Genomic DNA, 72,089 nt, shown 5'->3' on the forward strand with positions numbered 1-72,089 from the left:
GTCTCCATGGCTTCACACTTGCACTTTCTTTCTCCTGAGGAGTTGAACACCATTCTTCTTCGTGTCACACATTCACCGTAAACACAAGTTGCAATGCATAGTCCTTTTTCAGAGACCCTAACCAGAATAAAGTAGATCCCAAGCTTGGTTTTAGACCAAGGAGACCAAGGAAGCTCTGGAAATCCTATTCTACCAACATTTCACACAAGCGGTCCAGGCATGGTGAGCACAAATGTGCAAGGATCCATGAACCCGAGAGACACCTCGGTGCGACAAGGATTTGACAGATACACATCTGATGACTCATGGTCATGATACCACCCAACAACAGAATTTGGGCTCAGGAAGTTCGAAGCATTCAAACAGGCTCTTCGGGCAAGGAAGGCTCAACAAGTGCAACAACAACAATAACAACAGAAAGAAGACTCACTTCTCTAAGTGACCAAGTATTGGGCCACTAGGATCAACATTGAAAAGACGGTGTATGACATCCTTACAATTCAGCAATGGATGTCAGACATGGAAAACACTGTGCAAAAGGTTCAAGGCATGGAGAATGTTGTTGGTCCTTCCAAGCCTCCCCCAAACAATGAGCTCATGACTCCAATAAAGATGGTACTGCAATCGAAATCAGCTCTGCACCAACTTTTGGTCTCGATGATAATAATGTTGATGAAGTCCAACAGTGTGTAACCTAGAATTGGAAGCAACCAATGTAACTAACCCAACGAATATGATATAGTAATTGTTTATATCTACACCAAAACATGTGTAATCTGGAGCAAGATATTGCATACATCCGTCGATGCGCTGCCATTGCCCTCCACTAAAAATTGAAACTCGAAAAAAACCCATATACTTACTCATCCCGGACCGTTTATGGAAAGTGTCGAACACATAAATATATTAAACACACAAATGTATTGAATATTTGGAACAAAAACATACAAAAACCCTAATTCTAGCTCTCCGAAATAACATTTCGGAATGTACGGTTGTTCAAGACTTCAGTTCGGAATACACTTTTTCGGTCCGGAAGGTACGAAATGTCAGATTCCGGACCAAATTCCCACCAACCGACACCCACTCCATAACAAAAGAATAAATACTTCGGAAAAATCGTATTCCGGATCACAAGTCCAGAACAAAACCACATGCTTCGGAATATGATATTCGGAATCATGTGGTCAATTTCCCCCAAGAAAAAAACGATTGGTCATTTTTATTAAAATGATTGTTTATATACGTTAGAATACTCAATTTCCAGTTGTTTATACTCCAAAAATATTTTTTTCAATCTATAAACCATGAGGACCAATGTGTAATTTTGTCTTTATTCAAGAAAAATATTTCCTATAAACCCGTCACCGAAATGTGTGACGAAACCCCGTTGAGGCCGGCCAAAAAGGAATCGCAAAAGAATCCCGGAACACAAACGTACACCGTGGGTGGGAAGAGGAATGGATTCGTCAATTGCTTAATATCACTTGCAAAACCGGTCGATCTTCACACACACACACATTTGATCGTCATTCGCCGTAGAACGGAAATCAGGTACACAGACGGACACAAGCATACACGCTTCATATAAAGTCCGGTGATGGCGACGACAATGGAAGGGCAAGATAGAGTTCTAGCCACAGCTCAGCAAATTGTAAAGAGTCTAAACATGAATACACAAGCAACGGAAGACATGATCTTGATCCTTTCTCGATTTGATAATCGGTTGTCAAACATCTCCGATTTGATGGACGGTGGTGCCGATGATAGCAAAACTAGGAATCAATTTGATAGAGCCGAGAAGATTATTCTTGAACATGATCCAGGCGGTGCCGGTAATCCGTCGTCGAGGAATTCGTTGCCGTGGGAGGAATGTCCTGAAGAGGCTTCAGAGTACTTGGCCGCGGTTGATCTGATTATTCAGTTGACGGAAGGTCTGAATGTCGAATCAGAGGAAGACGATGACGTCATGGATCGAGCTGAGAACGCGCTGCAGTTGGCTATGTCGAGGCTCGAGGACGAGTTTCGTCATATTTTGATCCGTAACACTGTTCCTCTAGACGCAGATCGGTTGTACGGATCTGTCCGTTCAGTTTCACGCTCCTTTACCTTCAACAATGGCGAAATAGGAGACGTAGTAGAGAGTTTTCGAGAGGACGAACAAGAAGGGAGCGGCTATCATCACGAGAGAGGTGCAAGCTTAGGCGGTGATTTTTGTGTGGATTTGATTCGTGTTGAAGCAATAGAGGAGCTTAAAGACATCGCTGATCGGATGATTAGGTCAGGCTACGAAAAAGAGTGCTGCCAGGTATACAGTAACGTCCGCCGTGATGTCCTGGATGAGTGTTTGTCGATTCTGGGCGTGGAAAGGCATAGCATCGAAGAGGTACAGAGAATTGAATGGAAGATTTTGGATGAAAAAGCCAAGAAATGGATCTTAGCTATCAAAGTTGTAGTTAGGGTTCTCTTATTTGGGGAAAAGCGTCTATGTGAACAGGTCTTCAACGAATCAGAACTTATTCAAGAACTCTGCTTTGTTGAAACGACAAAAGGTTGTGTGATGCAGCTCTTGAACTTTGGTGAGGCAGTAGCCATTGGTGTAAGATCTTCAGAGAAACTATTTCGAATTCTTGACATGTACGAAGTTCTTGTCGATGCTTCACAAGATTTAGAAGCTTTATATGACTCTGGAGAATTAGTTTGCAGCGAAGTGAAGGGAGTTTTGAAAGGACTAAGCATGTCAGCTGTAGGGACATTTGTTGAATTTGAGAAAGCTGTAAAGGCTGAAACCTCTAAACCTATCCATGGTGGTGACATTCATCCAATAACCCGTTATGTCATGAATTACATGAAATTACTAGTGGATTACAGTGACACATTAAACTCCCTCTTGCCAGATGACTCTGGTTCATCACAAATTGACAATGGTGAATGTGTTGCAGCTACCTCCCCTATAGGAACCCGTCTACAGTTACTGATCACTTCTTTGGAGTCAAACATTGAGGAAAAGTCAACGTTATATGAAGATGGTGCAATGAGGTACATATTCTTGATGAATAACATCCTTTACATTATTCAGAAAGTGAAAGATTCAGAGCTTCGAACACTCATGGGTGATCAATGGATTCGCAAAAGACGTGGCAAGATTCGTCAGTGGCACACAAGTTATCTGAGAGCAGCATGGAGCAAAGCTTTGTTGTGTCTGAAAGATGAAGGAATTGGTGGGAGTTCAAGTGCTTCCTTCAAGGTGATTCTTAAAGAAAGATTTAAGAACTTTAATTTGTGCTTTGAAGATATTTATAGGTTACAATCAGCTTGGAAGGTTCCAGATAATCAACTAAGGGAAGAACTTAGGATTTCTATATCAGAGAAAGTTCTTCCTGCATATCGTGCTTTTTTGGGGAGATTTGGGAGTCAATTAGAGAGTGGAAGACATGGAGGGAAGTATATAAAATACTCCCCTGATGACTTGGAGAATTATGTGATGGATTTATTTGAAGGGAAGCCTTTTGTTTTGAATAATAATATCAAAAGAAAAAGTACATAGGGTGGATGCATCACTCTTGCAAGGTATGTCTAATGTTTTCATGGTTGCATATTTATTTACTTTGATAATTTGGTAGTAATATTTTCCCTTTTCTTGTGGATTTACAGGTTCAAGACTTGTCCACCTTTCTGCTGATCAAGAAAAAGAAAAAAAAAATAGAATTTTGATACTAACAGGAGCTGTTAGCCTGTGACTGTGAAAGCATATTTTGAAAAAGGAGAATATTATAATAATATTTTTGAACTATATTATCTTGCACTTGTTGACAACATCTGCATATTATTAAGGCTATAGTGTTCTACATGACCACCCTGAGATAAAGAGTATTAAAGAAAAATGAAATTATCCATCATCCATTCCTACAAAAATTAATTAAATGCAAACTTCTGATTTGAACCATATTTTTATACTGAAAAAAGTTTGAAGGAAGGTTTAATTAAATGGACAAGAATCTATATGGTGCATTTGTTGTTTTCCGCCTGCAAAATAGCAATATACTTTGGATTTCATTACTACAAAAATTAAGATGTAGTATTGTTTAAAATGGAAGAAATCAGTTTCATAGAAAACATAAATTCCTTATGAATGAGAATTAAAAAAAAAAGTAAGTTGTTATTTTATGTGATTAGCCTTTTCAAAAACCAACCAAGGAAAGGCAACGTGACATTTCTTATAATGGTTTCTGTTCATTTTTTGGTTCTTTCTTCTGAGAGCCAAATCAATTCTTCTGATGGTTGGTTGTTCACTATTTTTGTACCTGAATTTTTTTTTAAAAGAACCATAAACCACATGTTTGTCTATTATCGTGTGTGGCCTTTTCAAGCTTTCTTAAAACGGGATTTGGTACATCAATACCTACACATTTGGAAATTTTCAATACTGATAAGAGGGAAATTACTTGTTTACATGTGATTATGAAGAAAATCAGTTAAAACAGTTGTTACATTATATATTTTATTGAGAATTAGAAATAATGCAAAACTGAAATGATTTACATCACAAGCAAAAACAAACCCCTTGAAAACAAAACAAAAAAATAGATACATGACATGATACATACCAAGTTCAACAAAGCTTAGCACTCTTGTTAGACACAACACGACACATCAAACAAACAAACTTTACTAGAAATACAATACAAGTGAAAGTTAAACTTAAACCCGGCTGTTGGCAGGCAAAGGCAACACCCCATCAAAAAAGTCACCAAAGTAACCACGTGGCTCATGCACAATCCTTGAGATTATATCTCTAAGTGTTATCACACCTTCAAGATCACCTTCTTCATCCACCACATATATACGATGTATCTCTTTCGAATCAAGCTTCAATATCACTTCTTTAAGTGTATCATCTTTTCTACAAGTAATCATCCCACTCACCAAAGGTGACGCCTTCTTGTTCTCTTCTAAATACCTCTTAACTGACGTCACAAAGTTCTTAGCAGTGATGGATCTGCCAAGTTATAAAACAAATCATAATAAATATTGGATCACAAAATTAAATTAAGGATTTCAAAAAGAAAGAGACACTAACCTGTAATCTTTGTAAATCTCAGGGGCGATTAGGAGGAATTGAATATCTCGGATGCTAATATTAGCAACCGGTTTGTTTCCATTAACAACAGGTAATCCACCAATTCCTTTCTGTCTCATTAGTCTAAAAGCCTGCAAAACTGGTTCATCTTCATCCACTTTAATAACTTCACTGGTGTTCATCAAGGGAAGACCAAGTTCACATAACTTTTTAGATCCCCAGCTTTTGAACCATTGCAGATCCGCACATTCTTCCAACATGTGAATCACAGCAGATTGGGTGATGATGTTGTGAATCTTTCCATCATCTGGATCCACTACTGGGACGCTTTTCATTCTGTACTTTGAGAGGAGTAAAAGCATGGTGAGAAACGAGTTTGATGTTTGTAATGCCAGAAATGGGGCCCATCGAAATGATCCTGAGATGTCTTTAACCTACAGGAATATGGAAAAAGGGGTTAAACGCGAGAAATAGCACACAACCCATATGGAAGAAAAGAAAGCATGTTGACTACCTTTGTGTTTTTATAGAAGTCGGAGGAAGTTAATAACTCGAAAAAGTTTCCAGCGGTTTTGGGAGATCCAGGCTGTGAGCTTCTATATCTTGGAGAAGACATTCCACCAGCTGCTGCAACAACAGCAGGTCTCAGAGAGTTGTCTAATGTGCTTGAGAATACATCGGATCCATCATTCTTTTCTGACTGTATGATATTAACACAAATGATGTTTAAATTATATTTGAGAGAAAATGATGGTGAATTTGAAGGAAACAAGTGTGCAAACCTGATGAAGAATCCACACGACGATGCCTGCAAACTCCACCATACCAAGATATCTGTCGATCCAACTAGCATCCTCTGGTGCATCGACGTTTACAACAGGCGCACTAAGAATTTTGTTTTGGGATAACAATCGGACAGCTTCACCTAGACTTGCATCCGATTTAATCTCAATTACTGCAAAAAAAGTCGTTATGAATTTAATTTCTGATATCAACAGCGATCAGAGGTACACGCACACCACTACGTTTAACTGATTTGTCTAATCGATTGCGTAAAAGAAGATGAGACTTATGAGAATAGCTGTCGATCGATTGAAATCTGGAATAGAATTACACACAAATCATCTCGATTGTTCTCAGCATAAATCTAAAAATAATTTCAATCAGGTACGATTGGCCGTATGCTATGACTTTCAAACACAGTAGACGATAAGAACGATGAGAAGCACGCTACTACACTCAACATACTAAATATGGTAACTATGACACATATTGCGTAAAAGGCGATAGGAAATTAGGAACTAATAAGTATCGATCAACTAATTACACATAAAATCCGCAATATGAGACCAATCACACAGTCGTCGTTGTAACCATATGATCTAATCCGTCCTGTATAATAAAAAACGATACGGTCATCCAAATAGGTTTAAATCAACGGATGTATATGCGATATCAGGGCCAATCGGAATAAGTAAAATCAATCAAAATCAAAAGAATTAAGCAGAGATACCTTGTGAAGGCGAAGCATGAGGGAATTCAGAAACAGGAATACTCTCGAAACAAGCGTTGAGCTTCTCGGTCGGAGTAAGCTGAGCCTCCTGTATGTCCCACAGCTCCTCCAACTCCATCCCGAGCTTCGCCTCTGGACTCCTTGGACTTTCTTCTTCTATCACCATTTTCTCTCTCTAGAGCGATCGATGAAGTGATGACTGAGACTAGCAACAGATGGTTTTGTATTATTTGCACACAGACAAATGGGATGTGTTATGGTACATCGGTACGGCGGCTGTTATTTGCAGTTATTAATCTCAGCCGTTGATGGCAGTTAATAAGTGACTTACGTGTAGGGTGTAGATGAGAGTCAAAGTTGTTGACGTTTTCTTGGCATTGCTTGCTTATCCGATTGGACCATGATCCAAAATTAATTATTTTTAAAATACAAAAATATATTGGAGAATACAAGTATCCGAAATTCAATCATGTTCACTGTCCCACTCTAACATGCGCCAGAGCGCTGTATCTGCATCGCACTTTGACGTGGAATTAATAGCAAACCTATCTCATCTTCGCTTTACATCATCCTTTTTTATATTTCAAAATAGACTATCCCTTGTGCGCACTATTCTCGTAAATAGAAATTAAATATCTTCTTTATTATCTGTTACCGTCCATTTAAACGATATCATTTATAATATTAGAATCCTAAAATAAATCTTAATTTCATTAAATATTACACATGTCATTATTTAATTGGGTAGGAAGACATATAGAAATAAAAAATAAAATGATATTTAATTTCTTGTAAACTATTATAGTATTTGGTGTTATGTCATCATCGCCACTAACTATCACTAAATCTATAGGATACCTACTACTAACCACTTCACTGCATATAATTATTATTATTAATTCAAAAATACAATAAAATTATATTTTTTAAAAGAGCATTGATTTTTTTCACTTGTTTTTTATTAATTATAAAAGTAAAAATACAATTTCAAACTATATTACTTAATTAACATACAATTAAAAAAAACATTACATTACTTAAATAACCTATAATTAAAAACAAACAAACTGCCACACCCTGAAACCGATGGCGGAAACTTTCCGGGGCGGAGGACGTCATGTATATCATCACAACCAACGAATAACAACAATCATAGCAACACAACCATTACAGTGAATACTTTAGTAAAAATGTTTACATTTGTTTGAAATTTAGTTTGAATTACATCCAACAGTTTTTGCATAGTAAAAACTTAAAAACTCTTAATGCTTCGGTTTCTCGAAAATCCAGCAAGTATCTGTCTACTGATTTCCTGAGAATACAAGCAACTTGAAAAATATCAGCATAAAGCTGGTGAGTTCATAAGCAGTAATTTGTAATGAAAACTTGTTGATGAACGAGCCGAAATGTTTGTGTAATCTCCAGAAAATCCGATATTTTCTTTAATGAAAAACGTAGCGTTATCGATTTCGTATACAACCATAAATGTTCGTTTCTGAAAAACCGTAGTGATATGCGAAAATACTACTTCATGTGACTAGCTAAAGCTAATCATGAAGTATAAGTATTTAATATGTAAAACCGTAGCATAAATGATTCGATTTTGAAAACCATGGCTCGGCTAGTATGCATAGTGTGTTTAGTTCTATTTGGTATAAATAAAACTATTGAAGAAAGCCGAGTTGCTAAACTAAAGGTGATTTATACATAATGTGAGTCGTATAACCATGCTTGATATGACTAGTGACCTTTCCAACGTTCTTCAGGCGTTGAGTGAAATGACATTTGTACATCTCAGACGTGCCCGTCTAACTGTAGCTAGCAGTCCAGATGTGAGATTGTCAGTCCCGAATAGATCTATTCATAAATCTCACGCTCTCCCTCCAGGAGACTCTGGTTATACAATGGTAGGATTTATCCATGTACACCTAAGGGTACAGTAGTGAAATAGCGCCTCACAGTATCGTACAATCTAGTTTACATGTAGTGCAGTAGCGTTCTACCGTAGTGAAAATCCATATGCATAACGTATATAGTGATAATTACAGTTATGAAAATCATGATGAAGTAGTGATGTAAACTGTAAACGTTTTCTGTTCCCATGCATATGTTTAATAGTGAAAGTTTTTATGCTTGATAAGTTTTAGAGAAATCCCAAAACTATACCGATTATAGTTTGCATGTATAACGTAGCGAATAGTGTGTCCAGAAAAACTATGCAATTTTAGTGAAAACGTCCCTTATGCTCAGCTGTAACGCCCGCGTTTCCAGGCTAGGCATTTTCGTTTATGTAATAGTCTAGGTTAACCCTTGTAACTCTTTTTGAAGTATTAATGATGAAATATTTGAGTATTATGTGAATTATGTGTATTTGTGTGCTTATTACTTAATTATAAAGATATAATTAATAACGGATAAAAATAAGCGTCAAAATTAAAGTGTGAGATAAGCCCAATATCTTTTCATAAAGTTGTAGTGGTCGAAACAAGGATTCCGGAGATATAAGGAATGTCGAAATCCGAGTTATAACGAAGAAGTTATGACATGTCGAAGTTTCGCGACAGAACCGGCACGACGCCGAATGACGTAAAATATGAATTTAAGATAGAGCGATATCTAGCCTTAGTGATCTAAGAGAAAGTCGTAGGGTTCGTTAAACCAAGAGCGTGCATAAAAAGAACGCCCAAATCTGACTTCGTATGAGGAAGTTATAATTTTCCGAAGTTTCGACTTAGCGGTATGCAACCCGAATACTCAAATATGAGATCGAGTGATTCTTAACCGAAACAATCTCAACGAGAGTCGAATATCTCTTCAATAGTAGTCCAACGATAAAAAGACAGACGAAAACGGAGTTCAGATGAAGGAGTTATGAATTTCGAACGGAGTTTTCCTGTCCCGGCCTACTAAAAATAATATATAAGTAATATATTTATAATATATTAAAAATAAAATCAAAATTAGCCAATGGAGTCTAAACGATAGTTGTAGAGCATAATCTCACCTTTGCGTCGATATAAAGAACGTCGAAAACGGAGCTCGTATGCAAAAGTTATGAATTTCTGAAGTTCGGGGCGCGGACCCCAAAGCTGTGTCAGAGACCACGACGTGGCAAGCAGTGCCACAACGTGGCATGTAACATCCCGGAATAGCAAAGAGTATAGTTGAGGGGCTAAAAGAGTAAAATTGGAAGGGAACTCGGCGAGTCCATGGGTGGACTCAGCGAGTAGAGTCGCAACTTGGTCGCATGTTAAGTGGCCGACTTGGCGAGTCAGTAAGGTGGACTCGACGAGTAGGCGTTGAGTGGAGAAAACCCTAATTTTCGGGGTTGAGCCCTATATAAAGAACATAACATTCATTCCCCCAGCCTCTTTACTCATCCTCAAGTCCAGAAACCCTTAGCCTTCGTGTGTGAGTGATCATATTGCATTGGGAAGCTTGGAGAAGCCATTGTTGAGGAAATCTTGAAGGGTAGGAGGCTTGGAGCAAGGGGCTTTGCTTGGATTCGAGTTCCATTGCAGTTGGGGCGTTCTTTTGAGGTAATATCTCATCCTTGGGTTGTTATTCTTATGGATTCATCATTATGGGGTTTGTGGGGTGCTTATCTTTTGGTGTTTTGGAGTTTAGAGGTTAGATCTGAGGTTGCTACCTCAGATCTGGAATGGAGAAGGGTTGGAATGCCTGAAAGTCCCTGTGTTTGAGTGTGTAGTGAAGCTATCATGTCCCAAACCCTAGCCCTAAAGTGTTAAAGGCCTAAATCTCTTTGGATTCACGTAAAGTTTGCCACTTTACGTGATGGATGGGTTGTAGGAGGCTAGATCTATGTTTTGGATCAATTACATGGCCTGGAGTGCTTCTGTATGGATTCAGACCGGTGGTACTCGGCGAGTCACATGGGTGGACTCGACAAGTTGCTTGAAGATGAGCTGGAACTCGACGAGTTGGAAGAACAACTCGGCGAGTTGGATGAAGATGGCCTGGAACTCGGCGAGTTGTATGAACAACTCGGCGAGTAGGTTGAAGATAGCCTTAGACTCGGAGAGTCTGTTCTCGGACTCGGCGAGTCTTGTCGAAGAGTCCCAATATTTTATGGTCGAGTCGAGAATCGGTGAGTCAAGGGATGACTCGGTGAGTTGTGTGCGAGTGGACTCGGCGAGTCTCGGGGTGACTCGGCGAGTTAGGTCGCGGATTGAGGGAAGTCCTGAGCTTGGGGACTCGGCGAGTCATCGGGTTGACTCGGCGAGTAGAGTCAGTCAGGGGTTGAATTTGACCTTGTCCAAGGGTTGACCAATTGTCTTCCGGGGGTATTTTGGTAATTAAGGGTATTTATTGAGTTGAGTGTTTTGGTGTTCAGTGGAGGAGTTCGTGTCGGAGTTTGGAGCAGCGGGATCTTATCCTTTCAGCCGACAGTTTCGAGGTGAGTTATCCTCACTATATCAACAGGGTCTAAGGCACCAAGGCCGGCCCTTATCGGATTGAGATCCGGGTAGTTGTTGTTATGTTACTGCTTTGATATGTTTGCATCCTGAGCGCTAGGATGGTATATGTTAGAGACCTGATTGAGATCGGTATCTTGAGAGATAGGGAGATGCTATGCTATTGACCTGTTAGGTCGGTATCCTGGTTAGGATGATGATATGTTATGTGATCTGTTTGATCTGCTTGTTGACTGTGAATTGCTATATGAATGTATGTATATGTGCACATGGTTGTTTGGACTGGAGTTGGGTTGAGGCAGGTCCTGCTTTGTGCTGTAGGCCAAGATACCCAGGGCGGACCGGTTGTTCCGAAGGCCCAGCGAGCGGTCCAGATAGGCTGTAGGCCCCAAAGGGCGGACCAGACGTGCCGAGGCTCGGAGAGTGGACCAGGCCGACTGAAGGCCCGCTGCGGGCGGATCAGTCATACTGTAGACTCAGAGAGTGGACCAGGTGGATTGAAGGCCCGGTGCGGGCGGACCAATCACACTGCAGACTCGATGTATGTGGTTAGATTCGGAGAGTGGACCAGGTGGATTGAAGGCCCGGTGCGGGCGGACCAATCACACTGTAGACTCGAGGTTTATGGCTAGACTCAGAGGGTGGACCAGGTGGACTGTAGGCCGGTGCGGCGGACCAGTCACACAGTAGACCCAAAGTACATAGCTGTTCTGTGATCAGATATGTTGTGGCATGTTATGCGTGTATGGTATAAGTGGTTGGTATTTTTGGGGATATCTCACAAAGCTTTCGGGCTTACAGTTGTGGTTTTATGTTTTTCAGGTTCTTCAGGAGACCGTGGCAAGGCGAAGGCGTGATCGTACCGCTCCTCATGATTTTGTAGTAATGTGATTCTGGGAATACGCTAAATGTTTTGTATTGAAAACCTTTTTGTAATGATTTAATGGAATCGAGTTGTTTTTGAAAAATTTAAAATTGGTTGTATTTTTCGGTCGTTACATGACAGATCTTCTGACACCTCCGGGAGTCCCCCAGACGCAACTTGCGATGACGCATGCAGTGAAGATCAAGCCCACGACGTGGCAAGGGCAGATTTTGCCCTATAAATATATTTGAAGGGCCAGCCGTTTAAGGTTGCTATTTTATCTCCTCTCTCTCCCGTTTTACCTCGATTTACATGCAAGAAATATCCCGAAGCAAGTCCCGAAGCCCCAAAGATCCCGAGAAGTGCAATTCCCAAGCCGAAGCTCTGCCCACGAGGAGTCCGGTTTTTGTGAAGATCTTCCAGATCTACCGAAGAATACTACTTCTACAAGCCGTAGTGTTGTCTGATCATCTTCTGATCAAGTGAGTGTGTAGTTACTTTCTTCTAACGCATAATTATGAAGTATTTTATACGAAATACGTGTTATGTGTATATTTTGTTGTTATATGTGTGAATGTATATTCACTTTCTTCTATCTCATGGATATGATTTATTCTCTATGAAATACGTATTATGTGTATGTGTCTTATCTTTTATATGGAATGTGTTTCGAATGAACATACTATACAGGTTTTAAACTATGTATAAAAATATATATATTTATCTACTAAAATGTTGGGTAGAACATGGGTAGATAGTTGTCTTGTGATAAAAAGATGAGAGGCCTCGATGTTTTTGATTTAGTCATCTAGCGGAATTTAGATGACGACCACAGACTTTTCTAGACAGTCCTGTGGAACGCTAGCAGGCTCGCCACCTGTAGGTGTTAATGAAATTGGGTGTTCATTCGTTGTACTCCATCCCCCTCATGGTTGCTTTATTTGACTTATATTGCTGAGGAACCCCCGAAGCATGTGTTGTCGCCCCGAAGAAATATTCTTAGACTAGGTCCCTTATGTTAGTTGTCTAAGGGACGTAAAGTGAGAATAACGGGAATGAGTAATTGGGTTATTGTTGGTTGGTGGAATTAAATATAATTATTTATTGTGGGTTGAAAACCCTATATGCTCACCAGGCTCCCAAGTCTGACCCACTCAATTTCCTTGTATTACAGGTAATGGCACCAGAGCATAAGTTGGATGACTTGTCAAGTTATTTTTGGATTATAGACCTGTTATTGTAAATAATTGTTGTAAGGTATGTATTGAAATGTTTATGCTATTGGTCTGTTTATCAGAATATGACATCCCGAGTATTGTAATATAATGAAAAATACATTTCTTTAAGTAATGCTTTGGTAAATCTTATTTTATCATATTTTGTTTTGGGAACGAATTCCGCAACTCTTTTAATCAAAGGATTACTCTGAAATTATTTTAAAAGCATAAATTAAACCGGTCTTTTCTGGCCGTGATTTTGGGGATGTCATAGTTGGTATCAGAGCATTAGTTTAAGCGAACTAGGAGTTTGTAGGATTTCTAGACTTAAACTTAGAATGCTAAGTGGAATTTTTAGATATGTGTCTGTTATATTTTAGACACAAGCACTAGTTTATTTTAGGAAAGTTGCCTAAAATGCTTTTATGTGCTAAATGTTATATGTTGCCATATATGATATTATTTGTTCGGATCTATGGTCTGTTGCCGACCGGATCTGGAAACCTTACGTGTGTAGGATTCTAAGCGTACGTCTATGAATTTAGAACTAGCATGTAAACGTTTCAGAGTGATAAGGATGACTTGAATATCTATCGTGAATGAGGATCTAATTTCACCTTATTTGGTGTGTAGATAAAAAATGGTGAGAACAAGAAGTGGAGTTGGAAATGATGATGAAAACAGGAATCAACCACCAGTGATTGAGCAAATACCTGTCGTAGCAGCAGCACCTGAGCCGATAACAATGGTTGGTGTACAATTGACGATTCAGACGATGTTGGATCGTCAGATGGATGAAATGAGACATTTGCTTCAACAGAATCGTGAAGAACTGTCAATTCAAGTGGAAGAGCCTGAATTAAATGAAGGGCACTCAGAAGGTGGAAACTTCAGTGGATCTGTTGGTCAAGCCAACCGACCGATAGTTAGGCAAAACAACCAGGAAAGAAGGAATGATGGTATGGGATGCAAGTATAAGGATTTTCTGACTTGAAAACCATTGACCTTCACTGGAAAGGAGGATCCGATTGGAGTTATGGATTGGATCTCAGAAATGGAGTTAGCCTTCATGACGTGTGGCTACAGAGGCAAGTTGCAAACCACTTTCGCAGTACGTCAGTTTAGGGTGGAGCTGTTCGGTGGAACACTTTAGGAAAGACCTTAAGCCCTAATGAGCCACTGCAACTGACATGGGCATAGTTCTTGGTGCAGTTCAAGCGCAAGTTCTACTCGGATCAAAATCTGTTGGAATTGGAGAACAAGTTTCTGACATTGACAAAGGGCAGCATGTCGGTCGACGATTACACTAACGCTTTCACCGACAAGATGGAGTTTGCTTTGCGCATCGTTCCAGATGAGCTGAGAAAGGTTGACCGGTACGCAAAAGGACTCCCATGGGAGTACGCAATGTCAGTCCGTCAGGCACCTACTCTGGAGGCAGCTATTTGGGCTGCCAAGTCTGTTGAGGACATGATCAAGGGAAGGACCGCCGACAAGGTTGAAGTTGGCGAAAAGAGAAAATTGAAGGAACTTCAAGTTCCAATAAGAAAAGTAAATTTTTTAAGTCAAATTTTCGAAGTTTGGAGGAAAGGGAGGCGAAGCGAAATGGTGTGATAAGTGTAAGAAAAAGCACTTTGGGAAATGTAGTGAGGATGTAACCTGCTACAAGTGCGGAAAAATTGGGCATTTTGCCAATGAGTGTCCAAACAACAAAAGGATGTGTTTTGGTTGTAATGAAGAAGGGCACATTTTGAAAGACTTTCCGAAGAAGAAGGAGGCAGCTAAGCCCAACATTCCACCAAAGCCGAAGGCGAGAGCCTTTCAGATGACACTGGAAGCTGTGAAGGATGAAGCTGATGTCGCTTCAGGTACCTTTCTCGTACACGAATTACCTGCTCAAATTTTATTTGATTCTGGAACCAACTACTCCTTTATTTTGCATGAGTTTGGTAGAAAACTAGCCTTGCCTGTTGATAGACTAGATAATGCTTTATTAGTCGAAGTTGCTAGTGGCAAGTTTGTACCTGTTAGCCATCGTATGAAAAACATCTTAATCGGCCTTAATGGGAATAAGTTTCACGAGGAATTATTACCTATCGAACTTAATGGTTTCGACATCGTGTTGGGAATGGATTGGCTTAGCGCCAATGATGCTGAAATATTGTGCAAGAAGAAGATAGTAAAAGTAAACCCGCCAGGGAAAGAGTCATTTATGGTGTATGGGGATAAACGCAGAGTGAATTCTGGAATCATTTCCATAATGAAAGCCAGAAAGTGTTTGACCAAGGGATGTACATCATATTTAGCATTCGTGATCGATGCTAAGAAGGAAAAGAAGGTGATGCAGAATATTCTAGTGGTATGTGATTATCCGGAAGTATTTCCCGAAGATCTTCCTGGATTACCACCTGATAGACAAGTGGAGTTCAGAATAGACTTGTTACTAGGACCCACGCCAATAGCAAAAGCACCGTATCGATTAGCACCGACGGAGATGAAGGAGCTGATGATGCAACTTTAGGAGTTATTGGACAAAGGTTTCATTCGACCTAGTTCATCGCCATGGGGAGCTCCGGTGTTATTCGTAAAGAAGAAAGACGGGAGCATGAGAATGTGCATTGATTACAGAGAGTTGAATAAGGCAACGATAAAGAATAGATACCCGTTGCCAAGGATTGATGACCTGTTTGATCAATTGCAAGGTTCGAGCTATTTCTCGATGATCGATCTTAGGTCAGGATATCATCAGCTGAAAATAAGAGAGCAAGATATAAAGAAGACTGCATTCAGAACACGATATAGACGCTACGAGTTTTCGGTTATGTCGTTTGGACTAAGCAATGCTCCGGCAGCATTCATGGATTTAATGAAGCGGGTTTGTAATCCATTTCTTGATAAATTTGTGATAGTGTTCATAGACGACATTTTGATTTATTCGAAAAGCCAAGAGGAGCATTACAGACACTTGCGAGAAGTGTTAGAAGTTTTGAAGAAGGAGGAGCTGTATGCAAAGTTCTCCAAATGTGATTTTTGGATTCAAGAAGTCCAATTCTTGGGTCACGTGGTCAACCAGGAAGGGATAATGGTTGATCCAGCAAAGATTGAGGCTGTAATGAAGTGGGAACAACCAAAAAGTCCCACGGAGATCCGAAGCTTTTTAGGATTAGCCGGATATTATCGAAGGTTTATCCAAGGCTTTTCTTCGATCGCTAGTCCATTAACAGCTTTGACCCACAAAGGAGCTACTTATGCTTGGAGTGATAAGCATAAAGAAGCATTCGAGAAGCTAAAGAAGAAGATATGCGAGGCACCGATTTTATCTCTACCCGATGGAGTTGAAGACTTCATTGTTTATAACGATGTGGCTGGAGTTGGATTGGGTTGTGTTTTGACCCAAAGAGATAAGGTGATCGTGTATGCATCTCGACAACTGAAAGAGCATGAAAGGAACTACCATACTCATGACTTGGAGTTGGCAGCGGTAGTTTTTGCTCTGAAAATATGGAGGCATTACCTCTATGGCACGAAGTGTAAACTTTTCACTGATCATAAGAGTCTCCAATATCTCTTTAATCAGAAAGAGTTAAATATGAGGCAACGACGCTGGCTAGAGTTACTCAAGGACTACGACTGTGAGATACTTTACCACCCCGGTAAAGCTAATGTTGTTGCTGATGCTCTCAGTCGGAAAGTCAATGTTGAGAGAAAAAGGCCAAGAGCGTTGAGAATAGAAGTTGTCTCAACAATTGTGGAGAGTATAAAGAAAGCTCAAGAAGAAGCTTCTGAAAAGAATGACCGGAAGGAGGAACGTTTGGGCAAAACGTTGGTGTTTGGTACAAACGGTCATGGACTGAAGGTATTCCAAGATCGTATTTGGGTACCTAGGTCAGGAGGAATAAGAGATCTTCTGATGGAAGAAGCTCACAAAGTCATGTACTCAATTCATCCTGGCAGCACTAAAATGTATAGGGACCTGAAACCGTACTACTGGTGGCTGACGATAAAGCTTGATGTTGCAAAGTATGTGGCCGAGTGTGTGACTTGTGCGAGAGTCAAGACACAACATCAGAAACCATATGGGAGTTTAGAACCTTTACCTGTGCCTATGGGTAAATGGGAAGACATTGCGATGGATTTTGTCACTAAACTACCCAGAACAAAAAGTGGTCACGACATGATTTAGGTGCTCGTTGATCGATTCACTAAGAGTGCGCATTTCATAGCAGCTAATGAGAAATGGTCTATGGAAAAGCTTGCGAATTCTTATGTGAAGGAAATTTTGAGGCTTCACGGTGTTCCATTAACGATTGTATCGGATCGTGATAACCGTTTCACCTCAAGGTTTTGGAAAAGTCTACAAGAGGAAATGGGTACCAAGTTGTGTTTAAGCACAGCTTACCATCCACATATTGATGGGCAGAGTGAAAAAACGATACAAACACTTGAAGATATGCTGAGAGCATGTACCCTAGAATTCCTAGGTAACTGGGATGAACATTTACCTTTGGTAGAATTTTCCTACAATAATAGTTTCCACTCGAGCATAAAGATGGCACCTTATCAAGCTTTGTACGGACATAAGTGTCGTACGCCGTCTTGTTGGCTTGAGGCTGGGGAAAAGCAGTTTATGGGTCCCGAGATGGTCCATCAAACTGCTGAGAAGTTGAAAGTGATCAGGGAAAGAATGTTAGCAGCTCAGAATCGTCAAAAGAGCTATGCTGACAAGAAGCGAAGACCGATGACTTTTGAGGTTGGAGATTCGGTTTTTCTTAAAGTCTCGCCGTGGAAGGGACTTATAAGATTTTGTAAAAGGGGAAAGTTAAGTCCAAGGTTTATTGGACCGTTTAAAGTTCTTCATAGGGATGGGAACCAAGCTTACAAACTCGAATTACCCAAAGAACTGAATGGAATTCATAACACTTTCCATGTGTGTTATTTGAGGAAGTTCACGGGAGAAGTTCCCGATATAATTCCAATTTCTGAATTGAGAATTGATGAAAACAAAAGGTTAATTGAAGAACCTGAGGCAATTGTTGACCGAAAGACTAAGAAGCTTCGACGCAAGATGGTCGAATTAGTGCTTGTCCGTTGGAAACATTCGAATGGGCCAAATCTCACCTGGGAAACGGAGAGTGACATGTTGAGTCGCTATCCGCATTTGTTTGTTGATGTGTGATTCCGAGGACGGAATCATCCTAAGGGGGAGAGAATTGTAAATAGTAACGCCCGCGTTTACAGGCTAGGCATTTTCGTTTATGTAATAGTCTAGATTAACCCTTGTAACTCTTTTTGAAGTATTAATGATGAAATATTTGAGTATTATGTGAATTATGTGTATTTGTGTGCTTATTACTTAATTATAAAGATATAATTAATAACGGATAAAAATAAGCGTCAAAATTAAAGTGTGATATAAGCCCGATATCTTTTCATAAAGTTGTAGTGGTCGAAACAAGGATTCCGGAGATATAAGGAATGCCGAAATCCGAGTTATAACAAAGAAGTTATGACCTGTCGAAGTTTCCCGACAGAACCGACACGACGCCGAATGACGTAAAATATGAATTTAAGATAGAGTGATATCTAGTCTTAGTGATCTAAACAAAAGTCGTAGGGTTCGTTAAACCGAGAGCGTGCATAAAAAGAACGCCCAAATATGACTTCGTATGAGGAAGTTATGATTTTACGAAGTTTCGACTTAGCGGTATGCAACCCGAATATTCAAATATGAGATCGAGTGATTCTTAACTGAAACAATCTAAACGAGAGTCAAAGATCTCTTCAATAGTAGTCCAACGATAAAAAGACAAACGAAAACGGAGTTCAGATGAAGGAGTTATGAATTTTGAACGGAGTTTTCCTGTCCCGGCCTACTAAAAATAATATATAAGTAATATATTTATAATATATTAAAAATAAAATCAAAATTAGCCAACGGAGTCTAAACGAGAGTTTTAGAGCATAATCTCACCTTCGCGTCGATATAAAGAACGTCGAAAACGGAGTTCGTATGCGAAAGTTATGAATTTCTGAAGTTCGGGGCGCGAACCCCAAAGCTGTGTCAGAGACCACGACGTAGCAAGCAGTGCCACGACGTGGCAGGTCATCTGACACCTCCGGGAGTCCCCCAGACGCAACTTGCGATGACGCATGCAATGACGATCAAGCTCACGACGTGCAAAAAGGTGTCACGACGTGGCAAGGGCAGATTTTGCCCATATAAATAGACTTGAAGGGACAGCCATTTAGGGTTGCTATTTTATCTCCTCTCTCTCCCGTTTTACCTCGATTTACGTGCAAGAAATTTCCCGAAACAAGTCCCGAAGCCCCGAAGATCCCAAGAAGTGCAATTCCCGAGCCGAAGCTCTGCCCACGAGGAGTCCGGTTTTTGTGAAGATCTTCCAGATCTACCGAAGAATACTACTTTTACAAGCCGTAGTGCTGTCCGATCATCTTCTGATCAAGTGAGTGTGTAGTTACTTTCTTCTAACGCATAATTATGAAGTATTTTATACGAAATACGTGTTATGTGTATATTTTGTTGTTATATGTGTGAATGTATATTCACTTTCTTCTATCTCATGGATATGATTTATTCTCTATGAAATACGTGTTATGTGTATGTGTCTTATCTTTTATATGGAATGTGTTTTGAATGAACATACTATACAGGTTTTAAACTATGTATAAAAATGTATATTTTTTCTACTAAAATGTTGGGTAGAACATGGGTAGATAGTTGTCTTGTGATAAAAAGATGAGAGGCCTCGATGTTTTTGATTTAGTCATCTAACGGAGTTTAGATGACGACCATAGACTTTTCTAGACAGTCCTGTGGAACGCTAGCAGGCTCGCCACCTGTAGGTGTTAATGAAATTGGGTGTTCATTCGTTGTACTCCATCCCCCTCATGGTTGCTTTATTTGACTTATATTGTTGAGGAACCCCCGAAGCATGTGTTGTCGCCCCGAAGAAATATTCTTAGACCAGGTCCCTTGTGTTAGTTGTCTTAGGGACGTAAAGTGAGAATAACGGGAATGGGTAATTGGGTTATTGTTGGTTGGTGGAATTAAATATAATTATTTATTGTGGGTTGAAAACCCTATATGCTTACCAGGCTCCCAAGCCTGACCCATTCAGTTTCTTTGTATTACAGGTAGTGGCGCCAGAGCATAAGTTGGATGACTTGTCAAGTTATTTTTGGATTATAGACCTGTTGTTGTAAATAACTGTTGTAAGGTCTGTATTGAATTGTTTATGCTTTTGGTCTGTTTATCGGAACATGACATCCCGAGTATTGTAATATAATGAAAAATACATTTCTTTAAGAAATGCTTTGGTAAATCTTATTTTATCATATTTTGTTTTGGGAACGAATTATGCAACTCTTTTAATCAAAGTTGTTGCGTGGGGTTGTTGACTGAAATGAAGATTCCCGATTTGTTGCACGTGACACTAACGAAATCCTATTATCAAATAAATACGTATGTGTATCTAAATTAGCGATTTCGATAATTAAGGTGTCAGAAAAACACTTGAATTCGGTTGAGGAGTGTTACCGAGACTTGCTTGAATCGAAGAAATGATTTTCAGCCAAAAGTACCACCAAAAAGGGGTGTTTACGATTTCTAAAGGCTTGATGAGTTTACGGTCGTAAATTCAAGAACAGAGTTTACGGTCTTTGAAGGTTGGACCGCAAACTCAAGAACAAGGTTTACGGTTCTTGAAGGTTGGACCGTAAACTTGGAAAAATGGTGTTTGGATGCTGATTTCGACGAGCTGAGTGTTTCCAGACGTTCCAAAGGGCTCCAAACGGTGTTTTTCGACGTTTCCCGGAATTTAAATGCGTTTTTGAGCGTTTACGGTTTTAGTTTCTTAGAGAAAGGAGGAGATAATGTAGCCAGAAACATCCTAATGAAGTCAGAGGCATCGTATTTATAGGGGTGAGGTGGGGTCCACTCGTCACTGACCGTAAACTAGTTTATGGTCGTAATCCCATTTTAGACCAAAAATGTAGTTTCTTTTTTCTAGATTTTTTTTTGGGTTTCCGCGCGATTTTTGGTTCCGAATCGTAAATAATTTAATTAAATATAACTAGATTATTTTATTAAACCAAAATTTTGACGGAAAAGTTAACGGATCTGAAAATTCATTAACGGAAAACACGTAACAGAAATGGAAAAAGTTTCGGCTTGTCACACAAACAAACAAACTTAAGTAAAAAAAACTAATCTTCATTCATGTTGAGTTGATACAAATATTTTGTGACATCTTCTTGAAGAATGAAATATGTTTCGTTTTTATGAATTTCAAAAACTCTTGATAAAAGTCCATTCGTTCCAGGTACGAACTCTTCAAACGGGATGGAGACGGCGTCTGGATCATACGTGTAAATCGTTCGACCTTGATCTTCAATGATCATATTATGCATTATAATACATTCTTGGACCATTCGTTTAATTATATCCTTACCCCAAAGTCGTGTAGCGTATTTCAGTACATGTCATGTCTGCTAGGGGACTCCAAATGCCCTCTCGATATCCTTCCCCATTGATTTCTTCCTATTTGTGAACAACTTTGCCTTTTCACTTCGAGGAACCGAGTATGCCTTCATAAGTGTAGAATAATCTAGGTATATCTTGTGACAACCCGAAATTTCTATCTTGTACAATCACTCAACTCAATCAAAGTCATAATTGTTTCTGCTATCTTCTAGCACTGTTTAGAGTATGTTTGAGCATTCTAAACATAGTACATCAAAGGATTTAGTGTTAGGATGTGTCCACTGAAGTTCAAAACCATCAAACGATCCATAAACCCCCTTTATGAGGAGTTTACGGCCAAGACACATGAGTATACGGCGGTAAACTCATGGTGGCCGTAAACTCTTGGCTATATATATGACACTTGGCCATTTTCCAACACTTTTACCATTTCAACCTCAAGAACTTGAATTCTCTCTCAACTATCAGCCGATTTTTACTCTTAGATCTTCAAGATTGTAAGTGTTCTTCCCTGAATCATTGATACATCTCATTATCTAGTATCACCCTTTGATTCCATCCATTAACTTCATCTTTTGAGTTTTATCTTCAAGTGTTCTTCATTTTCACCAAGAACACCCACTAAGTTCTTGGACTTCAAACACCCCTAAAGGCTTATAAACTCGTAAGTACCCTCCCTTGTGTATTACTTACTAGTTATGCTACTTGAAATCACCCAATATCCAAGATCAAAGAGAGTTTACGACCATGAGCATCTCCCTTGGCTGTAAACCCTTGTTAGGTCTTCTAGTTGGACATAAGCACTTCCTTAAGGCTTGTTTTGGGTCTAGAACACTTCCATGATGTTTATAAGACCTTAAATCACCTATGTGGCACAAGACCTCATGAGTTTACGGTCGTAAACTCATAGGGCCGTAAACCCTATGGCCGTAAACACATATGGCTGTGAACACATGGCCGTAAACACCATAGTGTGGCCTTAAACTCCTTAGATGCAACCCTTTGTACTTCTAGCACTTCAATCTAAGTGTTTCCTAAGCCCTAGGGTGTGTTCCTTACATGAGTAGTTGTATAAATACTAATTATATGCATATATGTGTCACTGTATGCTAAATAGGATCCGTGTGTGTGCTCAAGTCTTCCCTTGACACTTAGCATCCTATACCACTCGTTCATCCAAACCACTCACTACAAGTGAGTTCATACCCCTTAACTTATCTTTTAAATGATTTTATGGGGGAATAGAAGTTGAAACAGTATAGTTATTATATCAATATGTGATTAATAACTATCAAACAGATGGATTTACTATACTTTAAATTGTGTTATCAAAAAAACTACTTCAAATCGTTTTACAAACTTTTTATATGCAAAAATCCTTATTAAACTCTTTCAAACTTATATATTGTCAAAATCAATTCTATATAGATATAGTTATATAAGTAGGATTGAAAGGACTTAGGACTAATAACTCGCCTTACTTCCTGTTCCTTGTTTGGTTGTGGACTTAGGGTATTCAGTTGTTTGTCCGACGGTCGTTTGAATCTTAGTTATATATTATGTATATGTATACGGATATTAAAGTTCTACTTTCAGTTCAACACCTTTGGGTAGCAAAGGTGTACAAACATGTTCATTCATACAAACAACATTACTAGTAAACTATAATAGGTATAGTTTAGGAAGCTACTACTTACTATTACTAGAACAATGAAACATACAAGAGTTAGTTCATTCATGAGTCAATACAAACATACTATTATGAGAATCAGAGAGAATATACTATTATGAGAAATGAAGAGAACATACACTACACTATACAAAGAGAACATATACTACACTAGTACAGAGAGAACATACAATACACTAGTACAAAGAGAACATACAATACACTAGAACTTACTATACAGACACTAGAACACTATAAACTTTAATGTGAGCCACTACTTCATGGCATGGCAATCTGTTGATGTGTCATGTTTTGCAACCAGATTCTCCTGGAGGGAGAGCGTGAGTTTGTGTGTAGATCTATACGAGATTGACTATCCTACACCTTGATGCTAGCTATAGTGAGACCTGCAGGTCTACGAATGACTAATGTCATACCATTTCGACTCCTTAGAGCGTTGTGTTATACTAGTCTATCAAGTATGGTTACAATCATATCACATTTTACCTTAATTAACGAACTGGTTTAAGGTAGTTAGTACATTGGTAGTTACTTACATACAATACTACTGTACACTATTATTTTCCCATTGCATTCACATTGTGATCTTCTCACATAAACGATAATGTAAAGTATGTTTTGGTAATTATAGTCATACTTGGGAAAGATACACACTTTTACAAACAGCACAACACACAGAACATTAAGGGCCTTGGTAGAAGACTGCTATTTAGTAGAAAATATATGATTTTCTAAGAGATACAAACAATTACTACAAACACTTACAAACATTTACATCAAACATTTACAAACACTTTCATTCAAGCAACGACACTAAAATACTTATGAACTCACTAGCTTTAATGTTGATCTACGCTTTCAAAATAACTTGTATTCTCAGGTCACCAGCAGACAGGTACCGATGACCAGGTTTTGAGAAGATGGAGCATGTTCAAGACTCATTTATTATTTTGATTCATATTTTTGGTGTCTTATAAACTATACAGAACACACTTGTATTAAAATTATATTATTAATGCAATAGATGATGTTGTTGCTTATTTACTATTATGCATTGTTGTGATACTGTACATGACGTCCTCCGCCCCCGGACGTTTCCGCCGTTCAAGTTCTGGGGTGTGACATATCTTGTCACACCCCCGCACCTGGACGGCGGAAACGTCTGGGGGCAGACGGCTTCGTGTATAGTATCATAACAATTGAATAGGAATGAAACATAGCAACCAAACATCATACATTGAAGATACACACTTACATAGTTTACATATTGAATTCTATTCATCAGTTACACAAAAGTAAGAAAGTAAAATTTCTTGAAGATGCACCACTTGATCTTATAGTCGAACTTATTACCTGCTACTACAATTCCTGAGAATACAAGTCGTTTTGAAAAGCGTCAACTAAAAAGTTGGTGAGTTCATAAGCAGTTTTGAATAAAAATGGTTTTTTGTACTTGTTTAGAATCGTTTTCAAAGTGTTTTCAAAAATCCAATATTTTCTGAAAAGAAATGGTTTGAAATATTTGTGTCCAATCTTATATTAATGCATGTGTGTTAATGGTTACAAAAATAGAAGAGAATGATTTCCAGACAACCCGATGTTGTCTACGTTAGATGATGCTGGAATCTCAACCCCAGTGGTTGAGTACCGGTGCTTATAGATTGTCGTTTTATCAAAAAGAAGGTTTCCCGTTTTATCCCAAAAGAAAAATAGAATGGTTTCCTGTTTTATCCCAAAAAGAAAATAGAATGGTTTCCCGTAAATCTTATAACATTAATTCCTCTAAGTGAGTCGTTATAACCATACTAAATAATGACAATTTTGCCTGTCTTTGCGTCTTTGGGACGCCGATGGAATAGAATAAGGTTTTTGTCACCCTAGACTGGCCTAGTCTAACTGTAGCGAACATCTTAGGTGTGGGGTGTCACCCCCGTATAGATCTATACACAAACTCCCGCTTTCCCTCCAGGAAACTCTGGTTATAACTACAGGTTACGATTGTACACTCAAAGGTGCCAACCGACAGGTCTCACTAGATCCTTAATCGAAAATTTACACGGAAAAGAAAGAAGAACACATATAAAACTCATTCCCATGCCCAATAAACGTGTAAGTGGACCACTAAGGCCTACTATATGTGTCCATTATTTCCAGGCTCAAAGAAATATGAATGTTTATCCTGAGCCCAATATACATGTAAGAGGACACTAAGGCCCACTAAACATGTATATTATTTCCAAGCCCAATAAGGATATGAATATTGTATTTAACCCGTTTGTTATTATTTTGTTTATTTTAGCTCGATTATTTACAAAATTGATATAAAAAGCCCACTTTTTGTAAAAATGACGTTCTTTGCCAAATAAGCAACAAAGTTTTCAATTAAGGCCCAATTATAGTAAAAATAACACTTTAGCCCCAATTTTGTTCAAAACTTGTGTTTTTGACTAGTTTGTGGTAAAAATAACATTTTAAACCCATTTTTGGCTTGATTTTTGTGAAATACACATTTTTCTGGTTTTTGACTTTTCTGACCTAGTTGTTGGAAAACTTGTAGAAAAATCATCGTAAGTTAAAATTTGGATCCGTAAATTCTGGAAGTTTGGAAATTTTGTCTACTTTGTTCACAATTTTTCTCATAATTTTTATTGGCATCTAACAAGTGTGAAATTGCTCACCTTCACAAGTTGGTCCGAAATTATTTCAAATCTGATAGGCAGTTTTGTAAAATTCGCCAAAAATAATAGAAAAATCGTATGAAAACGTGAGAGCAGTCATTTTAAAGGTAATAACCTTAAATTTTTGCATGTAAAATAGTTTTTAAAAATATTACCATTAAGGAGGTCAAAACAGTTCGAGATTGGACTAAAACTTTTCTGTCACGGGCTGATTTTTAAGTTTAAGTTATCTAAGTTTGTTCACAACACTTGTTTTTGCTATTTTAGGTGGATAAATCCCAGATCTACAAGTTTACAAGTATTATATTTGAGTAAACATAATTTTCTCAAGGTTTATATGAAGATCCAAGTGATAAACTTCATTTTCAAGTAAAGATCTAAAAGTTAAACACATAAACATGCATATATACATAAATCTAACACAAAAGCACTTGTATTCTCCCCCAAAAACATTATAAAACCGAAAACAAGGGGATATGAAGCTCACCTTGGGATTTTTTTGAGATGTAGATGAAGAAGGAGACGAAACTTTGAACCTAGCTTGAGTTCCTTGAGAGATCTCGAAATGGTGGTTGATCAAGAGGCTTAAACTCAATCTTTGTTGATGATAAATCTCGAAAATGCTTGGAGGAACAAAAGGGGAAGCTTCTTTAGAGCACAAGTGAGGAGATGAGAGTGTTTTGTGTGTGTTTGTGTTGTCTTAGCCGAGAATAAGGGAGGGGAGGGGAGAAAGAGGTTGTTTGACTTTTTATTTGGTGATGGGATATGTATGGGTGTATGGTGGTCAAAAGCATAGAAGTATGCTAGATAAAATTGAGTTGGCATGTGAAATATCCCTTTCTTCCCCCCCCCCCCCCCCCCCTTTTTTTTTTAAAATGGGATAACCAAACCCAAGAGGGAGTGCCCAAAGATAGGAGGTTTCGGCCCAACTTGATTAAATAAGTGGATTTTCAGCCCAATAAGGTTCAAGAAGGTTGTTTATTGCCTAATAAGGCCCACTAAGAGAGTCTTGGTCCAATAAGGGTTTTAATTTGAGATTAAGGCCCAAAAATGATTGGGCTTGGCTTATTGGATCGATTTTCGGGTTTATATGAGATTGTTTTGACTTAAATGTCAATGTATAAAAGTAGAGTTTTAATGGCATTGAAGTTTTGAAGTTTGCTAGACAAAGATGTTGTAAGGTTACACAAGGAGGTTATCTTGTACATGAATTCACATTTTAACCTTATTTTTCCAGTTGTGACATATCTCATCACAAGGGTAGTAACCATATTTGTATGAATGTCCATTCACCATGAACGTCATATTAGGTGTTTTGTCGGTCCAAAGATCGTTGAAAATAGGAGACTGGACAAGAACATTAATGTCATTGTTAGACCTTGTAAATCCAAAAAACGAATGTCATATCCACAAATCTTGAGATGCAACAACTTCTAGGATTATACTTGGTTCACATATATCTCTTCGAGTGAATTGACCATGTCATGCACGTAACACTCTAAATTTTCAAGCAAAATTTTCATTTTTAAATCACATAAAACTCAGTATCACATTTTCTCAAAACTACAATGTATCAATTGTCAAAAACACAAATCAACAAACAACAGATAATATCCCAGAATCCTCAAACATAATTTCGAACAAGTGTGTACAATCAAGTCGGCTCCTTCCCGCGATCCTAAGAAGTACCTGAAACACATATCACACAGCACGGTAAGTACGAAGCTTAGTGAGTTCCCCAAAATACCACATACACAAATAATAAGTCTTTCATGGCTATTGTGACATCCCTATTTTTACGGCCAGAAAAGACCGATTTCGTTTATGTTTTTTAATAAAAATCAGAGTAACTTCTTACGAAAAGTATTCCAAAATATTTTCCCAAAACAAAATATGATATAAATTTTATCAAAGAATTTCTTAAAGAAATGTATTTTCATTACATTACAACAACTCGGGATGTCAATCATCAATACAGACCATAAGCATAAACCAAAAAGAAATAAACATCTTAGGACACAAACATAATTTAGCCTTAATTCCATAATCTCTCGTCAAGCCATCCAACTATGCTTTTGCCACTACCTGTAATACAAGAAACTGAGTGGGTCAGGTTGGGGAGCCTGGTGAGCATATAGGGTTTTCAACCCATAATAAATAAGTTTATTATTTTCAACTATCCTTAACCCGATTATCCGTTCCTATTATCCTTACCTTACGTCCCTAAAGGATCTATCATAAGGGACCTATCCTAAGGAATTTATTCGGGATGGACGCTTTTGCTAAGGGGATTCCTCAGCCATAAGTGTCCGTAAGGCAACCATGGGGGTGGGGGGATGGAGTACACCGGTGAACACTTCGTTCATGAAAACCTACAGGTTGCGAGCCTGCTAGCGTTCCACTAGACTTCCTAGAAAAGTCTGTGATCATCATCCATACTCTGCTAGATGACTGGATCAACGTCAACATTGAGGTCTCTCATCATTTTATTTCACTACACACCAACTATTTCATCTACCCATGTTCTAACCAACATATTTGTAGATATAAAATACATGCATGTTCCAGATCTGTAAAACAAAGCTTACATCTTTTATCCAGCATAACTTTCAAAGCATAAAATACATATACGATCTAGATCTAAAGAAAAATTTCAGATCTGAAGGAAAGAAGTTCAGATCTTTCATCCAACATAGATCTCAAGGTACACAGTTTAGATCTGAATAAAAAGTTTAGATCAGAGATGAGAAAGTGTAGATCTAAAGGAAAAAGTTTCAGATCTGAAAGAAAGAAGTATAGATCTTTCATCCAGCAAACATCTCAGGCAAACAGATAACATATATATACACATAGCACATAATTTATATAAAATACTTCATATCTATGTGTAAGATGACAGTGACTATACACTCACCTGATACGGAGTGATTTGGATAGCACCTCGCTTCTAAAAATAACCTTCTTTGATGAAACTGGGAAGTTTGCTTGAAAACCGGGCTCTGTGCGGGCAGAGTTTCAAACCGAAAAACTCTTTTTCTCGGAGACTCCGGGCTCTCCGAGGCTTTCTTCTAGTTCTAGGAGGTTTACCTAGACTTAGGAGAGGGTTAGGGAGATAGTGAGAGAACGTAGAGAGAGAAAAGAGTGGTAAATTGGTGAAGAAATATGGCAGCCCTCGGCCTCCTTTTATAGCCTGCGAGGCCTCGGTATGCTGGGCGTACCTTGGACCTACGTTGGGAGTAATGCTTGCTCCATACATACGTGGCGAGACTTCGGTGGGGCGACGTGGCTCGTTGTGGACCGAGTAAAAAGTCAATACGTGGGGCGTACCTCCTTCGTACGCGGGGCGTAGTGCGAACGCTGGGCATACCCCTTCGCACATCCTTCGTGATTTCCCACTCCAACTTCAACAATTCATATCTTTCACGTACGAGTTCCGTTTTCGATGTTCTTTATATCCACACGTAGTCGGGACCGTAATCTACAACTTTCATTTAGATTGCTAATGCTAAAATCGCTTTAACGTAAATTCACTATTTACGTTTCCCGGTGTCGTGTCGGTTCCGTCACGAAACTTTGACGAGTCATAACTTCTTCGTTATAACTCAGATTTCGGTGCTCTTTATATGTCTGGAATCCTTGTCACGACCGCTACAACTTTCTTCATAGATATCGGGTTTATCTAACAATTTGTTTTTGATGCTTATTGTCACACCCCCGAACCAGACGGCGGAAACGTCTGGGGGCTTGTGCGTGACTTCATCTTGAAATATCATTACAGTGAATATAAATGAAACATAACATCATCATTAACATGCATAAAATAATACAACCGCCATTGTTTACATCGAGTACAATCATTTAAATAACATGACCAAAACATTCAATGTATGATGTTTGACAGTACACAAAACTAATCCCCTATTCTTGTTGATTCTTCTGCTTAACGAGTACCTGAGAATACAAGTTATTTTGAAAACGTCAACATATATAATGTTGGTGAGTTCCTAACCACGTTTGTGAAAATGATTTGTATAACTTTGAAACCACCAGAAAATCCTATATTTTCTGCAAACTGTTTAGTATGTTTGTGTCAGATCTTGTATAAATGCATGTATGTTTTTGTTTATTTGACTAAAAGGGTAAAGAGAATGTAGATAGAATGTAAATAGCATGTAAAGAGAATGTTGCCAGATAACCCGATGTTGTCTGTAAAAGGAGAAAGCTGAAATACCAACCCCCGAGGTTGAGTACCAGTACGAGTATGTTTCCGAGTAATCCAAGAGAAAAGAGAATGGTCTTCCGTAAACTTCATAACGTTAATTCCTCTAAGTGAGTAATCATAACCATACTAAATAATGAAAATTTCGCCTGTCTTGGCGTTGTTGGACGCCGGTTTTGATTTTTTGATTATAAGGTTTTTGTCACCCTAGACTGAGTTAGTCTAACTGTAGCGAACAACTCAGGTGTGGGGTGTCATCCCCGTATAGATCTATACACAAATCCTCGCTCTCCCTCCAAGATACTCTGGTTATAACTACAGGCTACGATCGTATACTTAATAGGTGCCAACCGACAAAACTCACTAGATCCTTAATCGAATTTACGCGAAGAAATGTATAATCTCATTCCAGGCCCAATGAATCATGTAAGTGAACCACTAAGGCATCGTTAAACATGTAAATCATTTAAATGACCAAATTGGAATGAAATTATATAACATGGGCCCGAAATATATATATATATATATATATATATATATATATATATATATATATATATATATATATATATATATATATATATATATGAAAGGACAACTAAGGCTCATTTTACATGTAAGGTATTTACAGACCCGAATAGCACACAAATAGTATCCAAGGTCCGTCTCACATGTTAATGGGTCAATGAGGCCCAATAAACATATAAATAGTATACAGGACCTATCACACATAAAAATGGGCCACTAAGGCCCAATAACCTAGAAAATGATCAAATTAATCCGTTTGTTAATTATCGTTGGTTTTGGTTCAAGTATTCACTAAAATAGCATGAAAGCCCATTTTTGTAAAAATGACGTGCTTGGCCCAATAAGCCAAATATTTACAATTAAGGCTCAATTTTTGTAAGAATAACACTTTAGTCTCCGTTTTGTTCAAAACTTGTGTTGATGACTAGTTTGTGGTAAAAATAACATTTTAGACCCATTTTTGTCAAAAATATCATTATTGGCTTGATTTTTGTGAAAATACACATTTTCTGATTTTGAGCTTTTCCGACCTAGTTGTTGGAAAATTTGTAAAAAAATCATCATAAGTCGAAATTTGGATCCGTAAATTCTGGAGTTTGGAAATTTTGTCTACTTTTTTCACAATTTTTCTCATAATTTTTAATGGCCTCAAACTAGTGTGAAATTTCTCACCTTCACAGGTTGGTCCGAAATTATTTCAAATATGATAGACAGTTTTGTAAAATTCACCAAAAATTCTAGAAAAATCGTATGAAAATGTGAGAGTGTTCATTTTAAAGGTATAAACCTGAAATTTTTTCATGTAAAATATTTTTGAAAAATATTCTCATTAAGTTGGTCAAAACAGTTCGAGATTGGACCAAATCTTTTCTATCAAGGGTTGTTTTATGAGTATAGTTTATAGATCTTTAAATACAACACTCATTTTTGCTATTTCAAGTGTGTAAATCCCAGATATACAAGGTTACATGTATTATATGTGATAAAACACACTTATCTAAAAGTTTTCATAAGATCCAAGTGGTAAAACTTAATATTCTTGGCATATCTTTAGATTTAGGAGGTAAGTAGCACGTAATCAATAAATAACTCATGAGAAACACACATATTCATGCATATACACATAGATATACACAAAGCAACTTGTATTCTCCCCTAAAAATCATATGAAAACCGAAAATAAATGGTATGAACTCTCTTTGGTTTGTTGTTCTTGGTTTGATGAAGAGTTTGAAGAAGATTTTCGGCCCTAGATGTTTCCTTGAGGAGATTTTTGAAGTCTATGAAGTTCAAGAGCATAGATCATGAGATGATGTGGGTTAAGAAGAGATTTTTTATGGAATCTTGAAGTTAAAACACAGATCCAAGTAATAAACTTACCAAAGATGATGATCCAGATGAAGACCTCCTTGAAGATACACCTAAAATCTCGAAATTTGGAGGAAGTTGTAGGAGTTCTTGAGAGATTTCTTAAGAGATTTTGTAAGTAAAATGAGTGTGGTGGTGATTTTTGGCTCTATGGCCGAGATTAAGAAGGAGAGAGGGGAAAAGGGAAGAGAGGTTTGAAGTGATAGAAGTCTTGATGCATGAGATTAATTTTTGCATGGAGGGTATTTACCATGGGAACCCTACATGTAAAAATGATGTGTCACCATGCAACTTTCCCCCTTTTTTACCTTGGGCCGAAAATGGGTCTAATGGGATGCTTAAAATTGTGTTGGGCTCAATTTCTTGGCTTTGATCGAATATCATAGGCCCAATATTATTTTTCGGCCCATTGGGCCCTTAGGATGGTTCACGACCCCTTTTGAATAAAAGAAATGGAGTTTATGGCCCATTAGGGCTAATTAATCCATTTATGGCTCAATGAGGCCCATTAGGGTTAGGATGAATCATTCTAGACTCAAATGGCCCAAAATGTTATAAATTTATGAATTGGGTCCAATAAGAGAGTCCTAGTCCATAAAGAACTTGAACCGAGATTTCTTGGGTTTCCAACCCTTAGTTGAACATGTGAGATGTATTTGAATGAGCATTGAGTGATATTCACTTAGAGTACAGGCTTTTACAATGGATGATGTTTACATGGGAATAGAATTTTCCTAGCAAAACGCCAGTTGTGACACTTATTTTTATCTTTTATTTATTATATTATTATAAACAAGTAATAAGCATACAGAAGCACATAATTCACATAATATTCAAGTAATTCATCTTTATTACTTTAAAATGGGTTACAATGGTTGACCTATACTATTACATCATCGCATAAATGCTTAGCCTCGAAACACGGGCGTTACAGCTATAGCTCGACATGCACCATCAGGTCATGCGTCTCGGTGAGGACCCTCCGGTCTCACGGCTCGGTGTGGACCCTCCGGTCATGTGTCTCAGTGAAGACCCTCCGGTCTCACGGATCAGGTTGGACCCCCTAATCCTGTATCTCCGCGAAGACCCTCCGGTCTCACAGCTAGGTTTGGACCATCCGGTCCTAACTCAGTAAAGCACAAAATAATATAACATATATCACAAAGACAAAACGCGTAATATCACACAACTCGGTATAAGCACATAGGAACCTCCGGTCAATAACTCAAATAAGACCCTCCGGTCACACAATATTATCACTCAGGTAACTATAGTGAGAAGACTCACCTCGTAAGTAAGCAAGTAGATCTAGTACCCCACGAACAGTCTAGACTCCGCTTACATAATATAATCATCTCTAATTAACTCTTTATAATTATAACTCTTACAAGTTAGGTTAACCTCTTTCCTCACTCTCGGAAAGTGTGAAAGACTATTTTACCCCTCCTTGGTTTCCTCACTCATATCTTGACCAAACCCTAAAAGTCAACAGAAGTCAACACCTGAGTCAACATTCCATGTTGACCCGACTCGTCGAGTGCATCTATGCGACTCGTCGAGTTTCTTCATTTTCTCCGAAGTAACAGGAAAATCCAACTCCACTCGTAGAGTTTTCTCATCAACACACCGAGTTGTAGCGCGTCCAGACTATTGGGAAAAACCCTAGCTGACTCGTCGAGTTGGCTCAAGCACTCGTCGAGTCCATACATAACAACTCTCATTTAGACGTTTCTAAGCAAAAATAAGGTCCTTAACTCTATATCTAGCCTCCCAAGGCTGAAATATCACGTAAAGCTGCAAGCTTTACGTCCATGCATGGCATCTAGGGATCGAAATGCCAACTCAAGCTCTATATAGGGTTTAATGCATAAAATCTTGCCACTAGCTGGATAAAGCTTGGATCTTTGGGCTCAAGGGACCTCATATTGCCATATCTCAAGTCTCAACTCCAAGGCAATCTCAACAACTCCATAACTCAAAAAAGGATGGAAAAAGGCCCTAAACTCCCTAGAAAAGAGATCTAACCAAACAATGAGCAAGGTGGTAGATTTTTACCTTCAAATAGAAGCTAGGAATGAATGAACACCGAATCCAAGAGCTTCGTCTCGTCCCAAGCCTTTTGCTCCTCAAAATTGCCCTAAAATATGCAATATTAGCCTCTCTTTCTCTCACACAAGAATATAGCTCGATTAGGGTTTCTCTAAGAGCGTTAAGATGATAAGGGAGGCGAAAATGAAGGCTTAAGGTCCTTTAAATAGGACACAAACCCTGAAAATTATGGTTTCTCACTCAACACCTACTCATCGAGTTGGGGTCCTCCAACTCATCGAGTAGACTCTAAAAATCACACGACCATTAACTCTTTCACTCGGCAAGTTGGGGCATCCAACTCATCGAATTTATCTGACATTATGAATGTAAATGAATTAAATATTATACCTAGGAGTCGGGATGTTACAATGAAGTTTGATATTTTTCCCAATCCACATGTGTAGAATCTAGACTCCCAAGCATACCCGAAAATCCATGTCTCTCTTTGTGAGCCAAATATAATGTCTCAATATCACGTGGAGTATGTTTACGCAAATATTGTTGGTGAAAAACCTCATACACACATGAACAAAATCAATATACACAATCAATTGCGGTCCTCTCGGATACTTTCAAATATTCATCAGATGCATCAGATGCTATACCGTATCCCAAATACCTAAACGCGAACGCACACTTTTGTATACTACTAAAACCGATTCTTCCTCTAGCATCGGGTTTTTTGTTTGAAAAAACCATAAAGGGCTTCTAAAGCATTACTAATACATAAAAAGATAGCCTTGTTTACATGGAAACGACATTCGAATGAATTATCATTGTAAAGACAATTACTAGCAAAGTAATCACGTACTAATAAGTCGTGTGCAGCTTGGCGATCACGATTGACGACCGCCCTTGTAAGAGCAACATTCGAACTTTCTTCATTGTGAAGGTGTTGACAACGTTGAAGAAGGTCGAGATGAATTCTCTGTCATCATCGGAGTCAAAATTCTTAAAGAAATTCATGTGTTTTTTTTGGTGAAAATGAGGTTTTTTAGAGAACGAGGATGTAAAATTTGATGAAAAATGAGGGTTTTATTTATAGGTATTTAGGTTTTAAATAGAAATGATAAAAATTAAAAAAAAATTAAAAACTTGAAAAATGACCGTTAAATGGTCAAAAGAAGAGAAAAGCAACAATTGGTCGTCTGGATTTGTCGTCGCCAAAACGAAACACCATGAACACAGACAACCACGAAACCCCGGAGTGGTGTGCACAAAAAAATTTCGTGGCCACCTAGACCATGACCGAGTTTGTGGTGGGTAAACCACTCGACCTTAGTATGACAACCCGAAACTTCTATCTTGTGCACCTAGTCAGATTTAATCAATGTTAAACTTGTTTTGCTGACTTCTCATGTCGTTTAAGTGTTCTAAGCTTGAGTATGACCAAGGTTGAGTTTAAGAATGAGTCATCAAGTTGTATAGTGTCAAAACCGGGCCATACACACCCTTAGGGGGAGTGTACGGCCGTACACATGGGTGTGCGGCCGCACACTCCCTCTTGGCTGCACACTCTCTTTTAGGCAACATACTTACCCCTATATAAATGGTAGCCTCCTTTCATTTCATTCCTTTAACACCTTGGAAACACACAACACCATTTCTCTCAAGCTTCTTCAACCACAAACCCTCCAAAGCTTCAAGAACGTGAGTAATTCATCCTCTAACTTGATATCCTTGAAATACCACTCTATCTAAGCCATAAGTGTGCAATGTTCGTCATGTTCTTCGTGTTTGGAAGTGAGTGCGGCCGCACACCCCCTTTAACGTGGCTGCACAGTCTTAAAACACCCTACAAAGTGAGAGTTTGACTTCCATACTTGAGATAGACATGACCCTAGCCTTATTGCACCTTAGATTCGACATTTTGGACATCCTTAGGTGGGGTGTACGACCGCACACACCTGTGTATGGCCGCACACACCCTTGTGTGGTAACACACTCCTTGTGTGCGGCAGCACACTCCCATGTGCGACCACACACACACACCATAGGACCACAAACCCACTTCTAGGACCCTTAACTTGCACTACAATCGAGTATAGCCCTAAAACACTCCATGGATGCAAATATGGACCTTGAAAACACCACAAAAGCACCTATCATCATGAGTGTACGGCCGCACACCCATGGCCGCACACACCTTTAAGGTGGCCATACACCTCCCTCATGCAATCCTTTAAGGTCCTAACACTTAGTGCGAGTAGCCCCAAGTTCTTAGAGTGGTTCTCCATCACATTTAGTAGAGAAATACCTTCATTTGACTCCTTTATGTGTCATTACTTGTTAATTAGGATCAAATCGTGTTCAAGGCTTCACTTGAACATCCGACATTCCGTATCGATCTTTCATTCAATCGCCCTAGGTGAGTTCATACCCCTACATTTTCCGTATTTTAATGTTTTCAGGGGGGGAATACAAGCCAAACTCGAAGTATTTTATTAAGTTTTAAACTTATTAATACAGTCCAACGATCTCCACGTTTAAAAACATATTTGGATATTTTATCCGTATTTGGTAATATGTTTGAGCATATGAGAAACTTTTATTTTGGAAATCTAACTTCATAGCTTTTGTAACGCCGTAAAATTTCAAACAAATTTTCACATTTTAAAAACAATTAAATTCACAATATTATAAAACACATTGTTCTTATATTCCAAATAAGTCAAAATCCCAAGATCATAATATATCAATAAAACTCTGCGCGTGTGTGTACTGATCATGTCGGCACCTTCCCGCGATCCTCACTAGTACCTGAAACACATAACACCAAACACTGTAAGCACGAAGCTTAGTGATTTCACCAAAATACCATACATAACACATACTAGCCACTCGAGAATATAACTCTGCGGGCCCTTGGGCCCTAACTCTGTGGACCCTCTGGTCCTAACTCTGTGAACCTTCCGGTTCTAACTCTGATATACTCTGATATACACACGACATAAATCACATAGAAATAATGCAGTGCAACACATCACATAAATAGCATACAATAGATCTGTCACATAATTCTAATTACCACTCAAGGTAAAGTATAGTGAGAAGACTCACCTCGGATGTCTCGATAATATCTCGCTCGCGTAACATTGATCTAGCCTCTGCCTAAACACATAAACGATCATCTCAATTAATAACGGCTCTCCAGGCTAGACTAAATCCTCACACGTCCTCTAAGAAGGCTAAAATACCATTTTACCCTTCAAGCAGTTCACAAGACCAATTGCTGACCATACCCTTAAAATCAACAAAAGTCAACGGTCAACCCTTTGACCAGACTCGCCGAGTGCAATTGTGACTCGGCGAGTTCAGTCATGAACTCAAGTCCTCAAAATCCCCAACGACTCACCGAGTCACTTTCCCAACTCAGCGAGTCACCAACTGTGTGATTCATGGGGGAAAACGATCCTACTCGTTGAGTCTGTTCTTGGACTCGACGAGTTCATGCCATGCTCAAACTCAAATGACCTTCTGAGGTCAGATCTGTTCCTCCAATCCATAGATCTGGCCTTACCAACCACTATAATCATGTAAAGGTCTGACCTTTACACTCATGCAATGACCAAAAAGCTTCTTTGGGCGAACTAACCCCTAAAATGGCAACCTAGGGCCATATCTCTAATGGAGTAGCAAAAAGCAATGTGAATGGGACTCTCTGGACCTCTTAAGGTCCAGATCTAAGAAGAACTCCACCTTGGGACCTCACATACTTCGAATCCAACCCAAAGAATGCACAAGAAAACCCTAGATTCAATTAGAACACCAAAGACACGAGTTGGAGCATATATTAGTACCTCTAGCAGCCTCCTCTGATGAAGGGATGATAGATCTGAGCTCCTCAACCTTCCTTTTTCGACCTCCTTCCTTCTTTCTTGCAAAAACACACTTAGAATGATGAAATGGCCCTCCTCTTGCACTACAAGCCTTCTCTCTGCTCTTTAGGGTTTGTCAGGGGTCTGATAGCCGCAAATGGTGGATAAAAGATCCTTAAATAGGGCTCAGGCCCCGGAGAATTAGGGTTTCATTAAACAACGTGGACTCGTCGAGTCCACTCATGGACTCACCGAGTCCGCCATTGAATCAGTCCAACCATACGCGATCCTACTCGGCGAGTCTGAGCGCCTACTCGCCGAGTCCCTCTCCAAAACTCAATATAAATGCATAAAACAAGATACCTGGGAATCCGGATGCTACAATTCTCCCCCAATAGAATCAGACTTCGACCTCGAAGTCTCATTTTGCAAACAACTCTGGATGCTGCTCACACATCTCTCGCTCCGGCTCCCAAGTCATCTTGGACCCTTTCCGATGTTGCCACTGGACCTGCACCAGGGGCACTTCCTTGTTCCACAAAACCTTGATCTTCCGATCCATAATCGCAACCAGTCTCTTAACGTAGTTCAGACTCACATCCACCTGGATATCCTCTAACGATACCACCGCCGACTCATCGGCCACATACTTCCTCAACTGTGATACGTGGAAGGTGTCATGAATCTGACCTAACTTCGCAGGTAGCTCCACCCGGTAAGCTACCCTGCCTACTCTTGCGATAACCCTGAATGGACCAATATATTGGGGCCCTAACTTGCCCCTCTTCCTGAATCGGATCACTCCTTTCCAAGGAGATACCTTCAGGAGAACGAAGTCACCAACTTGAAACTCGAGCTCCGAGCGACGCCTATCCGCGTACTAACGACTCTAAGCTGTCAGCAGTCTCTGCCTGACCTGCTGTATCTGCTCTGTCGTCTGGAGCACTATCTCTGTACTGCCCATCATTCGCCGCCCTACTTCTCCCCAGCAGATGGGAGTCCGACACTTCCTCCCATACAACAGCTCAAAAGGTGGCATACCAATGCTCGAATGATGGCTGTTGTTATCAGAAAACTCATCCAAGGATAAATACGTGTCCCAGCTCCCTTCGAAATCCAATACACATGACCAAAGCATGTCCTCGAGCGTCTGAATCATCCGCTCGCTTTGTCCGTCAGTCTGTGGGTGGTATACGGTACTAAAATGCAGCCTCGTTCCCAACTCCTCATGAAATTTCTTCTTGAACCTGGAAGTGAAACGAACATCTCGATCTGAGACAATCGAGATCGGTACTCCATGCCGCGATACAACCTCCCTCACGTACAACTCTGCCAGCCTCTCAGCAGAAGAGCTCTCACTGATAGCAAGAAAGTGAGCGCTCTTCGTCAACCTGTCCACAATCACCCAAATCACATCGACCCCTCTTGCAGTCCTTGGCAATTTGGTGATAAAGTTCATGGTAATTTGTTCCCACTTCTACTCGGGAATCTCCAAAGGCTGCAATTTACCATGCGGACGCTGGTGCTTGGCCTTAACCTTGGGACAGGTCAAACACCTCTTTACAAACCATGCAACATCCCTCTTCATACAGGGCCACCAATACTTCCTCTTCAAATCTAAATACATCTTAGTGGCCCCGGGATGGATCGAAAACCTCGATCGGTGCGCCTCCTCCATCAGAATGGTACGTGCCCTGCCCACAAATGGCACCCAAATCCGACCCTGAAAGGTCATAAGCCCCCGACTATCGATGATGAACTCCGATATCTGTCCGATAACCCGCTCCTTCTTACGGTTCTTCGGTCTCACGGCCTCATCCTGGGCCCCACGAATGGTGTCTAACACCGGAGTCATCACTGTCAATCTCAAACAAACGTCTCGTATTGGGGCGCTCTCTGCCCTACGACTCAAGGCATCGGCTGCAACGTTAGCCTTTCCCGAGTGGTACAGGATCTCGCAGTCGTAATCCTTTACCACATTCGACCACCTTGTCTGTCGCATATTCAGGTTGGGCTGATCCATCAAGTACTTCAAACTCTTGTGGTCCGTGTATATAGTACACCGGACCCCATATAAATAGTGACGCCAGATCTTGAGGGCGAACACCACAGCCCCCAACTCTAGATCGTGGGTGGGATACCTCATCTCATGAGGCTTCAGCTGCCTCGATGCGTATGCGATCACATGCCTTCTCTGCATCAGCACCGCACCCAATCCCGATATCGACGCATCACAATACACCACAAAATCCTCCATCCCCTCCAAAAGGGCTAACACCGGAGCTTCGCATAATCTCTAGCAAAGAGTCTCAAATGCGGTCTGCTGCTCCGGACCCCATGCAAAAGCAACACCCTTTCGGGTCAACATGGTGAGAGGCACAACAATCTTGGAGAAATCGCTGATGAATCTCCTATTGTAGCAGGCCAACCCTAGGAAACTCCTGATCTCGGTGGGGGATCTCGGCACCTCCTAACTCATCACTGCCTCAATCTTCGCCGGATCGACCAATATCCCATTCTGGTTAACGAGGTGTCCTAGGAACTGAACCTCTCGTAACCAGCTATCGCACTTGGAGAATTTGGCATAAAGCCTCTCCGATCTCAATACCCTGAGGATCTCCTTCAAATGCTCCTCATGTTGCCCCCTGGATTTTGAATACACCAGTATGTCGTCAATGAACACGATCACCGAACGATCCAACATCGGTCTGCACACTTTGTTCATGAGATCCATGAATGCGGCCGGTGCATTGGTGAGCTCGAAAGGCATCACCACGAAGTCGTAATGCCCATAACGAGTTCTGAATGTCGTCTTCTGAATATCCTCACCTCGCACTCTCACCTGATGATATCCAGACCTCAAATCGATCTTGGAGAACCAAGACACTGCCTGTAACTGGTCGAAGAAATCGTCGATCCTCGGCAAGGGGTAACAGTTCTTGACCATCAACTTGTTCAACTCCCGGTAGTCAATACACATCCGGTGTGAACCATCCTTTTTCTTAACAAAAAGGATCGGAGCTCCCCACGACGAGCTGCTCGACCGTATAAACCCCTTCCCCAACAGCTCCTGGAGCTGCAAGGATAAATCCTACATCTCTGGGGGCGCCTTGGCGATAGGCGCTGCCACCATAATCAAATCAATGCGGAACTCTACCTGCCTCTCAAGAGGCACACCCGGTAACTCCTCGGGGAAAACATTTGGGAACTCGCGCACTATCGGTACCTCATCGACTGACCTCGGTCTCTCTAAATCAACTCTCGTATCCATCACGTAAGCTACAAACACACTACAGCCCTGCCATAGACTCTGCCTCACTCTAGCAGCCGAACAAAACGCTGAACCAGTACAGGTACCCTCGCCGTACACCGTAAGAACTCCCCCACTAGGGTCTCGTATGGTCACCAGCTGTCGCTCACAGTCAATAATCGCTCCGAATCTGCTCAACCAATCCATTCCCACAATAACACAGACGTCCCCCATCGCAATCGGGACCAAATCAATAGGAAACACAACGCCGAAGATCTCGAGTACACATCCTCGAATCACCTCAGTGGCATACACTGCTCTCTCGTCATCTAAGGAAACTCTCAGAGGTCGACTCAACGCCTCTCGACTAATACTGATATGTTGAATAAAGGCTAAAGATACAAAAGACCGACTCGCACACGAGTCAAATAACACCAAAGCAGGCACATAACATACAAGAAATGTACCTACGCATATCATAATATAAGCATATCACCAAAAATTCAAAATAAACATGAGAAAGAATACATACCAGCCACAACATCAGGTGCAGCGCAGACCTCCTCCGCGGTCAACTGGAAGGCTCTCCCTCGTGCCTTCGGTGCCTCGGCCTTCACCGGCCAGCTTTCTGTAGCTCTAATAGCAGTAGGGGTAGATCCTTGAGATGCTCCCTGCGCTGACCCCCACAGCTGCGGACACTCTGCCTTCCGGTGTCCGGTCTGGTTGTAGTGTAAACATACTGCGAACCCCTTGGGGCAATCCTTGGCGATATGCCCCTCCTTGCCACACTTGAAGCAAGACCCTGCTCTGCAAACCCCATCGTGACCCTTGCTGCACTTGCCACAAGTGCGGCTCTTCTGGCTCCCTGATTTGGAATCGGCGGGCTTGGCCCGCTTGGCTGCTGGCTGGGGCTGTGCCGGTCGTCGATCCCTCCCTTGAGACTCCGCCACCTCCCTGGCCTGAGTCTCCAGCTCTATCTCCCTCTTCCGAGCATTTTCCTAAAGCTCGGAAAATGTCCGGTACGAGGAGTTCGCCACGAACTCCCGCATATCCCTCCTCAAAATACTCAGATACCGACTCATACGTGCCTGCTCGGAAGACACGTGCTCCAGGTAGAACATCGCCCTCTCGTGGAACATCCTGGTGATCACATTAACAGACTCAGTACCCTGCTTGAGGGTCAGAAACTCCTATGCCAAACGCTCCCTCTCCACCGGGGGAATGTACTCAGCACGGAACATAGCGGTGAACCTCTCCCAGGTCACCGCAACAAGCTCAGTAAGCGAACAGTGTGTCGTCACAAACTTCCACCAGTCCTTCACTCCCAAGCGAAGCTGGTTCAACGCGAGCCAAACCCTCAAATGTTTTGGACATGAGCATGTGAAGAAACACCCCTCAATGTCTGAAATCCACCTCATCTCCGCAATCGGATCTTGCGTCCCATCAAACTCTGGTGGTTTTGTGTTGCTGAACTCCCGGAACAGCAACGCATCACCACCCTGAGGTCTAGCCGCAGCTACAGCTGCAGTGGCTGCAGCAACATCAACATCAGAAAGAGCAGCATATCTCTCGTTGAAGGTCTCTATCAACGTGATCTTGATAGACCCAAACATCTCTGGTATCTCTGCCCTGATGGCCGCAGCCACCTCTTCGTGAATGATCCTACGAATCTCCTCATCACTAGCACCACTGCTCTCTGGTGTAAGGCGTGTCCTGACCATGATGTCTCTGAAATACAACATAAGAAAATATCAGGGACTCGTTCGAGTACACTCACACTCGATAACTCTACCTTACTTGATCTATGATGCTCCATGGATTCTTACTTGGAGTGTGCACCGCTCCAGTGTCTTCAGTAGTACGGGCCCAATACTACTGTCCACACAGCATCAGTATACACCCCAAGTCCTCCTCCAAGGATCTCAGATTCCAAGTACTCCACTCTCACTAAGCATAGTCTACTCTCCAACAAATCTCTCATAAACCTCTCGTTGCTATCTACCTCCTCTCAAGCATCTCCTAGTAGCAACCCCTAGGCTAAGGCATCACAAATCAGGCCACTCTAATACTAATAGAATACCTAGCCTACTCTAGCATGCAAAACATATCATATCGTCTCATAACATTTAACATAAGGGTATTTTGGGAAATCACCGTTCGGCTGCTGGCTGATCGTACACACGGCTCTGCTATGCTATTTTTTAAATTCTTTTACTCTTTTAGAAAACTTTATCTTACTTTTTGAAAAATATCTCTCAAATCCTTAGTTTGAGTTCAGATACGCCCGAAGGTGTACCTGAATCCCTCAAACCAAGGCTCTGATACCAACTTGTAACGCCATAAAATTTCAAACAAATTTTCACATTTTAAAAACAATTCAATTCACAATATTATAAAACACATTGTTCTTATATTCCACATAAGTCAAAAGACCAAGATCATAATATATCAATAAAACTTCACGCGTGTGTGTGTACTGATCATGCCGGCGCCTTCCAGCGATCCTCACTAGTACCTGAAACACATAACACCAAACACTGTAAGCATGAAGCATAGTGAGTTCCCCAAAATACCACACATAACACATACTAGCCACTCGAGAATATAACTCTGCGGGCCCTTGGGCCCTAACTCTGTGGACCCTCTGGTCCTAACTCTGTGAACCTTCCGGTTCTAACTCTGATATACTCTGATATACACACGACATAAATCACATAGAAATAATGCACTGCAACACATCACATAAATAGCATACAATAGATCTGTCACATAATTCTAATTACCACTCAAGGTAAAGTATAGTGAGAAGACTCACCTCGGATGTCTCGATAATATCTCGCTCGCGTAACACTGATCTAGCCTCTGCCTAAACACATAAACGATCATCTCAATTAATAACGGCTCTCCAGGCTAGACTAAATCCTCACACGTCCTCTAAGAAGGCTAAAATACCATTTTACCCTTCAAGCAGTTCACAAGACCAATTGCTGACCATACCCTTAAAATCAACAAAAGTCAACGGTCAACCCTTTGACCAGACTCGCCGAGTGCAATTGTGACTCGGCGAGTTCAGTCATGAACTCAAGTCCTCAAAATCCCCAACGACTCACCGAGTCACTTTCCCAACTCAGCGAGTCACCAACTGTGTGATTCATGGGGGAAAACGATCCTACTCGTTGAGTCTGTTCTTGGACTCGACGAGTTCATGCCATGCTCAAACTCAAATGACCTTCTGAGGTCAGATCTGTTCCTCCAATCCATAGATCTGGCCTTACCAACCACTATAATCACGTAAAGGTCTGACCTTTACACTTATGCAATGACCAAAAAGCTTCTTTGGGCGAACTAACCCCTAAAATGGCAACCTAGGGCCATATCTCTAATGGAGTAGCAAAAAGCAATGTGAATGGGACTCTCTGGACCTCTTAAGGTCCAAATCTAAGAAGAAATCTACCTTGGGACCTCACATACTTCGAATCCAACCCAAAGAATGCACAAGAAAACCCTATATTCAACTAGAACACCAAATACATGAGTTGGAGCAGAGATTAGTACCTCTAACAGCCTCTTCTGATGAATGGATGATAGATCTGAGCTCCTCAACCTTCCTTGTTTGACCTCCTTCCTTCTTTCTGTCAAAAACACACTTAGAATGATGAAATAGCCCTCCTCTTTCACTACAAGCCTTCTCTCTGCTCTCTAGGGTTTCTCAGGGGTCTGATAGCCGCAAATGGTGGCTAAAAGATCCTTAAATAGGGCTCAGGCCCCGGAGAATTAGGGTTTCATTAAACAGCGTGGACTCGCCGAGTCCACTCATGGACTCGCCGAGTCCGCCATTAAATCAGTTCGACCATACGCGATCCTACTCGGCGAGTCTGAGCGCCTACTCGCCGAATCCCTCTCCAAAACTCAATATAAATGCATAAAATAAGATACTTGGGAATCCGGATGTTACGGCTTTCAGAAAGGTTTTTACAAAGCATTATCCAAATCAACTCTAATAAACTATAATGGTTATAGTTTGGGATAACCCTCTAGGCAGTTTCTACCAAATCAGATTTCATGGATGAATATGTATAAACTATGGCAGATTTAGTTTATGTTATATACTTTCTTAGGAGTATAAATTACATTTATTCAAGGATAATTACTGTTTTGTACTGCCTCTAGCTTGTAAACTAGATTATACATAATTGTGAGGCTCTACTTCAATATTGTACCCTTAGGTGTACAAGGATAAATCCTTTTAGTATAACCAAAGTCTCCTGGAGGGAGAGCGTGAGATTTGTGAATAGATCTATTCGGGACTGACAATCCCACACCTGAACTGCTAGCTACAGTTAGGTGGGCACGCCTGGGGTGAACAAATGTCATTTAGCCTAACGCCTGAAGAACGTTATATAGGTCTCTAGGTCATATCCAGTATGGTTATACGCCTCGCAAATAAGTATAAACTAACTTTGGTTTACAGACTCTAGTCTTCATTTGTTTTATTTTAAGTAATAAAACTACTTTTATTTATACTAATAGTAATCAGGGGTTTCTAAACTTGCATCTCTACCTCTAGGACGGATAACTGTTTTTAGGAAAATATAGGATTTTCCGAGGATAACACCGGCATCTCCAAAACTGATGGTTTATTTTCTACTAATAGATATTCATATTCATTCCATGATTCCTTGGATTGTACATATTACGTATGAATCTGGAAGTCATGGAAGGATGGGTTTTAAAACATGCTTTTCATAAGAAAATATGGGATTTTCTTGAGGAACATTTTTCAAAGAAATCAAAGAGCATTTTCCACCAAAACTAATTGCTTATGAACTCACCAACTTTATGTTGATCATCTTTCAAACTGCTTGTATTCTCAATAAATCAGTAGACAGGTACTTCTTGGATTTAGAGGAGCCGGAGCAATGAGAGTCATGTTTTTTTTTTATATATTTTACATAATTTTGGTGTATTTAAAACAAGTTTCAGTCTGATGTAAACATTTTTATGTATATATTCATTGTAATGGTTGTGTTACTGTGATTGCTATTATACAATGGTTGTGATGCTAAACATGACGTCCTCCACCCCGGAACGTTTCTGCCATTCTGGTTTTGAGGTGTGACACATAGACCGGAGGGTATGCATGGAGATATTCGCTTTGCATTGTAACATCCCAATTTTTGTGGCCAAAAATTTCATTTTTAAATAAATAATTCACAACGTAGTTTACCTAAACATTACCAAAGTCATGCCATTTTATAAAAACTATAACAACGTGTTCGGAAACCATGTCAACATAAGTAATATAAATCAGAGTACAATCCCAGAAACTCAATTCGGAAAACATATGTGTGTGTGTGACGCGTTGTACACCGTCGGCTCCTTCCCCTTAGACGAAGAGGTACCTGAAATCAAAACCGAAACCGTAAGCACAAAGCTTAGTGATTTCCCCCATCATACCACATACCATACAATCACATAGCATACATACTGTCGGGAAATTATGGGGTGCCCGATCTACCCATGTCAAGCCATTCTGGGGTGCTTACTTACCCATGTCAAGCCATTATGGGGTGCTGACCTACCCATGTCAGGCCGTTCTGGGGTGCCGACTACCCTACGGTCTATCTCAACCGACATCAGAGACTATTTCACCCCTACCTCTATCATACACTAACAAAATATACTCATACAGTCAGGCATATCTGGGGTATTGACCTACCCTTTGGTCCTAACGAACAATTCAGGGAAAAGCTATTCCCTGCTACTACCACTAACTCGCATAACATATCACATAAACATATCTCATAAGCATATCTCATAAGCATATCATATAAGCATATATCATAAGCATATCACATAACAATATCTCATAAGCATACCAAGATAATTATCACAAAGACAATTATGTACCAATTACTCTTATTGGTGGGCCAGTATTGTGGCCTTAGACCCACCCCTACTAAAAGGTAACTCACCTCGATGTCGCGTAGTGTCTGAATTATCCTTGGCGTGCAACTCAACTCTTCTCGACTCCTCAATCCCTACACGACAACCTTTCTAAGTTATCAATTTGAATATGCAACCCTAACCAGGGTCAACTCAAATCAGTCAAAGTCAACATCCAATTGACCTGACTCGCCGAGTTGGCCCGCCAACTCGTCGAGTCCCCATATCCACCAAAAGGCATAAGCCCGTCTCCACCCGTCGAGTCTAGAAAGAGCTCGACGAGTTCGCCTTCCTCCACACATCGGACAATCTTCAACCGACTCGCCGAGTTCGTTCTTGAACTCATCGAGTTCATCTTCAGCATATAAATGCATCCAGTCTATGACTCGTCGAGTTGTAAGAACAACTCGACGAGTCCATCTTTAAAGACTGGGAGATTGCCTTGGACTCGCCAAGTGTGTTCTAGCACTCGTCGAGTCCCATGATTTCCAGGTCCAAGGCAAACCTTAGCAGGCTGAGCGTTCCTTCCACTCAATTTTCACTACCTTTTATTTTATTTTATTTTTAAATAAAAATAATTGACTTTTAAGATTTATAATTCAAAAAATAAATATATTTTTTTAAATGATTAATAAACACAAAAATTAATTTAAATAAAATTATCTCATTACTTAAAATAATTATAAAAAAACAATATTTAAGAAAACATAAACTAGATTTAATTAACAAAACAATATACTAGAAATGTTTTTTAATGATCATTTTTTTCTTCTTCAAAACTAACTCGATGATCGATCCTAAAAGATGATCGTTGTTTTCCATCAAGAACTTCATATCCTTCATTTCTTGCCTTTTCGTCCATTCTTTTTTTTTCAATTTCTTTTTCTTTGTCGTATGTCAAACGTTCAGCGAAGTTCAAATTGTATTGATCAAAAGTTGTCGTCATTTTCTGTATTTCATCTACATCCATGTCGAAATCCGATGTACCATAAGAAGTCCACTTCCCCTTTCCATTTTGCTTTGTCCATACCCATCGGTAAGACAATTTCTTCTAACCCGAATTCGTCCTCGTCATATAAATCTAGCCCGACACGAGCATCATAAGAAGTTATGTATCCACTGGAGCCTGATTTTGTTCTTTTTGATTGGTATTCTTTTCGTAGTATAAAATCTTTGTTCTTATTTTTTCCACCTTGGGCTAAGAACTAACAATTTCTGACACTCATGAGACTTAAATGCCTCTCCCGTTTCCTCGCGAAAAAAATGCAAATCCTCTTAAAGAGTTTCTTCATCTCCTAGGTTGTTCTTCCTTAAAGTTTTGAGGGTGTTGTACAACACGTTCATTTTTAGACGGCTTTTCCTATTTCTCGAAACTTTGAATTCAGTTGGTGTTTGGTATGGTACTCTTCATCTTCTTTACCCAACTCCTTGCAAAATATATCAAGAATGTGAATCCAAAAATGATCTGTTGGTTGTACATTTCCTTTCGCATAATCCTCTGAAATCTCAACACAAGCTTTTGTGTCAACGCTAGCTCTTCTGGGGGAGTCCATGATGTCGGCTTCTACCTTGTAGTCTCTGGCACCAATTGTTTTCCTTTGCAACGTGGAAGGGGTGGTGTGGGTTGAGTTTCCCATACAATTTCATCCTCTGAGTCATCAAGGCTTCGGTATTGTGGTTGAGAGTAAAAGGAAGGTGTTTAGCTTTGGATTTGTGTAACGCCAAGTTTCAGGTATGTTCCTTTTTAAAGTAAATTTAATAATTTGAGGTTGGATTTCAAGTGGCCATGACGTGGTGATGGAATCCCACGGCATGGCAAAGACACGAGATTCGTGGCCTTTAAGTTGGCGCCATGGCGTGGCATATATTGCCATAACGTGACCGATGTTTAATGCAAACCCTAATCCGGGATTTGAGCCCCCATTTAAGGAATGTGATGGTTATGGTTGCCCACCCTCAGCCTCATTCACTCTCCCTCAGCCTCTAAGAGAAAACCCTAGCCTCTTTTGCTTACCCTTGATTTTGTGTGTGTCTTGGTGGTGTTTTGAAGAAGAAGAAGAAGGCCACCTTGAGCTTAGTTCCAACAAACAATTCTCCTCTTCAATATTAAGCACATTTTTGGACTCTTGTAAGTCCTCAAAATCGAATCTTTATGCTTTATATGTCTAGATCTAGTTATTTTTCCCCATATCTTCACGACGAGAGAAATAGGAAGGTTAGATCTCATAAAGTTGGCAACTTTATGGATCCATGGGATCATCCCTATATCATATGTTCCAGATCTAAAGATTTACGTAGTTTTTGGTCACATGCTCAAGTTTAAGCCTTTATTTCCATGATTTTGACCTAAAATGGAATGGATATACATTGGACATGCATGTCCATAAAGTTGTGGTTTTTAAGGCATGTTGTGAGTAAGAAACTCTTCTGGAAACCTTGGAAGAGCAACTCTAAGGATAGGGTGCTTAATAAGTACCTAGGATTTGGAAAGGACCATATTTGAGCTTTGGAGCTCCTGAACTCTTGGGAAAATGACTTAATGGATTAAGTTGTCCAAACCAGTCCCCACGGCGTGGCCCGAGGGTGCCACTACTTGGCGACTGGGTTGCAACCCGTCTACTTTGTCGTTTAGCAGCCACAACGTGGTCATGGGTGGCAACGACATGACGACCAGCTGGAGTTGACTTCGGCTTTGACCATTGACTTGGACCAAGTTTGACTTTAGGTCATTTGAGATATTTTGAGGAATAGATCTAGGCTTGGTCCATGGGTGTTGTATAGGCGCCCCGTAGAGCCGGTAGTTGGAATATTATTTAGTTCTGCTATTTTTCTGTCATTAAGGTGAGTTTTTCCTCATTATACTTTTGGATCGAATGCACCAATGCTGATCCATTAGTGTAACACCCGATTCGAGGTATTTCCACTTTTGACCCTTGGTGTGTTAATACTTTGTAGATTTGGTCCCTAGCGGCAGTTTTGCCATTTCTAGCAAACTTGTAGTACGCGGGGTGTATGCTTGCAGGGGACAAACCCTAAATTTTAGGGTTTGGACCCTATTTAAACAACATTATGAACCTTGGATCTCTCATTTCTCAGCCTCCAAAGCCTTTTGAGTCACATTTCGAAACCTTAGCCCCTTTTGAATAGATTTGACCCCTCTTGTGTGTGTTGGTGAGACTTGAAGAAGAATAAGAACTTGGAACAAGGAGTCTTGATCAAGGAAGACCTTGTAGATCTAGATTTCTCACGTCATTTCCAGCTTCATTGAGGTATAAAGCCTGAAACTTGCTCTTTGTTTGCTTATATCTAGTCTTTGTGAAGTTTTGATCCCATTTCGGTAATATGATGAGATATAGTGGATTCCTTCCACTCCAGAAGCTAGGAGTTTCTTCTCTTGATGTTTCTGATGTCCTAAGTCCATAAAGTTAGCATCTTGATGGTTGTGGATCAACCATGCATGAATTTAGGTCATTATGGTGGAAGTAGAATACTAAAAGTGAGGTTTGGATCCTTCTGAGCCATGAAAAGGCTCCGAGTTCATGACTTTATGGCTTAAAACGTTTGATAAGACTTGGATTTGAAGTTTAGGCTTTTGGTTGCAAGTATTAAGCACTTAATGGAAAAGTGCTTAATTGGCACGTATGTTGGGTGTACGTATGTGTACGTTGCTTGATCCCCGATCATGGATCACTTGGTAGTACACTGAGCATACCCAGCTCGTATGCAACACGTATTAGGAATCCTTGTACAACGTTGGGCGTAAGCCTGAGTACATCGGGCGTACTCATCCGCCATTGATTTCAGTTAACTTTCTCGGTTTGGGCTGCTTCTAGGCTAGAAGAGTTTTGGGCCCTTTTGGTCCATTAGCTTTTTGATTTTGGGCCATGGCTAGGCCTTGGGCCTTATTGGAATTAGGCCCATGATGGGTTTTGGGCCCAATTAGGAAGTTCGGCCCCAGTGTGTTTTTTGGTGCTGTTGGAGTGGGACTCAGATTTTGGACCAAGTTAGGAGGGGGTAAAATGGTCTTTTACCGCTAGTGTTGAACAATTGTACTAGGATTCTAGTTTTGGGTTGTAACCCAATAACTGATTATACATTATTTGGTGGTGTTAGCGCATGGATTTTTCTGGATCGACAGTCCGAGTATTTATCTGAGATATTCAATGAGGTGAGTTTCCTCACTATGCTTAGCGAGTCGAAGGCATCAATGTCGGCCTATGGTTTATTATGATAGGATGCTAGTTGTTTGCGTGACTCTTGCATGTATGATATTTGATATATATACCAGGCAGGGCCTGATGAGTATATTGTATGTTATTTATCTTTGTGATTTTTGCATGTGTTTATATGTTTATATGTGTAATGCCCGGTTTCCCAGGTACATTAATTAATATTATAATTTGAATTGTGTTGAGGTGACTCGACGAGTTGGTGCTTAGACTCGTCGAGTCAGGTCGCGAATGGGTGACGTGGAAAATGATTAGACTCGACGAGTCAGGGGAATGCACTCGCCGAGTCAGAGCTGACGAAAGAAACCCTAATTTCTTGGGTTTGGGACCTATTTAAGGACCCTTATAGCCACCATTTGCGGCTACCAGACCCTTGAGAGAAACCCTAAGAGTGCTTGAGCGTTTGTGAGAGGAAAGAAGCCATTATTTGATCTTTGTGGGTTGGTTTTGCAAGAAGAAGGTGGTTCCAGCTCAGAGGAAGCCAAGAAGGTTGCATATCTGTGGATCTCGAGCAAAGAACATCATCCTTGAGGTAGTATATCGATCCTTTTTCTGTTTTGTTTAAGAATCCATGGATCTAGGGTTTTCTATACCCTTTATTGGGATGATTGTTGGATATATGGTCCCTTATCATGTTTAGACTTCGGATCTGGACCCATAGTGGTCCAGAGAGCTTTATCCATCTTGCTTTATGATGAGTTATGGAAGAAATCGGCTTAGGATGTTGTATTTGGGGCAAATTCTTCAAGTAGAGTTATTTGGACGATGCATGAGTATCAAGTTTGAACCTTTACGTGTTTATTGAGCTTGGGAAGGTCAGATTTATGGATTAGAGGAACAGATCTGACCTCAGAAGGCCATTTGAGTTCGAGCATGGAAGGAACTCGCCGAGTCCATGAGCAGACTCGACGAGTCGGACCGGGTTGTCCCATGACTCACACAGTTGGTGATTCGCCGAGTTGGGGGAACGACTTGGTGAGTCAGTTGGGATTTAGGGGACTTGAGTTCACATCTGAACTCGCCGAGTCAGTGCCTGACTCGACGAGTTGGGTCAAAGGGTGGCCATTGACCACCGTTGACCAGAGTTGACTTGTGTTGACTTTAGGGCATTAGTCAAACTAAGTCGGGGAGGTATTAATTAGAGATGTATTTATACTATAGGAGGAAGCTAGGTCGGAAGATTGAGCGCGACTGATCATCCGACATCTTCGAGGTGAGTCTTCTCATTATGCCTTACCCGATGGGGTGATTCTGTGTGACCGAAAGGTCTTATGTGTATGATGAAAATGTGATGTATGTTGTATATGTAATATGTTATGATGTGAGTATGATGATATGGACCGGAAGGTCAACAAAGTTATGGGATGGAAATCCCTTAAGACACTTGGATGGGAAGATCCCATATAGCTATGGCCTGGAAATGCGTATGTGTTGTACGTGGTATTTTGGGGAACTCACTAAGCATTATTGCTTACCGTTTGCGTGTTATGTGTTTTCAGGTACCAGTGATGATCGCGGGAAGGCACCGGCATGATCAGTACACACTTATGGTGGAGATGTTTTGAGATTCTGGGGGATTTGATTTGCACTTATGTTATGTAAAACAATTGATACACGTTTTTGAGAATTATGATTGGAGTATTTTTATTAATTTAAAATGAAAGAAAAATTGTTTTGAAATTTCACGGTGTTACAAGTTGGTATCATAGCCTTGGTTTGAGGGATTCAGATTCATCTTCGGATGTATTTGAACTCAAACTGAGGATTTGAAGATGTTTTCATAAATAAACAATTTTTTTTCCTAAAAGAACAAAAAGGAATTGAGGAAACAGAAGAAAGCAGTGTGTACGATCAATCAGCGCCCGGACGATGATTTCCCAAATTACCCTTACATTATGTGTTAAGAAATATGTTGTAATGTGTTATGCATGCTAGGGTAGGCTAGGTATTCATATTAGGACTAGAGTGGCCTAATTTGTGATGCCTTAGCCTACGAAGATTTCTGCTGCTATGAGATGCTTGTGAGCGAATAGGTAGCAGTGAGGTGCTATGGGGATCTATCGAAGGGTGGCTTATGTGTGGCAAGAGATAGAGTACTTGTGACTTGGGATCCTTAGAGGGTGGCTTGGAATGAATACTGATGCGGTATGGAAGGTGGTATAGGGCCCGTACTACTGGAGACACCAGATCAGTGTGCGGTCCAAGTAGGAATCCTTAGGATACTAGGAAACAAGTAGGGTTGAGTTATCGAGTGCGAGTACGCTCGAGCGAGTCCCTGATATTTTTTTATGGTGTATTTCAGAGACATCATGTGTAGCACCTGGTTCTTGGTATGTGTTCTGTTATTAAATCTTCTTTATTTTTGAACTTTTGGCTTTGGACTCGGCGAGTCGAAGGACTGAATCGCCAAGTAGAAGCGGGATGAGGCGCGGGGTTTAAGTCGTGGACTCGGCGAGTCGAGTCTCGGACTCGGTGAGTAGCCGTTTCTTGGGCAAAAACCCTAATCCAGGGGTTTGCACCCTATTTAAACGACCTTATGCAGCCTCCTTTCCCCCTTTATGCTCCCAAACACTCCTCATAGCAAACCCTAGCCGTTTTTGTGAAGATCTAAGGCTTTTTGAGTGATTCTTGTGAGTTTTGCTCTCAAGGAAGAAGGAAGAGCATAGAAGGATCAAGAGGGGACTGAAGGATTCGATTTTGGTATATCATTTGCAGTCTTTGGAAGGTATAAAGTCTGAACCTTGCTCATTCTTTTGTTAGATCCCTCTTTGGGGAGATTTAGGGCTTTTGTAAGCCATTTTTGGTGGCCAACCATGTTTGCAAACATGGTTGGGGGTTTGGGTTTCTATATCATGTCATTTTATGAGCCACAAGTCAGATCTAGGTTGCTTTTTGCACCAAGGAAGGCCCCATGCAACAAAAGAACCATTCTAGAGCCTTTTAAGCTCTAATGTCCCATGCATGCACGTAAAGTTTGTAACTTTATGTGCTAGATCGAGTTTAGGGGCCTGGATCTATCATTTGGTTAAGTGTTGTACATCAGAAATCGAAGTTCTTAGTAAGGAATGTGTTAGACTCGGCGAATCCAAGGGTTTTGGTCCCATATCAGTGAGGTTCGTAAGGACCAGTTGAGTGTGGAAGGGTTTTTAGGAGTCCCGGGGAGTGACCCAACATTCTGGACTAAGCAAAGTGTTCTGGGAATTCATGCGGCGAGTGCATGAACGGACTCGGCGAGTCCAAGGCAATCTTCATGGAACTCGGCGAGTTGTTCATCAACTCGGCGAGTCGAGGACAGAACGTGTTCATAGGACGAAGAGTAACTCGACGAGTTGTTCATACGACTCGGTGAGTCAAGTCAGGACATGAGTATCAGTCGATGATGAACTCGATGAGTTGTTCATACAACTCGGCGAGTCGGATGTGGATTCAGTCGGTGTTCATTTAGAAGGAAAACTCATCAAGTCATCGCCTAACTCGACGAGTAGAGACGGGTATGAGGTCTGATGAAAGGATAGGGACTCGGCGAGTCAGGTCATCTGGAAGTTGACTTTGACTTTGATTTGGTCAAGGGTTAAATGGTCATTTTACCCTAAGGGTAGATGTCAGTTTCTGAATAAGTTTTTTGTGGGAATTTTATCCGGAGAACTTCCGGAGCAGCCGCAGCAGCAGTCAGAGGATTCCCGCACAGTTGAGCAGATACGAGGTGAGTTACCTTCCAGTAGGGGTGGGTCTAAGGCCACAATGTCGGCCCACCATTGAGGAGTATTTAGAAGATAATTGTCTTTGTGATAGTTTATCTTGGTTTGGTATGCGTTTGGTTATGTGTTATATCTGTATGATATGTTGCATGATAGGGATAGATTCCCTGATAGTGGTCCGTAGGACCAAAGGGTAGGTCAGTACCTGGATATGTCTGAATGTGTGCTTATATCTACTATTGTATGCTAGTAGTAAGGGGTGGAATAGTACCCAGTTACCGGTTGAAATATATCGATGTCGATTACCGGTTGAAAGATACCGATGACGATTCCGGTTGAAAGATACCGATGATGATTACCGGTTGAAAGATACCGATGACGATTACCGGTTGAAAGATACCGATGATGTTGTATGGTATGTGGTATGATGGGGGAACTCACTAAGCTTTGTGCTTACGGTTTCAGTTTTTGGTTTCAGGTACCTCTTCGTCTAAGAGGAAGGAGTCGGCGGCGTAGCATGACATCACACACACATATGATTTTTCCGCATGGTGTTTTCTGGGATTGTACTCTGATATGACATTTGTTCATGGTTGTGGGTTTCGAATATGTTACTTGGTTTTGAGATGTCATGTTTATACAATACTTTCCAATGAATGTTTTATGAATTAATTAATCAAAAATGAAATTTTTGGGCTTGAATTTTAGGATGTTACATCATGGTTGGGACACGCCACAGACCGGGGACTAGCGAGGGGGGTGTGAGCGATGAGGAGCTCCGCCAGATGATTCATGATGAGGTGGCTGCAACCATCCGAGCTGAGATACCGAAGATGTTTGGGTCTATCAAGACCACGCTGATTGAGACCCTTGATGAGCGGTACGTCGCTTTTACTGACGCTACTGTAGCCGCGGCCAACGCAGCCGTCGCTGTTGCCAGGCCGCAGGGGGTGACTCGTTGCTGTATCGGGAGTTTAGCAAGACGAAGTCAACAGAGTTTGATGGGATACAGGATCCGATTGCTGCGATGAGATGGATATCTGATATCGAGGGATGCTTCTACACCGGTTCATGTCCAGAGCATCTGAGGGTTCGGTTTGCACTGAACCAGCTTCGCTTGGGAGCGAAGGATTGGTGGAAATTTGTGATGACGCATCTTACTTCTGCGGAGATCTCAGCGGTGACCTGGGAGAGGTCCACCACGATGTTCAGAGACGAGTACGTTCCCCGGGTGGAAAGGGAACGGTTGGCCCATGATTTCTTGACCCTCAAGCAGGGTACTGAGTCAGTTACTGTGATCACCAGGAAGTTTCATGATAGGGCGATGTTCTGCCCTGAGCACGTGTCGTATGAGCAGGCACGCATGAACCGGTACTTGAGCATTCTGAGGAGGGACATTCGGGAGTTCGTATCAAACTCGACTTACCGGACATTTGCTGAGCTCCAGGAAAATGCCCGGAAGAGGGAGATTGAGTTGGAGACTCAGGCCAGGGAGGAGGCCAAGTCTCAGGAGTTGGATAGGCGGCCGGCACAGTCTCAACCGGCAGCCAAGCGGGCAAAGCCCACCGATTCGAGATCTGGAGGCCAGAAGGGGCTCACTTACGGAAATTGCGGCAAGGGACACGATGGAGTTTGTCGATCTGGTGCTTGCTACAAATGTGGAAAGGAGGGGCATATAGCCAAGGACTTCCCCAAGGGATTCATGGTTTGCTTTCATTGCAACCAGACAGGCCATCGGAAGGCCGAGTGTTCGTAGCTGCGGGGGACAGCACAGGGAGCACAACAGGGATCTGCCCCTGCCACCGTGCGCGCTACTGAGGTTCGGCCAGTGAAGGCCGAGGCACCGAAGGCTCGCGGGAGAGCCTTCCAGTTGACATCGTAGAAGGTCCGCGCAACACCCGACGTCATGGTTGGTATGTATTCTGTTATTAGTTGTTTATGATGAGATCTTGTGTTTATATTAGGATATGTGTAGGTACTTTCCTTGTGAATTTTGTACATGCTTTGGTGTTGTTTGACTCGGGTACGAGTCAGTCATTTGTTTCATTAGCGTTCAGTAGACACATCAGTATCCAGCGAGAGGCGACGAGTCGACCTCTATGAGTTTCTATAGCTAACGAACGAGCTGTGTATGCCACGGACGTGATTCGAGGGTGTGTGCTTGAGATTTTCGTTGTTGGGTTTCCAATAGATCTAGTCCCGATTGCGATGGGGGACGTATGTGTCATCGTGGGCATGGATTGGTTGAGCCGATTTGGGGTTGTGATAGACTGCAAGCATCAATTGGTGACGATTCGAGATCCTAGTGGGGGAGTGCTGACAGTCTATGGCGAGGGAACTCGAAGTGGGTCAGCATTCTTGTAACGTCCCAAAATTCAAGACTAAAAATTTCTTTTAATAAAACATCACTTAAGGCAAAATCATCGATTCAAAACATGATAAGAGTAATAGTTTCCAAAACACATGTTCGTTATCAGAGTAAAACATTCCCAGGCTGACTAATCTATGGTGTGTGCCATGCGATCATCCCGAGCTCCATCATCCGCTATCGGAAGCACCTGAAACCAAAACTGAAAACCGTAAGCACGAAGCTTAGTGAGTCCCCCCATCATACCACATACCATACAATCATGTGATGAGCAGCTAGGAGATACGGGCCTCACCCACACTCATGGAGATACGGGCCTTGCCCACACTCCACTATCTCTAAGATACGGGCCTCGCCCACACTCAGCCACTAAACCATAGCATACAAGTATATATAATCATATACTAAACAACTAGGAGATACGGGCCTCGCCCACACTCATGGAGATACCGGCCTTGCCCACACTCCGCTAGCTGGGAGATACGGGCCTTGCCCACATTCCACTATCTCTGAGATACGGGCCTTGCCCACACTCAACTATCTCTGAGATACGGGCCTCGCCCACACTCAGCTACTAAACCATATATCATAACATATCATGCCAGCAAATAAACATATCATCACATACTGTCAGACGTTTCCGGGGCGTCTGACTACCCTCCGGTCCTAACAACCGAACTCTACTGATGAGTCATGGAACCCCATCCATGCTCCTACTGATAGTGAGATACGGGACCAGCCCACACCCACTCTTTCCCTAACTTGGGCCTCGCCCCTGATCTGCTGCTAATGAGATGTGGAACACCATCCACACTCTGCAATTGGTGAGACACAGGACCCCGCCCACACTCACCTCCCTACCAGGCAGATACAAGTATCACGCAAACAACAAGTATAAACTATCACATAACCCACTCCTTGGGCACCCGCCCTCTATCATTGGACCTCGTCCCGAATATCATACTAGCATATTGTGCCTAGGGCTAACCCCCGAGTCTTCTACTCATAACTACATGGGTCGGCATTGTGGTCGTAGACCCATTCATATAAATGGAAACTCACATGCACTGGTTGAACTCGCTGATGATCCCACTAGCTGCTGCTCGACAACTCTCTGAACCCCTGCTCCACTCGCTCCCCGAGCTACCAATATCAACCAAGTCAACTCTGGTCAAAGTCAAAGTCTTGGTCAAAGTCAACCTCCCAGGTCAACCCTACTCGCCGAGTCACCTTATTGACTCGCCGAGTTCATAAGTTCAGAGTCCTTCTATTCGCGACTCGAATCGCCGAGTCAGTCCATGACTCGCCGAGTCTACCGATTACCGAGTCCTGACCTGTCCAACTCACCGAGTCTCCATTCGACTCACTGATTCGAGTCTCAACTCGAAGGGTTTGGGGTTTCGCGACCTGACTCGCCGAGTCCAAGAACAGACTCGTCGAGTCCAAGACAACCTTCAACAGACTCGCCGAGTTGTTCATCCAACTCGTCGAGTTCCTGCCCAACTTCATCTGACTCGACGAGCTGTTCATCCCACTCGTCGAGTTCCTCCTCGTCTTCATGCTACTCGTCGAGTCCATTCATATCTCTATACATGCAGAGGACTTTTGAGTCATGCATGGACTCCAAACTATAGATCTACCCTTCCCAAGCCTATTCCTCATGTAAAGTTGCAAACTTTACGTGTAGAGAAGGAGATCTAGGCAAAATACACCACAAACTAGGGTTTAAAGCAAAGAGGCTCCATAATCAACTCAAGGACTGAAACATTATGCTTTCCAAGACCGAAATACACTTAGATCTGAAGTAACAACTCCAGATCCAACTTCTAACTCCAATGGATCACTACCCATGGCTAAAAAGCCCCAAAACTCACAACCAAAATAGATCTAAAGGAAGGGAAACGACTTAATACCTTTAGATGTTCAGAAATATCTTCCCAATCTCAGATCTATAGCCCCCTCCTTGCACCTTCAAGATCCTTCTTCCTTCTCCAGGCTTTAATGCACTCCTCAAGACAACAATTGGCTCAATCAATGGATATGGCGGCTAGGGTTTGGCATTCTGGGTTAAAGAGGCAGTAAAGGAACCCTAGGGAAGAGAATGAGGCGCTTAAATAGGCCCCAAGTCCCGAATTTAGGGTTTTCCTCGCACAGACCAGACTCGCCGAGTCGACTTGGCCGACTCGCCGACTTGGTCACTTACTCCTCGAACCGGATCCCGCTCGGACTCGCCGAGTTCCTCCTTGGACTCGCCGAGTCGCCCCTAAAAATTAGGGTTTTCTTTCCTTTCTTGGCCTTCCAGATTTTGGGTGTTACAATTCTGTTCGGCTACCAGAGCGAGGCAAAGTTTGCAGCAGGGCTGCAAGGGGTTTGTAGCTTATGTGATGGATACCCGGGAGGCCGCGGGAAGGCCAAGTTCAGTTGATAATGTTCCGATAGTGCGTGAGTTCCCGAATGTATTTCCCGAGGAGTTTCCGGGTGTGCCTCCCGAGAGGCAGGTGGAGTTTCGCATTGACTTGGTTCCGGGGCAGCGCCTATCGCTAAGGCGGCTTATCGCCTTGCACCGCCAGAGATGCAAGAGTTATCCTCAAAGCTTTAGGAGCTGTTGGGGAAAGGGTTTATTCGACCGAGCAGCTCGCCTTGGGGAGCGCCGATCCTTTTTGTCAAGAAAAAGGATGGTTCGCACCGGATGTGCATCGACTATCGGGAGTTGAACAAGTTAACAGTCAAGAACCGTTATCCGTTGCCGAGGATTGATGATTTATTCGATCAGCTTCAAGGAGCATCTTGGTTTACCAAGATAGACTTGAGTTCTGGATATCACCAGATGAGGGTGCGTGATGAGGATATCCAGAAGACAGCGTTCAGGACGCGATATGGTTACTATGAGTTTGTGGTGATGCCTTTTGGGCTCACCGATGCACCAGCAGTGTTTATGGATCTCATGAACAGAGTATGTCAGACGATGTTGGATCGATCGGTGATTGTGTTTATTGATGATATTCTAGTGTATTCTAGATCCCGAGAACAGCATGATGAGCATTTAAGGGAGATCCTCGGGGTATTGAGGTTGGAGAGGCTTTATGCCAAATTCTCCAAGTGTGATTTTTGGTCACGAGAGGTCCAATTCTTGGGGCATCTTGTTAATCAAAATGGGATATTGGTCGACCCGGACAAGATTGAGGCGATGATGAGTTGGGAAATGCCGAAGTCTGCCACGGAGATCAGGAGTTTTCTGGGGTTGGCCGATTATTATCGGAGATTCATTCAGGATTTCTCCAAGATTGCAGTTCCACTCAATAGGTTGACCCGGAAGGGTGTTGCTTTTTCATGGGGTCCGGAGCAGCAGACCTCGTTTGAGACTCTTTACCGGAAGTTGTGCGAAGCCCCGGTGTTATCCCTTCCAGAGGGAGTTGAGGATTTTGTGGTATACTGCGATGCATCGATATCAGGGTTGGGTGCAGTGCTTATGTAGAGGGGGCATGTGATAGCATATGCATCGAGCTGTTGTATGGAAGGAAGTGTCGGACTCCCATTTGTTGGGGAGAGGTAGGGCAGCGTGTGATGGGTAGTACGGAGATAGTACTCCAAACGACTGAGCAGATTCAGCAGGTCAGACAGAGGTTGCTGACGGCTCAGAGTCGCCAAAAGAGCTACGCGGATAGGCGTCACTCATAGCTCGAGTTTCAGGTTGGTGATTTCGTTCTCCTGAAGGTATCACCTTGGAAAGGTGTAATTCGATTCAGAAAGAGAGGCAAGTTGGGGCCTCGATATATCGGTCCATTCAAGGTGATACCTAGGGTGGGCAGAGTAGCGTATCATTTGGAGCTACCTGCCGAGCTGAGTCAGATTCATGATAGCTTCCACATGTCTCAGTTGAGGAAGTGTATTGCCGATGAGTCAGCAGTGGTTCCATTAGAGGACATTCAAGTGGACGCGAGCCTGAACTATGTTGAGAGGCCGATCGCGATCTGAGATAGGAGGATCAAGGTTCTGAGGAACAAGAAGGTGTCCGTGGTTTAGGTCCAGTGGCAACATCGGAAGGGGTCCGAGTTGACTTGGGAGCCGGAGTTAGAGATGCGGGAGCAGTATCCATAATTGTTTGCAGAGCGAGACTTCGGGGGCGAAGTCTGATTCTAGTGGGGGAGAATTGTAACGCCCGATTTCCCAGGTACATTAATTAATATTATAATTTGAATTGTGTTGAGGTGACTCGACGAGTTGGTGCTTAGCCTCATCAAGTCAGGTCGCGAATGGGTGACGTGGAAAATGATTAGACTCGACGAGTTAGGGGAATGCACTCGCCGAGTCAGAGCTGATGAAAGAACCCTAATTTCTTAGGTTTGGGACCTATTTAAGGACCCTTATAGCCACCATTTGCAGCTACCAGACCCTTGAGAGAAACCCTAAAAGTGCTTGAGCGTTTGTGAGAGGAAAGAATCCGTTATTTGATCTTTGTGGGTTGGTTTTGCAAGAAGAAGGTGGTTCCAGCTCAGAGGAGGCCAAGAAGGTTGCATATATGTGGATCTCGAGCAAAGAACATCATCCTTGAGGTAGCATATCGATCCTTTTTCTGTTTTGTTGAAGAATCCATGGATCTAGGGTTTTCTATACCCTTTATTGGGATGATTGTTGGATATATGGTCCCTTATCATGTTTAGACTTCGGATCTGGACCCATAGTGGTCCAGAGAGCTTTATCCATCTTGCTTTATGATGAGTTATGGAAGAAATGGGCTTAGGATGTTGTATTTGGGGCAAATGCTTCAAGTAGAGTTATTTGGACGATGCATGAGTATCAAGTTTGAACCTTTACATGTTTATTGAGCTTGGGAAGGTCAGATCTATGGATTAGAGGAACAGATCTGACCTCAGAAGGCCATTTGAGTTCGAGCATGGAAGGAACTCGCCGAGTCCATGAGCAGACTCGACGAGTCGGACCGGGTTGTCCCATGACTCACACAGTTGGTGGTTCACCGAGTTGGGGGAACGACTCGATGAGTCAGTTGGGATTTAGGGGACTTGAGTTCACATCTGAACTCGCCGAGTCAGTGCCTGACTCAACGAGTTGGGTCAAAGGGTGGCCATTGACCAACGTTGACCAAAGTTGACTTATGTTGACTTTAGGGCATTAGTCAAACTAAGTTGGGGAGGTATTAATTAGAGATGTATTTATACTATAGGAGGAAGCTAGGTTGGAATATTGAGCGCGACTGATCATCCGACATCTTTGAGTTGAGTCTTCTCGCTATGCCTTACCCGATGGGGTGATTATGTGTGACCGAAAGGTCTTATGTGTATGATGAAAATGTGATGTATGTTGTATATGTAATATGTTATGATGTGAGTATGAAGATATGGACCGGAAGGTCAACAAAGTATGGACTAGAAGGTCAACAGAGTTATGGGATGGAAATCCACCGAGACACTTGGATCGGAAGATCCCATAGAGCTATGGCCTGGAAAGGCGTATATGTTGTACGTGATATTTTGGGGGAACTCACTAAGCATTATTGCTTACCGTTTGCATGTTATGTGTTTCAGGTACCAGTGATGATCGCGGGAAGGCGTCGGCATGATCGGTACACACTTATTGTGGGGATGTTTTGAGATTCTGGGGATTTTGATTTGCACTTATGTTATGTAAAACAATTGATACACGTTTTTGAGAATTGTGTTTGGAGTATTTTTATTAATTTAAAATGAAATAAAATTTGTTTTGAAATTTCACGGTGTTACAATATGTATACCAGGTGGGCCCCGATGCCAAGTGGGGACTGATAAATGTGATGAGGTGGGGCCCATCTTATATTTCTAACAGAACGAAAGAAACTAAAGTACCTGAAAATTATGAAAATGAAGAGATCTTAATAAATCATGTCATGACATGAATAAGATGAAACCAAAATAAGACAGACGTCGACGATAATTTTTCATATCATGTTCCGCGCGAGATTATAAAGAGAACGAGGATCTTGAACCTAAATCTATTGAGAAATGTAAGAATAGAAAATATTGGCCAGAGTGGAAAGATGAAATAAATAAAGAGCTTAATTCTATTAATCAACAAAAAGTTTTTGGACCTGTAGTTCATACACCAAACGAGGTAAAACCAATGGGACACAAATGAGTATGTATGCTTAAAGGAAACAATAATAATGAAGTTGTGAAATATAAAGCAAGACTCGTTGCACAAGCTTTTACCCAAAGGCCCAAAGTTAATTATGAAGAAATGTACGCTCCTTTGGTAGATGCAATTACATTTTGTTATCTAATAAGTCTAGCAACACATGGAAAACTGGAGATGTGTCTGATGGATGTAGTTACCGCCTATTTATATGGTTCACTTGACAATGATATTTATATGAAAATCCCATAAGGGTTTAAGGTGCCAGAAGCAGAAACTCCTAATTCTCGAGAAGTATATTCGGTAAAATTAAATAAATATTTGTATGGATTGAAATAATCTGGACGTATGTGGCTGTACATTTTTGTTGAAAGAGTGCTATAAAAATAATCCATTAAGCCCATGTGTATTCATAAAATTATCTGGATCAGAATTTGTGACAATTGTTGTTTACATAGATGTTTTGAACATAATTGGAACTCCTAGAGAATTGAAAATTGATACTTCTTGTTTGAAAGAAAATTTTGAAATGAATGATCTTGGTAAAACGAAATTTTGTTGGATCTTCAAATTGAGCACACCAAAAATGGAGTTTTTGTACATCAATCTAGTTATCTAGAAAATGTGCTTAAAAGTTTTATATGGATAACTCACATCCATTGAGTAACCTCGATGGTAGTAAGGCCCTTAGATGCCAAAAATGACCAATTTTGGCATTCTGAAAAACATGAAAAACTTCTTGGTTCCGAAGTACCATATCTTAGTTCTATTGGTGCACTAATGTATCTTGATAATAATACGAGACCTGATATATCTTTTGCAATATATAGTTTTGCCTAATAAGAAGACATTGGAATGGAGTCAAACACATTCTTTGGTATCTTCGAGGCATAGTGGATATGAATTTATACTAATCAACTTCATCAAATTCAGAGTTAATTGGTTACGTAGATGCTGACTATTTATTTGATACACACAAAACTCGAACTCAAACATGTTATTTATTCACTTATGGAGGTAAGAAAATTTCTTGGCATTATGTCAAACAAACTTTAGTTGCTGCCTATTCTAACCATGCAAAGATTATAGAAATCCATAAGGCAAGTCATGAATGTATTTGGTTAATAAAGTTAACTTAACACATTTGCAAAAATTATGGTCTAACTTCTGATAGGGATGTTCTAACCATACTATATGAAGATAACACGACTTTTATAGCTCCATTAAAGGAATGATTTATCAAAGGAGGCAGAACCAAACATATATCACCCAGGTTCGTTTTCACTCATGATCTTCAAAAATAATGTGGCATCAACATCCATAAAATTTAATCAAGTAACAACTTTCCTGATTTGTTTACTAAAGCACTTTCTACATCCAAATTTGAAAAGATGGTACGAAACATTGCTATGCGGCGCTTCAAGAAAATCAAGTGATGTGCTGATCAAGGGGAGTTGGAAATATATTGTACTTTTTTCATTAGGTATTTTTTTTCTACTGGGTTTTCATAGGAAGGTTTTTAGCGAGACAATTGTTTCCAATATCTATTTGAAACACCTGTTTATTTTTAATAAATAAATAAATAATTGATGAACGAGTAGTAGCCCTAAAAATTTATAATTATATAGCAAGGTGTTGGTCTCAAGGAGTTATCTATCATAATTTTTTAAGGCGGGGATTAAAGTGTAAAATTTTGGACTTAATCGTTAGTTATATAGAAGACATGGGCTGCTTGGTAATAATTGGGACTTAATATGAAAGACATTATGGTAGCGAGGGATAAAAATGTAAATTTTGGAGTTACACTGTAAAGGTTTGTGGAGTCGGGGGTTAAAGGAGTACCACGTGGACTTTATTTGAGAACAATATGTAGAAGAGGGGCTGATCGGTAAGTTTCGAGTGTTATTTGAAAAGGTTTTCAAGAGGCAGGGTTTATATGGTAAACATTGGGCTTCATTTTGAAAGAATATAGGAAGGGAAGGACTAAAAGCGACATTATGGAAATAAGTTGTGGAGGGATCGGGTGTATATAATCGTGCCTAACTCAAACCCTAAAGATAAACAGTAGCCGCCACTCTCCCACGCTTATATCTCCCTTCCACCTCCAGCGCCGCTAGCCATCGAAACACCACCACCTGTGACACTGTTCTTCCAACCAACTTAGCCACCAAGGGAGTGGAGCCCTATCGATTGCTGTTTGTTGTCGACGAATACGAGAGTCAAGGCCGATGTCGGGGCCGTTGTGCATCTACCTTCTCCGGTTATGACGAACCTTCTCTCCCTCTCTTGTTCTTCTGCCATTTTCCTCATGTGCATCGCTATTTTCACCCGATGGCTATCGCATTTCAATGATACCCATTCCGGGTCGCAGCAAACCACCATATGGGTGGCGGTGTTGTGTATGTCCGTTTGTGTTTCGTATCTCAGCCATGTCATAGTGTTGTGCTGGTTTCAGTGGTCACACAGGTGTGTGTGAGTGAAAGGATGGCTGGAGAACGCAAGAAGACCACCATGGCAGCCAACCATGGTGGTTGTCACCGGGAACGCTTTTATGCCGCCATTGGACACTGTGAAGGATGGCTGTAGGTGTGTTGTGGTGTTGGTACTTGTATGTTGTGATGATATAAGGCTGTAGTAGCGCCCTTTGGTCGGAGTAGTGAAGAAAACCCCACTGCTACCACCGTGAGGTGGTGGCTGCTATCTCAACTTCGTTGTTGCCGCCGCCGGGAGCCACCAGGTGGGTGGCTGAAGTGTTTTGCTTAATTTAGGGTTTTTGTGTGTGTGATTGTCAACCGGAAAGCCTTAAGCCGCCACCGCCACCACCGTGAGGTGGTGGCTGCCGCCATGCACCGCTGTGTATGTGTTGGAATAGTGTCTAAGGCTGCAACTATATTAGGCAAGTATTTGACCTGGTTGAGCATGGTCCTTTTGGGTTGCCTTCACCTTAGCAACTTGATAGGATGATTTATTACGAGAGAAGAAATATTATTAATATATTATAAGAATAATATAAGGAATAATAATATTATTATTTGATTAATATAAGTCATAAATTAATTAAGAATTAATTTGGTGACTTAAAGAGATTAATTGAATAAAGGGGCATAAACTGTCAATTGTATGATAGTTGTATTTTGGGCTATAAATCCCTTATGGATAAAGGGGGACGGTTTTAAGGACTATGGATAGGCCTTGAAATCGTCCAAAGGCTTATCAATTAAGGTATTGGATTGCTTAGGGCCTAAGTTATCCAATTAGGGTTTAAGAGTGAAACCCTAGGAGCCTCACTAGTATAAATAGACCCTAGGGGTCAAGGGAAATCGGCACCTATTCTCTAAGAAGAAACCTTGGCCGATTCTTGATCCTCTCTCCTCTCTCTCAAATCATCATCTTGCTAGTTGGTGTTTGTAAGCCATTAGAGGAGTGACAATTGTGACTTTAAAGCTCCAAGGACAAGAAGATCAAGCAAGTGATTCAAGGTAATCTTCTAATTCTGATTTCTTATTGTTATTATACTCTATTAGCCATTAGAAGTCTTAGATTCAATGCATGTTCAATTAGAGAAACATAGATCCAAGCATTAGGGTTTGCATGTGCACATAGGAATGTTCATATGGCTAAAACCCATCAGTGGTATCAGAGACTAGATTGGTTTCTATTGAATTGATGCATTGGTTGCTTGTTTGATGCCTTCAAAATTCGAATTTTGTGTTTCTGCCTGATGAACTCGGCGAGTCTCATAGTGGACTCGACGAGTAGGCTAGACTCGGCGAGTCCATTGTGGAACTCGGCGAGTCCAAGCGTTAGAAAGACCAAATATCGGGATTTCTTGTTGTTTATCTTTGAGATGCTTGCCTTTATCATATTAGATCAATATAAATCCGCTTTTATGATATATATATATATATATATATATATATATATATATATATATATATGAGTATATTCTTGATCTAATTGAAGATATTTATCAATTAATAAAATATTTATTTCCTTATGTGATAATTGATTAATTATTTTGATTAAATTGGTAAATTGTTTTGCAAGAAATTATTAAATAAATCAAATATGGATAATTATGTGATTAAATGTTAATTCAGATTATTTGTTATTTGATCCCCTATGTTTTGAAAAGGTTTAAAACTTGCCCTCGAGTTTTGAAATTTATGTTTTGTGATTAAAAGTTCTAATTTAGACAATTTAAATTTCAAACCCTAGAATTTTACAAGTTTAAAATTCAACCCTATATTAATATAATATTACAAGATTAATATATATATATATATATATATATATATATATATATATATATATATATGTATAATTAAAATGCTAGTCTTACCGTTAGTAGGCCTCATTCACGAAGCCGGTCTATAAGGTGGGTACAAGGTTGCTGCCTATAAAATGGCGCTTAATGGGTGTACACTCACACCCACCGCTTGCTTGATCGGTGGAGGGTCGTTAGCCGAACGGGTAGGATAGGGCAACCTCATCTTCTCATTAAAAGTATAATATGAAATACAAAGTAACTACATGTTTTTCAAAATTCCCAATCCTAGTTACTTTAGGAAAAGTGAATTGATGCAATCCCATGAAATTACACTTTGCACCCTTGCTAAGAAGTTAGTGGAGCGTGTGTGGTTTACCGGCACACTAATTGGTTCTAAGCAAAGGTGGCAAAGGTTGATTCATTGTTTATCATAGTTCGATGAAACGTGTGTGGTTCACCGGCACATCGAATAGGTGATTGTTACAATGAAGGCATCATGTGAATTTGCATGGTAATTCACACCCACTTTGTGATCCTCGGTATCCCAGTCACAAACGAGAGGGGCATATCGGGATTTAAACATGCCATTGAAAAGTTTCAATGAATCTCATCCAAACCTAGGAATTCTCAATACATTTAGAACTTAAAGTTATGTTTTCGTGATGGAGAATTAGTGAATCGTCATTCACTTACCTTCAAATTGTTTGCGTGTTAGATTACGACATCCCTTTTCTAATATGTAAATATTGTTGTTGGATCCTAGCCCTAATTTTTCTTATTGGGTGATAATTAAGGATTCAAATTCTAATCTATCTTTGTCCTTTCTATTTGTAGATGCCGAACGCGAACAACGCTGTTGCTAGTTTGTTTACATTGATGAGCCTTTGCCAAAAGGTGACTTTCGATGGAACGAACTTTAGCGAATGGATAAGATACATTCGCACAATTTCTCGCTACGAGGACAAGGAGTATGTCCTCGATGAGAAGCTCGAGAAGATCAACCCAGAAATCGCTACTCCGGCTGAAATGACTGCTTTTGAGACTCATGAATGTGATGCAACGAAGGTTCATTGCATCATGATAGCCACAATGAACGCCGAATTCCAAAAGTCCTATGAGGACATGTATCCGTACGAAATGCACCAAGACTTGTTGGAGAGATACTACCAAAACGCGAGACAAGAGCGTTACGAGATTTTCACTAACATGATCTCCGCTAAAATGGGTCATGGAGAATCTCTAACCGTGCACCTGCAAAAGATGCAAAGGTATGTCGATCGTCTTCGCAAGTTGAATGTTGACTTTGGGGAAGACTTGGCGATCGACATGGTGCTTCACTCTTTGCCTCCGTGTTAAGCTTGGCTCATTATTGCCGAGATAATGGTCTACTTCTTCACATCCACCGCGCAATGCATGCAGTTATTGATAGACAGAAGAATCATGGTATACACTTCCGTGTACTAGCTAAAGCGTTACGTATGTCTGGTGGAGATCATATTCATTCCGGTACCGTAGTAGGTAAACTTGAAGGGGAAAGAGAAATCACTTTGGGCTTTGTTGATTTACTGCGTGAATCTATTTAGGATGACCTACCACATAAATAAAGAAGAGGTCACCCTAAGTAAGCTCCAAGGTCTCCTTAGGGTTGCTGAAAGCAACCTCAAGGACAAGTCTGTTGCACCCACTCCCAATCCACCCGCTGCTCCTGTTTTGGCCATTAGGCAAGGAAGAGGCAAGAACAGGAAGGCTCCGTCTAAGAGCCACCGCAAGGGAAAGTCCCGAGATGGTTCCTCTTCTAGTGGGACCAAAGTTGATCCCGCTAAGCCTAACCCTAACCCAAAGGAGGCAGAGTGCCACCACTGCCATAAAATAGGGCATTGGAAGAGAAGTTGCCCAGACTACCTGCAAGCCATCAGGGAAGGAAAGATCAAGCCGTCTTTCGCAGGTATATACACAATTAAATCTAATGATTCATCTCATGCTATTTCTTGGGTACTAGATACCGGGTGTGGTTACCACATTTGTTCTGAATTGCAAAGACTAAGAAGAAATAGGGATGTGGAGCATGGAAGAATAAATCTAATCATGGGGAACAGAAGATCGTCGCCTGTGACCAAGATTGGAGTGTATTCTTTAGTGCTTAGGAATGGTTTATGTTTAGATTTGAACAATTGTTGCTATTCGCCAGAAATGGAAAGAAACATCATTTCATTTCATGGTTTGTTTAGACAAGGATTTAGATTTCCTTTTAATAATGAGAATGGTTCTATTTATGCTTATCTAAATGGTGTCTTATATTTTGAAGCAATACCATGTAATGGAATTTATGAAATTGTTATGATTTTAGATAACTTAGGAAATGATGTTTTATGCATGGATTCTTCCAATGGTATGGATAGAGCATCCTTGTGGCATTGTCGTCTTGGGCATGTCAACAAGAAGCGCATAGCCCAACTCTAAAAGGATGGAGTGTTGGAGTCATTCGACCTTAGGGAAGATGACACATGCGAGTCTTGTTTACTTGGAAAGATGACCAAGTCACCCTTCACTAGTACATGTGAAAGGGGTGAGGGTCTATTGGACCTCATACATACCGATGTATGTGGACCGTTTAGATCAACCACAAAGGATGGGAATCACTTCTATGTGACTTTTACCGATGACTATAGTAAATATGGGTATATCTACTTAATCAAGCAAAAGTCAGAAACGTTTGAAAAGTTCAAAGAGTTCAAGAATGAAGTGGAGAATCAATTGGGCAGGAAAATCAAGATGCTTCGATTCGATCGAGGAGGAGAGTACCTAAGTCTTGAATTACACGACTATCTCAAGGAGTGTGGAATAGTTTCACAATTGACGCCACCTAGGACACCACAATTGAATGGTGTGGCAGAAAGGCGTAATCAAACCTTGTTAGACATGGTCCGCTCTATGATGAGTCGTGCTTCACTACCTATCTCATTCTGGGGGTATGCCTTAGAGACTGCCGCCCATATCCTTAACCAAGTCCCTACTAAGAAGGTTGCCAAAATACCTCACGAGATGTGGACAGGGAAAGCTCCCTCGTTAGCACATATCAAGGTTTAGGGTTGCGAGGCTTTCGTAAGACGAGATACTCACGACAAGCTCGAACCTTGTAGTGAGCGATGTATTTTCATCGGCTACTCGCAGAAATCCTTTGGATATCTCTTCTATAGACCGAAGGATAATGTTGTCTTTGTTGCGAGGAGAGGAGTTTTTCGAGAGAGAGAGAACTCATAATCCAAGGAGACAGTGGGAGGGAAATCAAGCTTGAAGAGATTCAAGAGTCGATAGATGAAGGAACCTCTACCACTGGCACTCAACCCGAGGAGGAAACTCCGGTTGAACCGATTGACGAGTCCTTACCTCTTAGACGTTCCGAAAGAGTTAGAGTTCAACCCCAATTTTATGGTTTTCAAATTACTACCGAAGGGGACACGTATATTAGTGATGGTACACTAATAAATCTAGATGAGCCTAATAGCTATAAGGAAGCCATGGCAGGCCCGGAGTCTGCAAAATGGAAAGAGGCAATGGACAGCGAGATCCAGACCATGTATGACAACCAAGTTTGGAATTTGGTTGATAATGTGCCCGGACGTAAGACTGTTGGGTGCAAATGGATCTTCAAAAAGAAGACCGACGTGGATGGAAACGTACACACATATAAGGCGCGATTGGTTGCGAAGGGCTTTACTCAAACTCCTGGAGTTGACTATGATGAGACCTTCTCACCAGTTGCGAAGATAAAGTCTATTAGAGTGATGCTAGCTATTGTCGCATTTCATGATTATGAGATTTGGCAAATGGATGTCAAAACCGCTTTCCTTAATAGGAAGTTGGCTGAGGATGTTTACATGGCTCAGCCAGAGGGTTTTGTCGATCCGAAGCATCCAAAGAGAGTGTGTAAGCTTGAGAAGTCCATTTATGGACTTAAGCAAACGTCTCGCAGATGGAATCTTTGCTTCGATGAGAAAGTCAAAGAGTTTGGATTTGTACGAAGCGAAGATGAATCATGTGTATATGTCAAAGCCAGTGGGAGTATAGTAAGCTTCCTCGTTCTGTATGTCGATGACATACTACTCATAAGAAACGACGTCCCGACTCTGCAGGAGGTTAAGTCCTGGCTCGGGAAGTGCTTCGCTATGAAGGACCTCGGAGAGGCTTCCTATATT

General features: G+C 41.0%; 2 protein-coding genes across 3 annotated transcripts; one reads left to right on the forward strand and one right to left on the reverse strand.

Moving 5' to 3' along the window:
• Nucleotides 1-1,362: 1,362 nt before the first annotated feature.
• On the forward strand, nucleotides 1,363-3,793 carry LOC145052262 (exocyst complex component EXO70B1-like). Its single transcript, XM_079000051.1, has 2 exons — nucleotides 1,363-3,570; nucleotides 3,655-3,793. The coding sequence occupies exon 1, from the start codon at nucleotides 1,601-1,603 to the stop codon at nucleotides 3,545-3,547; it is 1,947 nt and encodes a 648-aa protein (XP_078856177.1). The 5' UTR covers nucleotides 1,363-1,600; the 3' UTR covers nucleotides 3,548-3,570; nucleotides 3,655-3,793.
• A 771-nt stretch (nucleotides 3,794-4,564) lies between these two features.
• Nucleotides 4,565-6,813, reverse strand: LOC145052263 (SNF1-related protein kinase regulatory subunit gamma-1-like). 2 transcript variants are annotated; one of them, XM_079000053.1, is made up of 6 exons: nucleotides 6,594-6,733; nucleotides 6,408-6,472; nucleotides 5,863-6,035; nucleotides 5,595-5,780; nucleotides 5,081-5,514; nucleotides 4,565-4,999 (listed from the first exon to the last, which is right to left on the reverse strand). In XM_079000053.1, the coding sequence occupies exons 2-6, from the start codon at nucleotides 6,409-6,411 to the stop codon at nucleotides 4,702-4,704; spliced, it is 1,095 nt and encodes a 364-aa protein (XP_078856179.1). In that variant the 5' UTR covers nucleotides 6,412-6,472; nucleotides 6,594-6,733; the 3' UTR covers nucleotides 4,565-4,701. The 2 variants fall into 2 exon arrangements, with proteins under 2 accessions (XP_078856179.1, XP_078856178.1); XM_079000052.1 differs by lacking the exon at nucleotides 6,408-6,472 and having other exon boundaries at nucleotides 6,594-6,813.
• Between the last annotated feature and the right edge of the window lie 65,276 nt (nucleotides 6,814-72,089).

The sequence above is a fragment of the Lactuca serriola genome, chromosome 5, assembly GCF_051521515.1.
Source record: "Lactuca serriola cultivar US96UC23 chromosome 5, Lser_US96UC23_V15, whole genome shotgun sequence".
Taxonomy (NCBI): domain Eukaryota; kingdom Viridiplantae; phylum Streptophyta; class Magnoliopsida; order Asterales; family Asteraceae; genus Lactuca; species Lactuca serriola.

What these genes read in the sequence shown, in the direction of transcription:
- LOC145052262 (XM_079000051.1), top strand. Translation starts at nt 1,601, where the DNA reads ATGGCGACGACAATGGAAGGGCAAGATAGAGTTCTAGCCACAGCTCAG.
- LOC145052263 (XM_079000052.1), bottom strand. Translation starts at nt 6,759, where the DNA reads ATGGTGATAGAAGAAGAAAGTCCAAGGAGTCCAGAGGCGAAGCTCGGG. An exon ending in TCATGCTTCGCCTTCACAAG is followed by an intron (nt 6,036 to 6,593) that starts GTATCTCTGCTT and finishes CTTTTTTTGCAG; the next exon opens with TAATTGAGATTAAATCGGAT. An exon ending in TCGTGTGGATTCTTCATCAG is followed by an intron (nt 5,781 to 5,862) that starts GTTTGCACACTT and finishes AATATCATACAG; the next exon opens with TCAGAAAAGAATGATGGATC.